Source organism: Lissotriton vulgaris, chromosome 1_1 (genome assembly GCF_964263255.1).
Source record: "Lissotriton vulgaris chromosome 1_1, aLisVul1.2, whole genome shotgun sequence".
Classification (NCBI taxonomy): Eukaryota; Metazoa; Chordata; class Amphibia; order Caudata; family Salamandridae; genus Lissotriton; species Lissotriton vulgaris.
The window spans coordinates 870523751-870595839 of NC_141685.1; the positions used below are offsets into that span (position 1 = coordinate 870523751).

At 46.1% G+C, this 72089-nt stretch overlaps 1 protein-coding gene across 3 annotated transcripts; it reads left to right on the forward strand.

Moving 5' to 3' along the window:
- The first annotated feature begins 2703 nt into the window (after positions 1-2703).
- ARHGDIB (Rho GDP dissociation inhibitor beta) lies at positions 2704-56636 on the forward strand. Of its 3 annotated transcripts, none has more exons than XM_086958085.1 (6): positions 2704-2978; positions 16027-16212; positions 32847-32930; positions 33735-33811; positions 52601-52664; positions 55237-56636. In XM_086958085.1, the coding sequence occupies exons 2-6, from the start codon at positions 16035-16037 to the stop codon at positions 55434-55436; spliced, it is 603 nt and encodes a 200-aa protein (XP_086814211.1). In that variant the 5' UTR covers positions 2704-2978; positions 16027-16034; the 3' UTR covers positions 55437-56636. The 3 variants fall into 3 exon arrangements, with proteins under 3 accessions (XP_086814211.1, XP_086814217.1, XP_086814226.1); XM_086958091.1 differs by having other exon boundaries at positions 2804-2959; XM_086958100.1 differs by lacking the exon at positions 2704-2978 and adding an exon at positions 4152-4301.
- The last annotated feature ends 15453 nt before the right edge of the window (positions 56637-72089 follow it).

Genomic DNA, 72089 nt, shown 5'->3' on the forward strand with positions numbered 1-72089 from the left:
GCCTCTAGGCTCGATCTAAAAAAACAGAGATTTCATCAGCAGTCATCTTTCCTCCCACCCCTCCAGGAACCAATCGTTTCAATTCTTTCACTGTGCATTTGCAACATTACCAGACTTTCCCATCCCAAAAAACGTGGGCAGTTACTCTTAGCTTGAATATTCTCTGTTCCTGATACCCGATGAATAGGAGGCTTCATCTGCTCATTAAGTCTCCAGGGGGCAGATTTATGAGCCCCGTGTGCCACATTTACGCCGCCATTGCGTCACACTTGTGACGCAGCGGCGGCGTAAACCATGCACCACGTTGCCCCCTATTTACAACGTGACGCATCTAGGGAGATGCGTCACGTCGTAAAGACATCCGCCACATGAAACCTGCATCAGGTTTCATGTGGGCGTTCTGGCGCAGGGTGGGTGTTCCGTCACAGGAACGCCTCGGAAAAGAGCCTGAGTGAAATATACAAGATTTCACTCAGTCATTTTTCCGAAGCCGCTGTGTCAAAACCTTGCACCTGCTTGAAGCAGGCCAAAGGCGTGACACACCATGTTGAGGATAGGCCAGGTTGGAACAGTGCTGGAGTTGCATTGCACCCGCGACATAACTCCAGCACTGCGCCAACCTTACGCAGGCAGATGTGACACGTGAGGTTCTGTGAATTCTGAACCCGTTTCATAAAGGTCATGGTTTTGTTACGAATTTGATAGTAGCGAACCGTAACTAGTGAGTGCGGCAAGTACGAGTGTTTTCGCCATGATTTGACCGATGGATTCACTACGTATTTAGGGATTTCGTTCTGAACCCTTGGGTTCCATTTTGTGCATGGCAGCCATTTTGTGGTTGCCCTCACATAGGCTGATGACTACGGCCGAACGAGTCTTTAGTACACGTACACATTAGCTGACTTCTGAATGACCTGAGTGAACTGACCCCGTTGCCTTAAGCTGACCTTTTTAAACCAGTTCCTTGCCCGGTAGCTGATCAAGATTAAGGATCAGAGCACAGGACATTGTAAAGTTTGGTATGCGCACACACACACCCCTTATCCTACTTCTCATCTGTTTCTGTTTCTTCTTTTATGGCCTATATATGATATGGGTTGTGGTCCTTTATTATGGGTTTGTCCGGCCTTTTCGAGAAAGAATGTTGGGCTTTCCCGTGTAATTAATAGTGGGCTGGACAACTGAAAAGTGGGTTTGTCATCATGCGATATCTTTTGCAATGCTACCTATGATTGGACAAATTGTAAATAGTGGGTGTTTGTCCAGAATATGATTTTTGGCATAAAAGACGATGTCTCGCCTTACGAATTTGAGCAGTCTCTAACGAACCTACTTGTGTCGTACTTCGTAGACTTCTGTTCCTGGTTGCAGCAATAAATTTGATCTTTGACGTCACCGAGAAGTATCCTGTGTCTCTGTATTCTAAGACAGGTGAACCTGAAGACTTTGGGCGTGCTCCTGGCGCCGCTGGGTTGTAAAACCCGGTTCTTCACATGCATCTGTTTATCCTTGCGCCACTATACGCCCCATTGTAAATGCGGCGCCTCTGTGGTGGGGCAAGGGTAAACTTGCGTCACTCATCTTTCCTGGCGCATCCCTGCGGATTTGCAGGGATGCGAGAGGAAACGTAAATCTGCCCCCTAGTTTCTTGCCTAGATTCTCTTCTCTGGCCTTGCTATCAAGAAACTAATAATGACAACAATGCTAATTTCTCTGACTAATGAAACCTTGAGAATGCACTGGCAAAGAAAGTGCATGCTAACCAGGCAAAATACATTTCAATAGTCAGGCCTTTAATTAGGCCTACTTTAACTAAGCATTTAATGTGCACTTCTATTTCATGAGTTATACATGCACATGTGTAATTTCTAAAAAACTGCAAAACGTGAGCAAAAGAATACATTTTTAATTAAACAAACATAACTTGAAGTATAAATGTAAAAAGTGAGTAGATACATGTTCGTGTAATTTCGAACGTTAGTGCACACGTTTATAAATCTCCAACTTTTACAGTGAATACATTTCAGTAATGCGTTTAAATATGTCACACAACTTAATATTAATAAGGCACAGAGTGAATATAATGTCAAGTGCACATATTGAATAGCACTTCTGTGATGTGTAAGGGTGGAGCCTAGATAATGCTACTCCTGAATGCAGGGCATAGTGGCTTCTCCAAAAAGCTCTCTTAGCCAATCACTGTCTCAGTCCGTCCCATGTCATCACATTCCATTCTTCGAAGCAAGATTGGAATGTGATGACATAGGGTCTGAACAAAACACATTGCAACATAAATTAGTAAAGTCATGCGGCATGATGTTTTTTTTTTGTTTATGCGTTATGTTGCCTGCGTGTGTCGCTTACCAAATCAGTTACGTGTAAGGTTGGTTATTTACTGTATTCGTTACGTGCTATTTTGTCATTTGTTGTGCTATTTGATGCGATTATTGTGAGAGGTTATTTGCATTGTTAGTTGTATGTATTTCGGTATGTTGTCCCCAAGTTAAGTGGCGTTTTTGTAATCTATTTTAATAGTTACGTGCAGAGTTGGTTATTTGCTTTGCCAGTTATGTTATGGTTTATTTGGAATGATTGAGTACATGGGGTGATTTGTGATGGGGCTTGGGCTGCCTGCACAGGTGCACCCCTGGCATGGCCCCTTTCCTCCACGCCGAGCTTGCTGCTTCTAGTGGCGAGAAGTGCTCGCCTGCGATAACCAAGTGCGCTTCATCTACACGAGTCGCGCTTCCTGCCTGCACCGGCCCCCCCAAGGCGCTGCTTTTTTTCTCAGCCAACTTCCTTCCTCTTTCAACTGCCGATTGCTAGAGGAGAGCACCAGTGACACCGAGGGGAACGGGGTGTTGAGAGGATCCGAACAACTAAGGGAACACGAGAGTGCTGCGAAGACCCGGCCCCCAGGAGAGCGCCTTCGACCCAGAAAGGAGTACCGCCGAAGAGCGTAAGACAGACACCAGTTGGTATGTACAGCGGACACATAACTGGGTCGTTCTTTGTTGCTCTCTCTCGGAGCCTACATACTAAGGCGTTTATTTTTACAGGCGTTTTGTCAAGTGCCGACAAATCCCGCTGAGAGATTACTAGGCGCTCTGAAAAGAGAAAATCCGGAATAAAGTTCAGAAACGGGCGAGGAGGATATGTAGAGTGCGGTCGAATGTGAGGGGCGTGGCGCACCTACTAGGGCCCCGTTCTCTGTCGCAGTAAGAGTTATCACCGTGCCAGCCCAGGGAGTTCTGTCTCTTCTCACTAGGGGTGGTTTCATGAAGGCGCCCACGGGAGGGGAGGGGGGGCCTGGTCACCCAGAGATTTGCCGTCATGCGTCTGTCGTTTCAGGGTCAGTTGGGGGCTGAAGTGCAGACTGCATCCATCTAAACGTCCAGTTTCCAAATATTTAAAGTAGTGTATACGCAGAAGGCGGGAGGTTTATAGCCGGGGGTAGAAGGGTCGAGGGGGTGTGCAGGCTTTGAGGGGAGCGTGCAGTAACCAGACGCAGATTATAAGGTTCTCGTGTAATATAAATCTCTCCGACCCCCAGGAACCAACTTCGCGCAAATATAAATGAACAAACACATAAATTAGCCAGGTGGGTTGCTAAATGCACGGAAGTGTGGGGCAGGTGGGTGTTACAAACAGCGGGCTGCGCAGGGGCCTTCCTGACAGACAGCCAGGAGGTTACTGGTAGGTGTGGCGGGGGAACCGGAGTGGCCAAATACAGTCAGCTGCGTTAGGTTAAACACGAGGGCGTGGCTTGGTGCAGGTACAACCAAGGTGGGTGTCTGATACACAATACAGTCAGCTGCGTTAGGTTAAACACGAGGGCGTGGCTTGGTGCAGGTACAACCAAGGTGGGTGTCTGGTTCCAGGTAGCGAAAATGTGTCTCTGGTCTCGGCTTCGCTCATTTAGTCCGTCACCGTCCTGAAAAGGACAAAAACCTGTGTTATAATTGGAAATGCCCTGCTTTGGATGGGTCCTGGTTGGGGAGGAAATGAAGCCCCCGAGGTCCACTGGTCATGAAGATACAGACTGAAGTTTGTTCCCCGTGGGGCTGGGCAGAGATCCACGTGCCTGACTGCGAGGGGCGGGGGCTAATTTCACCGCACTAATCCTCTCTGTCTCCGTGTACTTTTCCCTAATGAGATTATCTGGAACCAGCTGCAGAGTTTGGGGGAAGGGAGGTCAGAGGGCGTGGGCAGAGCACCAGCAACTCTATGTACTTCCTATTCTGAGCGGGCGTGTCTCACGGGATTTACCTCGAGTTATGGTGAACCCAGCATTTTGAAAGGTAATCTGCTGTCCTATTATGTCTGACCTTTGCCCTTCTCCATAAACTATAGCATATATATCTATAGCTTTTTGTGGCTGCACCAGCACAGAAGGGTGTCTGTGCACTTCTTGTTGGTGGCTGTGACTACTTTAACTGCATGTTTTGCTGAAAGCAGAGCTTGAAACAAACATAAATGCCAACAATTTGGAAGAGGAAAGTGGAAGATTAAAAAAAAAAATACTCGGGAGAATGTATTTCTCCCATTGACTAATATTACGGCCTGCATTGGGCCTATCGGCGTGTATGGGACTTGCAAGCGTGCTGCTGCAGGATCGGAAATCAGAAATACAAATATAAGTTGTTTCCATACCTGACCGTAGCAATTGAGAAAGCGCAATGGCAGGAAGAGAAATCGTGACAAAAATGTTTGCACTTGCTTGCCGGAGCAGATTATTGGTAGTGCATAATCCGAGTCGCACGAGACCAGTCGCTGCCATCTGAAGTCCGGAATCGGGTTTTGGTTGCAGGAATCGGGGGGTGGGAGACTAGCTTTGAAATCGGCGATCTCCCGTCTGAGTCGGGAGACCTGGCATGTATGAACAAAGGGCAATTATTGCCTGCTAGTGGTTCCAGGCTTTGCTGTCAGACGAACATGAATTTCCTGTCTCATGAGTTCTTGCAAACACCATCCCAGGGGCCAAACCGTTTGGTCTGTGGTGTGACCGAGTGCCTCAATGATGCCAGCAGGTTGCAGTCGTTGGGAGAGGGTTCTTACGGGGTTGTAAGGGGAGCTTTGGGGAAGTGAAGCAAGAACATCTAGTGGCTGAATTGCACAGTGTGAAACTAGACAATCTGGGATCAATCCAATTTACCCACCACCCCCCCTTGACTAAATTGTGTGATCCTAGGCACCTGTTTGATTTCACCTTGCCTCCTTTTCCTTCATTATCACATATAAGATGACCTTGAAATACATGACGTTAAGATGTGCGCGATACAAAACCTTGTCTTGGGTTTGTGCATGTATAATAGCAGTCCAACGTACTCAGAGGGTACACATAAGAAATACTTGGCCCTTAGTTCACTATTTGCATTGGTGTCAAGTTAGGGGGAAGCACAAATGTTTCTGAATTCAAGTTTGAAAACTATCACTTTAAAAAAAATATTTTGCAACACGCTCATATAATCTGTTGTATTAAGGTGAAATACTTTTGTATGTAAATGAAATACACTTTTTGAATTTTGAAGAGACTTTATCAGATTTTTACAAATGTAGTGCAAGATATCTTTAAGAATGAAGGCGCTCCTAAAGTTAAATGATGCAGGACACCTTAATTACTTCCTTTCTATAGCTTCATTTAACCTCTAAAAAAATGTTTGCCCATTCGTCTAACATTTTTCTGAGTGTTAGTGTTCAGTCATGGTAATAGCTACACAGTGTTGCTGTTGACCAGGAGGCCGCAAGTATAGGCTAGGAGGCCGACAAGCGAGCCCCGGTCCGTACTTTGAATATCACTATCCTATTTGGTCTCCACTGTGCCTTGCCTCTTTCGGTGTGGTACCTGATTCGAAGTCCCCCTCGCCCCATTCCTTAATGAATGCTGTCAGCAGAGCATGCATGAACTCAAAGGACTGCACAGGTCCATTCTGCGTTGGCGGGATGCCGAAAACAATATATTGTGAGCTGAGCTTCTGTTTTACGCACTAGCTGAGTTTTTAAAGTCATCTCATTAATCTGATATTTATCTGAGTTAGTGCATTATTTTAGACAGCACTGCTTAAAAACTGTGCAAGGCAGAAAGAACTTGCTCACAGTTTCTTAGCCGTACTATTGGAAGATACAGCACCAACTCCAAAAGTAGTTTAAATGAATTCACTTTGCTCACTGGAGTTTTCTCAGTAATAGCTGGGATGATAGCTAAAATGATAATGCAGTAACTGAATTTATTAACCATTTGCATTTGGTTAACAGGAAATTTCCAGCAGGGAAGCCCCTCTATCGCTGCATGCCCTGTACTCCCAGATTGAGCTCTTTCTAAAACTCTCAAAGTGATTACCCCGCCAATGTCACTGGCACGTACTCACTGAGGGGAGGAGAGCCAGGGGGCATAGCTTCCATAGGTGCAGCAGGGGCAGTGGCACTGGGGCAGAGGGGACCACTAAACCCTGGGTATTTCTGTATCTTACCATTCAGACAGCAGCTACAGGACCCATTTCCATCCTAGGGCCCGTGACACACTGGCTACGCCACTGAGCAGAGCCCGCCTGCGCCCGAGAGCAGGCATTCTACCTGAAAATGTCCCATGGATTTTGAGACCTCCAGGAGAGCAGATACCCCCCCCCCCCCACCCATCACTGCCCGTGTAAAATGGTAGTCACAGGCAAGGTTTCCCACCAGAAAGTGCCCCTGCTCCTACAGCACTCTATGGACTAGCATCCCCCCGGGGGGAGGGGGTGGAGGGGTATTTTCAAGCTGCCACACTTAGATATTTAGGTTCCATCACATACATTTAGCTGAGAGTGGCTGTGCATTGTGCGATTGGTCTGTACTGCACTCCTGGTCATCTGCAAGCAGCTTTGCCAAGTACCACACATCATGCGTTAGACTAACGCATTTTAGTGTGGTGGTCTGCATCACCACACTAAAATGCAAAGTCACGCGTTATAACGCCAGGATATTATACTACGTTAACTGTGATGAGAGGTGGCGCAGACTGTCATGGCAGAGAGGCTGCCGCGTGGCTCGCTCAGGTATTGACAGACTGAGCCTGTAGCTCAGCTCCCTGCTGTCAGTCCTCAGACTGGTGCTGTGGCGGGGAGCCGGGCAGCGCTCGGACCACTCAGCTGACTCAAAAATTAATTGATTATTTTGGTTGGGACCTACTTGGGGCAGAGCCTGGACATTTGTGTGTCAAGTATTCATGCATTTGAGATTGATTGTCATGGACTAGTTCCACCCCGGCGGGCTATTGGTAGGATCTGATTGTGGTGTTGGGCGCTAGGCCCGCATTATACTAAATAAGTGAGACACAGACACAGGGATGATTGGTTAGAAATGGGCCCAGAGCACGTGCGCTCTGCCCTCTTTATTGACTGGGTCACGTGACTCGTGACACCAGTGGTGGGTGGGTGTAAAGTGTGGGTTACATCATTTAAAACAACTAGACCGTATCCAGCAGGACACTACATTCCTCCCCAACTTTAATAAAAGTTGAGACAAAACAAAGTGCGAACCTGTGGGAGGAAAAACACAAAATATGCAATCTCATAACTTTAGAAGGAGTCTCTTCAGCTGCTTGCTAGATGACGCCGGTGGAACTTGACGCTGAAATGTTAGTCTTCTTGGGCTCGACGTCCTGGTTCTCGGTGGGCGTGCTCATCTGGACTTGCGCCATGGCAGTGTGTTCTTCAGTCCATCGAGATCTTGCTTTTGGGGTGACGCCGAACAGGATGACCAGATGGTAGATTTGATGGAGGTTGTCTTCTACTAGTCCGTCTGGTTTCTTCACTGTAGGCAGCTTGGCTTCAAATTGCCAAGGAGGGAGTGGATGAAGGACATCCCTCTCACTGAGACGCCCCTCTCACGGGTGTTCTCCTGCCACGAGATGTCCCGGAGGCCCTCTTCTTCAGGTTTCCGCTGGGCTGGGTGTTCTCTGCAGCGTTGCTCCAACTCCACAGTCTGGGTGTGAATGGAGGAGGCGATGAGATAACTACCTCGCAGTCCGTGGCTCCACCTGGAGGGTGGCTGTTGACTTCGCCTTTGCGCACAAGTTCCTCTTCTTCCCAGGACGTGCAGGATATACAGCGGTGGATCCATCTCTCTTGTCAGGACCCTCTGCCACCGGTGTCCCTGAGGCCTTTGCCCCTTGGATATCCACGGGCTGGTGTGGAGTGGTCAGTTCTCCTTCTGCCGGATGTCTGAGCGCTCTCCGCATCCAACCTTCCGCTCAATCCCAAAGGTAGGTGTCTCCAATGGACCAGCCTGTACTCTCCTGTAGTCGACCAGTCGTCAAGAGGAACTTGTAAATAGATGCCTGTTCTGTTCTTAGTGCCATCAATGTTCTCCTGGACATGTGGGTCACTGTACGCAGTGTTGTGGTGTGTGTCGCCTCTTCTTCTGGTGAGTGTGTAGGCTTGTCACACCTCTCCTCACCTTTCTGAATGTTGTTGTTCTTGATGGCGTTGTGCCACATGACTCCTTTCTTCTCCTCCTTCCTTCATGGCATCGTGCCCTTCTCCTTTTTTCCTTTTCGTGAAACTATCTGGTCACCTCGCTGTCCTTGTCTTCCTGACCAGGCTTCTCCAGGCAGCGTGCACTCCACCTGTTTCTCTCTGGTCTTGTCCTGGTGTTCGGACACTGTCTTCTCTTCTGTGACTGGACCGGTCGTTGCAATCTTTCTTGCTTCCTGTTACTTATGGTTCTTGTAGGAGTTGCGTCCTTCCCTTTGGGTCCTCTTGCGGACACTCTCTTGAATATTTGGTTCACGGACGTCTTCTGTCTTCGGAGTAGACCTCCTGCCAGGTCTCTCTGTGCTGGTGACCATCTGACTGGTCGTTCCCCTTTATTTCTAGGCGATTCTCTGGCTTCTTGTTCCTTGTGACCAGGCTGGGTGGTCACCTTTTTTCCTTGCGACTTCATCTTCGTTGGCCACCAGACAGGGGTCGGCTTATCTTCTTCTTTGCGACTTCGTCCTCCTTGCGACCAGACTGGGTGGTCTGTTTTACCTTCCTTGCGACCAGACTGGGTGGTCGGCTTCCTTTCATTTGCGACCAGACTTGGTGGTCGGCTTCCTTTCATTTGCGACCAGACTGGGTGGTCGGATTCTTCTCCCTGGTGACCAGACCGGGTGGCCGGCTTTCTTCTCCTTGCGACCAGGCTGGGTGGCTGGCTTTCTTTTCCTTGCGACCAGGCTGGGTGGCCGGCTTTCTTCTCCTTGCGACCAGGCTGGTTGGCCGGCTTTCCTTCCTCTTCGTGAGACTTCATGCTGTCTGTGACCTTTAGGATCGCCACTTGTTTCCGTAGCAGTGCTTTCGCGTTGGCACGCTTCTGTCAGTGCTCTTCGTAGTCTTGGGGCGTTAACCGTGCCTGGTTGCGTCGCCTTCTCTGGTTGTGTAATGATCTTGCGGCACTCTTTCATTGCACGTCCTTGTGCATGGAGTTCTTTCACTCTGTGGGACTCGTGCCTACAATCTATCTGCTGCCTCCCAATCCCTTTCCTGGACTCACGCCTTACAGCAGGACTTTCCCTGCACCATCAGTGAGGCAGTCTTTCATTGCTTGTGCTTTCCCTTGGGGACAGGATCACAGCGGGTGAGTGCCTATGGTTCAGGTGCTTTGTGAGGGAGGTGAGTGGCCTCGTGGTGAATGCGGGTGCGATACCGCCGCTTGACCAGTAGAAGGCGCTGAGGGGTTTCGGTTCTAGTCACGTTCCATTTCACTGTCTTCTGCAGTTTCTACAGCGCTGCAGGCTTAATGTGCTTTGACTCTTTTGGGCCGACCATACACCGGGCTCGTTCCGGCATGCCTCTGGACTTCAATGGTTCAATATTCACTGCAGGAGAGGGGCACATTGTCAGACGGCCGCCTAGCAGTAGGATTCCGTCTTCCTTCGTGGTGAGTCTTTTGTTATTTTTGTAACCCGTGCCATGCTAGGAGCTATACTGCACGTTCGACGCTCTGGCATGGGGGGTGGGGTTTATGCTGGTGTCGCTCCGGTCAGGTTTCTGCTCTCACCCCCACCGCAGCAGCTTCTTACAGTTCCACTCTGTGCGGGGTGGGGGTGTGTAGGAGGTGTAATTGGGCCGTGCGTGAGGTGGCACTGTCTACCTTTATTGTGGGTAGGCTCAGCTTCCAAGTGCATTCCTTGGCGGCACTAGCTGGCGGCCGCCATGACTTTTCTTCCGGCCACAGCGGGTGGGGTCCGCTTGTAGTGCGACAGTGCCTGGCAGCTCTTCACACGCTGCGGGCACATTCACCCTGCCGCCGCAGCCTCATCTCACACACGCTGCATGGCAGGGAACAGGGGACGCTGAAGGCAGGCTGCGGTTGGGCTCTGCTGGCCCTGCGTTACTTAATGTTTATAGTGGGCCGCCATTGAGTTCGGCAAGGCGCCATAACTATGCGGGTGGGCTCCGGTTTCATGTCACCATAAGGGGGGGGGGTCGCTTCAGGGTTGTGCGCCCCCCAGGCACTTCTCGGCACCTGGGCTCACCTCTGGCCTGCGGGCCTCTCTCCGGTGGGGTCACGCTGTTGCGGCTGACTCTGGTGGGCTCCGGTCGGTCCGCTTCTCTTCCCGGGCACAGTTGCGGCCGGTGCAGGTGGGCTCTGTCCTGTCCTCTTTCTCCTGACATGCGTGAGAGGTGCGGGGTAGGCTCCCGGTCACCTCTTCATGGACATCTGGGCCCGGGGCAAGGCACACACCCCGCGGGCCTCTACGCTGGCTGGCGCTGATCCTGTGGGGTGGGAGGGGCGCGATGTCGCCCTGCAGCTCTCTCCTCTTTCCCCACGATTTTTTCCTGTGGCTGTGGCATGCTGGGCACAGCTCCGACTCGTCGCCAATGTGGTGTCGGGCGCTAGGCCCGCATTATGCTAAATAAGTGAGACACAGACACCAGGATGGTTGGCTAGAAAATGGGCCCAGAGCACGTGCGGTCCGCCCTCTTTATTGACTGGGTCACGTGACTCGTGACACCAGTGGTGGATGGGTGTAAAGTGTGGGTTACATCATTTAAAACAACTAGACCGTGTCCAGCAGGACACTACACTGATCCAATGATTGTCCTGCCTGTGCCCCCAGGAATTACTGCAATGCCGCCCAGCAACAGAACACCTGTCCGACCCAGGCCGTGTGGCCGGAACAGGATGTTTAATTTCCTTCCTGTGCCCGGGCCCACAGGACTTTCTTGCGACAGTGCACTGCTGCCCGGCAACCGAACAATCCTGTGCTGAGTGAGCCAACGACCAGAGAGGTGCAGAGTGACTTTTAAAGGCGCACGGGCCCTGGCTCTCTCAACAGTGGAGCCACCAGTTTAACTTCGCAGCTGAGAGCTTCTCTCATCACTGACTGAGACAGCCAATGTCTCATCTCTACAGCAGCTGAGCCAAGTGTGTGCACCTGGCTGAGCCAGTGAGTGTGACGCGGTGAGTCTGATCCAGGTTAATAAAGGAAGCACTAGGTCAGCGCCCTTCCATTTCTGGTGCTTTGCAGGAGTTTCAAAATCTTACACTTTCTCGTTGCTCCAGGCCATCATTTCTGATTTTTAGATGTTTCCCTGGTCTTCACTGCTTGATTTTGCCAGCTAGAAAGTGCCACTCTGCAGAGCAGCGCAAGCTTCATTGAGGCCCTCACCAGTGAAGCTCTCTGCCTGGCAGACACACTCCCCCAGGCACTTGTGAACCAGCACCCTGGGTGAGTCACCCACTCTCTGACTCTGCACTGAAGTTCACTCTGACAGCTGCTAGCTTACCTTTTAACAATAGTATGCCGTAATTCCGAATAATTTGCATCAAAGTAAGGCAGAATTTTCATAATTTGTATTTCAGATCTATGAAACTCGCATAGTTGTCATGGGGTTAGGTTAACTTGCTCCATCCACAAACAGCGAATGAATCGCATGAAATAATTTGAGATAAATTGTGTGGCTCAATTTCTAACTCCTTGCAGTTGTAAAACCTAAGCTGTCAGTATCCCATGGTCTATGGTGCTGCTTTGATGCCCCACACTAAAGCCAGTCTTCAAATAAGTATCTGGCGCAATTTGTGGAGGTGATAAGGCAATAAATGGGCTTTAGGTCTGACAGCTGGAGCAGCCAATGCAGTCTAGATCTCACAGCAGAACAGAAACAAGGAAAGAACAAGGAAAATGCACTCTTTTACATGATAACATCTCAATTGGTAAATGCAATCACTGCAGATGTATTGTGTGTAACTATAATTCAGTCATGGCACAAGGGGAATAATGACCTCCACTACAGTACTGTGAGCTGCCATCCTGTAACTGAAATCACTGTGAATATACAGGATATTGTTTTAAAATTGTATTGTACACAATATACAAGAGGAGTTGCACTGTACAGGCATCCGTTTCAGGGGGTTTGTAGCAGTACATATATTTTTAAAGCTTCTCATTGCTCAAAAGTGTATAATTTCTTGTATTTATCTCTTTCCATGCACTCTGTGCTTGGTTTAATACATAAGAAAGTATCACTCAAAGGGTCACACATTTGACAGTTAAATGTCACTCGTAATTGTATGGAAACATAGGCAATTTGAAAACGTGGCAGCTATGCCCTGTAAGTAAAGTTACAGCACCTGAGCTGAGCTCTGCATTGCAGTCGCTGTCTGCACAGAGTTGAGTTCAGTGTCAGTGAGGCTGGCTCAGGCTCTGTGCTGGGGCCTCTCTCACATTCTTCTGCCCTTCCATTTTTGGTGCTTTGCAGCAGTTTTAAGATCTAGGGGCCCGATGTAGGTAATCCTCATTTACCGAGTCAAAAATACCGAATTTTACCGATTCGGTATTGTAGATTCGGTAAATGAGATGTAGCTAAAAATTCGGTATTTTTTACTGAATCGGTAGGATTCGGTAATTACCGAATCGGTATTTACCGATTCGGTAATTTACCGATTCCCATTTATTCCTATGGGCCATGAGGCCCATAGGAATCAATGTCAATTATCGAATCGGTAAATACCGATTCGGTAAAAATACAGAATTGTCAAGGGGAACAGGGTGTCACTTTGACACCCTGTTGCCCCCTAAGGGCATGTATGTGTGTCACATGGCACAGGTGTACATGCACAGATGTGCATGTACACAGGTATTCGTTATTTACCACCAAATAGTATTTGGTGGTAAATAACGAATCAGTAATGGCCTGTGGCACTGTTTAAAGTGCCACCTACATCTGGATTTACCGATTTGGTAAATTTACCGTTCGGTGATTTACCGATTCGGTAAATTTACCGAATCTGTAAAATTAAGGCCACCTGCATGTCAAAATCCAAATACCGGTCGGTATCAGGCGAAATCGGCCGTTACCGACCGGTATTTGTTGACCTACATATGGCCCTAGGTTTCTTGTTTCTCAAATAGGTATAATTTCTAATATTTATGTTTCCCTCATCTTCATTAGTTGATTTTGCTCATGAGAAATCTGTGTGACTCACAGTTATTGAATGTCACTCATAATTGCACGAAAAAAATTAAAATGTCACACATAAGCAATCTTAAACCGTGGCAGCTATGTGCAAGCCTTTATTGAGGTGTGGCGAATCCAGGCACGGAGGAACTTAGAAGCACTCACTCGCTGCTGCCCAGTGACACCTAGTCAAATGTGGTATTTTGATCCCGTCCTGATACGTCTCACACTAGCACTGGTGATGTTTTACTTATAATGGAAACAATTAGACAAAATGAGACTACATGTCCTAAGTGCAAAGTGCTGTTGGTAGGTCAGGACCAAGGCTGGACTGGGAACCCAAAGCAGCCCTGGCAATATTGTCAGACCGGCCCCTGAAGAAGAACTGCCAGTGTCCCATAGGCAGGAAATGCTTGTTTCTGAGGGCTGATATTGCAGCACCACTGCAAAACTTGCCTTATATAATAAAACCGAGCCACTCCGCTACAAATCCGGCCCACCCTTCCAGTCTCCCGGGGAAACGCCTGATGCCTGCTATTGCCAGTCAGGCTGTGGTCAGGACTGGTTGGCAATGCCACATATCTCGTGGCTGCATGACAGTCTTGCATCATGCCGACCTAGTCCCAAGGTTCAAAGTGCTGTTGGTAGGCCAGGACTGGATGGCAGTGCCACATATCTCGTGGCTGCATGACAGTCTTGCATCATGCCGACCTAGTCCCAAGGTTCAAAGTGCTGTTGGTAGGCCAGGACTGGATGGCAGTGCCACATATCTCGTGGTTGCATGACAGCCATGCATCATGCCGGCCTAGTCCCAAGGTTCAAAGTGCTGTTGGTAGGCCAGGACTGGATGGCAGTGCCACATATCTCGTGGCTGCATGACAGCCATGCGTCATCCTGAGCCAGCTCTCTTCCCTGTTGACATTAACCACCTTCATACAGAATGTGTGATCACGCCTTGCAGTGGGTGAGACATGCAGCTAAGCTTCTTCCAGTGGAGGAGCAATGGGGCTCTAGAAGGGAAATGAGCGAAATGGCATGGGTGTTTGAGCAAGCGATAAGAGGCCACGGATCACATGGTGTGTCTTTTGGTGGTTAAGATTTTCTGAGTTTCTCCACCACTTCCTGTTTCTAGCTGCTTTCCTCTCTTGGGTCTTGCACCACTGAACTTCTTTTGAAATAAAATGCTCCAAAAATGGGTAGAAGATTTTTAAGAACTTGAGCCTCCAGTCCATGGTCGTATTGCCACTGAAAATTGGCCCAGGCACCGTAATAAATGTGGCCCACATGAGGAAATCAGATAGCAGAAAAGTGCTCCACATTTGCGAATCAGGTCAATTATAAACTTTAAAGGCAAGCTGTAAAAGTGTTTTACAAGGTTGAGTGACTACATGCATTTGTGCTTACTGCAGTCAATGTTTGTAGTAATATCAGGCAAATCAACAATAAAAACCGTCCCCCAAGACCTTAAACAGGCCCACAAACAGCAAAAAGCAAACGCAAAAACAGCCCAGATACTTATCCGGGAGACCAGCCTATAGGGCACTGCATGATTGCCATATAGGTCAGTTTTACCCTGCTACGGGCTCTTTTTCCAAACCGTCTGAGAGTATTCTAATTTTTCTAACATGATCTTGGAAAGTTCTCTCAGAACTATTGTGTTCAAAAGCTTTTAAATTGATGCATTTTAAATTGTCCGAGGACTTATTGCAGGTCCCAAGAAACTTTTTGCAGGTTTCTTAAAAGTTGTTGCAGATCCCCAGATGTTTTATGAGTAGGAACTTTTTGCAGGTTTGCGAAATTATAGCAAGCCTAAGACCTTGCAACTTCCTGATGGTTCCATGATCTTCTGAAAAGTTTTCGTAGGCCCTGAAAAGTTAGATGAAGTCCATGCAGGTCACTGAACGTTTTCCGGGTCTGAACTTAGTGCAACGTTTTGAACTTCTTCATGATCTCTGTTACCTTTTTGCAGGTGAATTCCTTGTGTCTCAGAGAAGTTTGTTTGGGTGTCTCAGAACCTCTCACCAGTCTCTAAAATCACTTGCTGATATTTAAGAAGATTTTACAGCTATTTTAGAAGATCTTGTGGGTCTCTTATTCTGGGCTTCAGATGAGTTCTTGCAGGCCTCTGATGCACTTGTAGGTCCACGAACTTGTGGCGGGCCTTTAAAGTTCTTACAGGTCTCTGAGAACATTCAGATTTCAGAAACGTTTGCAAATCTCTGAATCTCTTGCATGTCTTTGGTCTTTTATCAGGTTTCTAAACCTTCTTAGAGTTTTAGAAGAGGTTTGTGCATGTTCCTGATGTTCTTGAAAGTCTTTGAGATTGTTTTGTGGGCCGCTGAGCATCTTGCAGACCTCTGAAAAGTTCTTGCAGGTCACTTAACTTTTTGGATGTCTCTGAGAAGTTCCTCAAGTTGTTGTGAGACGGTTTTATTGGTTTCTGAGTTTCTTGCAGGCCTCTGAGATACTCAACCTTTTGCGGTCTGGAGAACGCTTGTTCAGTGAGGTGGTGTACTCTAGGTATCTACTCTGCCCAGTTTCATGCCTAATGTGTTACCATAGCTCTGCCCATTCACCATGCTTACGGTCTGTTTGCTCCTACCAGAGGCCGCCATGACGGAACCAGCACCTGAGACTCCAGAATTGGCAGAGGAAGATGAGTTGGACGGGAAGCTGAATTATAAGCCCCCACCACCGAAGAGCCTGCAGGAAATTCAAGAGCTGGACAAGGATGATGAGAGTCTGGCCAAGTACAAGAAGACGCTGCTGGGTGACGGACCTGTGGCAGTTGGTACGTGATAGTGGCCCTAAGGGTGAACCCTTTGGGTATGAAGTAAGGGGGCTGGGGCCCTGGCTGTGAGAATAGTGGGTGTACGGAAATATTGCCCTATAAAAATAGCATAGCCAGAATATTGACGACCACAATATTCTAAAAGTAAGTGTACGTTGGAGCAACTTTGCAGTAGTAGTTACCCTGGCTGTGATATTTGCAGGCTGACCTTTAAATGACAATATTCTGGTAGAATGCTGCCCAGGGCACTAGGTATGCAGTGAGGGCGTTGGAATAAGGTCCAGGGTATGAATGAAAGGGACTAAGCCCTAAATACCAGGGGAAGAGTTTTGGGATGGGCAGGCCAAGTGCAAGAAGACCCCGTAGGCCAGTAAGAAGTTATGACCCAATTTGTAGGCCCCCACATAGGGGTCTCAGTTCCTCCGCAAGAGGGAAGAGCGTCACAGAAGTACGGACTAAGTACAAAAGGCGCTGTTCTGTAATGCACCTGTGGTGTTAAGAAGGTGGCCGTGGAAACTGGTATGGAAGTCCTTGGGTATGAAGCATGGGAGTGAGGGTGGGGTCCCAGGGCCATAAATAAGAGGAACATGCAGGGCGAGGAGTTGGCCAATTGCAAGGACACTTCCCTGGGCAATGTATCTGTTGGAGTGAGTGAACAGCAGTGGAATTGAGTCCTGGGTATGGAGGAAGAGGGAGTTGAAGCCCTAGAAACAAAAGAAGGGGCCTGAATAGAAGAGAAGAACGTTAGGGGAGCGGCCCCAAGTACAAGGTGCAAACCAGTTCAATTTCTGATCCCTCCATTGGCATGTATACAAATTACAATTAGAAGCCAGATAAATTGCATTTTACTCTAAGAAGTCAACATAGCATTTTTAACTACAATGGGTCATTCATTTTGTATAAGGTATTTAGGACACTGTGTTTCTATCAGCAAATATTTTGTTTACAGTATTCTGGTACTGTAGAGTGTAGGCCTGGCAGCATAAAATCTAATGCCGTGTAAGATGGTCTGATTGAGGTATGACACAAGACAAAAGTATACATACTATAACAGAAAAGAGGAAAGTCCCAGCGATATTACCCAGTGGGGTACAACCCTTACCCTTGCCCCCCGTTAGCCATCTGCTTCATCGTGCTCTGCTTCACCGACCCCAACTGTAGCCGTCGGTACCCCTTAAATATATGTCAAGAGTCACGCCATCTTATTTTGTAACAGTTCTGTCGCAGAGTGGAAAGTTTTTGTGCCTCATATCTCTCTTTGACAAAAAGTAATGCAGAGGCATCCATGCTTGTGTACACCTGAATGCTAGTCTTAGCTGCATAACTCTTTTACAACAAGTAGCACCTCCCAGGCTAAAGGACAAACGTTTGACTGTGCCAGCCGTATTTTTATTTCAATTCCAAAATATTTAAACCACTCCTAAATACGTTTTCACTAATTAATTCAACCCCCTCTCTATCGAACTAACAAGGTTCTCTTCAGCTATGTTTACCAAAAGCAATATTCTAAAGGAAACTCGCTTCAACGGACTCCTTCCACGAACCCTTCCCAGGCGCCTCTGGGTTTTGAAACCTTTTTCAGCCTCATGGAGTCACTTGCGGCTCTGTCCTGCACTGTCTCTGTTTTGAGCGCTTCCACAGATTCAGGCTAAACAAGCATTTTCAATGCAATAGGTCCCGCATTTACGCAAGTTTGAGCTATTGACATTTCAAATAAAAATGCCTTTTATTTTTGTATTCCTTTTTAAAACCTAAATAAAAGGAATTGTCATTTACGATGCCAATAGCTTAAACTTTCGTAAATGCGAGACCTATTGCATTGCAAATGCTTGTTTCTTCTTCTCCGTGAAACTCCCTAAGTACAAAGGGCCTTAGTACGCAAAATCGGAAAACACTTTGGGGCTGCTTCTGTTTCCATTGAGAGGTGATATGACTGGACTGTTCCTGTATGAGCAAAACCAAGACTGATTTGCTTAAGGTGCATCCCTTCGCATTTTCGTTTTTTTCAGTAGAGCAAATAATCTTAAAAGACCCTTTTTGGATTAAACTATTTGGAACAATAAAAGTCCTTGATTCAATGATGAGGTAAAAAAAATTCAAATTGGCTTAAGTGAGCAGATAATAAAAACAATGATGGGGAGACTATAATATAATTAGGAGAATATAATATATTGACATAGCTGCCTTGATAGAATTGAAATTAGGGAAGCAAAGGAAAGCTACTTCTTTAATTATACCTCCCAAGCTTTGATCTTGTCGGTAGAGCTGTTCCATATTGTATCAATACTACAATCTATTTCAGCTTCCTGTGCTACCTTATACATCTCCAAACAACTATTTGATAATATTGCTCAATTTGTCTTCAAGAGTAAACTATGTGATAGCATCCAGGTAGAAAAAACTCCTACAAATGATGACCTTTTTATGACAACTCATGAATGAAGTCCAAAGTGTGATTACTTAAAATCCTTAACATACATTTGGTATATTGTGGGGGGAAATCTTACATAGATTAGTACCACAATGAATACTTAAATTAGTCACTGGTATATAAGTGTGATTTTAAAGTACACATTTTATTTGCTTAATTGTGGCATTGTCGTCACTCCTAACACTTAATACCTGGAATATCTGTTAAAATTAAATAAAGGAAAGCAATCGCCATGATTTTAAACACAAAAACATGTAACAACTAAAATGCAAACAATCTTGCTTCAGACTTCCGTTTGTTTTGAACAAAATGATTACACCCCTTATTTACTGTGCGGTCCACATGGGAGGTAGTTATTTGAATGGGTCACATACAGGACACTCCTGTCATTAGGCTATTGGTTATGTGTCCATAAAGTTATTTAGTATATTAAAGATTGGATGACGGCTCTGAAGGAAAATGTTCTTTGCATTTCAGCCCCTCGTTAGTGTGAGCCTCCTCAGGACTTTGGAAGAAGGAAGTTCCTATTGATCATATAACATGTAAAATATAAAGTTACTGTCAGTGCTATACTTAAAGGTATCTTTACCTGGTCCTTCACGCAAGGTGCAAGATTAAGTATAATCCACACAGAGCCAAAATTAAAATGCACGTATCCGAAATACTCTCATGCTGCTTATACTGTCTTAAGGCGAGAATTGATATTGTGATAAGTCTGCAGCTATCGGTGTGTGTCTCTATTAAAAATGCAACCTGCTTTCCGAAGTGTCTTAATGCTGTGAAGTGCTGTGTGCTCACCCATGCTCATATTCCACCTTGCTTAAAAACGAGTGCATGGAGCATTCTTAATTAGAAGTGCACAAGAAAAAGAATGTGCGCCCTATCGCCAGCAGTGTAAATAATAAAGTTACCTTTTCGGCATGTTAGCTGAATGTGGTATGTGTGCTTTGCTGAAACAATGTGCGAGGCGCTGCCTCGCTTTACTGTAATGACAAAGCCTCTCAAAAACTGCGTAGTCTGAAATGTATTGCTCGAGTTAGGGGCAGAGCAAACAAAACAACATGAGCACGACAAGCTGTGTGGACAAAGACTCGTGTAAGTGGAGGGTCTGGGGGTTAATCTGAGTTTGAGCTGCAAAGAAAAAAAAAGATTGCTGAGTCAGCTGTGGAATGGCACGCCTGGGTGCTGTGTATGCCGTTATGACTGCGCCCATAGTCGGGTTGCAACGTGACTTACTAGTACAGCTGGAATCAGCGAAGTTCTACGCCTGCTTGTGCCAGTCCCGGCTGTTCCGGAAGTTAGTAGGAGTTGTAATGAACAAGCAGCAGCTGAGATCGCCAGGGTTTACTGTATGTGAACGTGCAGCAAGGCGGAAGAGACGCCGTGCACGAGCAAAAGAGACGACGTGCGCGAGCAAAATATCCAGTCTAGGTGGGCAAGGGTCCAAACGAGACAGGGCGCGAAGAAACAGGGCTCACTGCAAATCAAAAGCGAGCGTTTAGCATAAAGTGTGATGCGCGCCAATGAAAAGCATGGACGGAGATTCAACCCCACTTCTGAAAGCAACCCGACGACAGTAGAACTCGTAGGGCATGCAGCGCATGCGCTGCAACGCTAGGCGAGAACTAAAAGACGGGCCATGTTCTCAGTTATTTTCCAACATTTCTTGTATATGTAACGTTCTGTATTTGAAGATCAATACCCCCTTCTGTGTCTTCATCGTCCCAGTGAGTATGAATGTGAGTCCTGACTGAGTAAGACAACCTTTTCCATAAGTGGGTGTAAGGCTGCCTGTTTTTTTCCCATTACATTTAGTGGCTTGTCCTTCTTCTCTTTCTGCACACTAGTCCCAACCTCCCTCTACCATTAACACAGCCCCTCACCACCTGCCGGATTTTTTTTTCTTCCTCCATCCAGAGATGAAAACCTGACATTTTAAATCGCAGCTATTATTTCCTGTTTATAATGTTTGTTACGTTTTCCTTGTAGTATGTTTTCCTTGTTTCATCTGCTGTGCATTAGTAGGATGTCTCAGGTTGTGGAGATCTGCAACCCGCCTCCTTTATGCCTTCTAGCTTGGTGTTACAAGCCATTCATTGAATTTGGAAGTTCTTCTTTTGTGCTGGCTCCATCTCAGCATACCGTCTCCATGTGTTCAAGGAAATGCAGGGGGGACGGGGGCTGATTTGTGCTGCATTGCCTGGCCTTGGCATGGCGGCCTACCATATTAGGCCAGGCGGCCCCCATTAAGTGTTTCTGAAGCCTTAGGCTTTACAAACACTTATTGGAGATCGCCTGGGCCCTTCTTCCATTTTTGCCAGGTTCCTGCGGAACCTGTTGTAGGTATTAAAAAAGTAATCCAGGCGAAGAGAAAAAAAAGGTATCTAGCACCATCTAGTGGTATAGTCGCGTAGGCTCTCGTTATCAATGAAGGTAGCATGCTTTCAATAAAAAAATCTTTCAAAATTGCTTTAGTAGTGTGGGGAACCGTGAAAAACACCGCACGGGGGGCCCGATGCCCACTCCTCGTGACAGCTTTGGCTTGGTCTGACGCTTCATCGGCAGGCATGCCTCGACTTTGAGTCTGTCTCCACTCACGGTTCAGAAAGCAAGTCCCCTCAGCTTTTTGGGTGGATTACCACAATAATGTATTGTATTGTAATTGCATTTATATAGCGCTTATCGATTGTGACATGCAATTTACTTTCACCCTTCTGTGCTTGGTAAACGGTACCATTAGATTGAGGGCCTCCGTACCCCTCTGTGCTCGAGTCCCAAGGCGCTACGCCGGATTCAAATGTGTTTGCATGTGCATTTTTAAGTTTTGTTGTCTGCCCTTGGAATTCCTTTGGCTGAGGCCACCCCTTCCCGTGTTGCAGGTACTGTTTCCACCCCGGCATTTATAAGCACCACCCTAGTGCATTCTGGGTATTGTAGTCCTGGTTTGCATCATGGACTGATTAGAATAGTACGCCTAATTATGGTTATTTGTAGGAGGGCTTCTCAGGGCACGGGTGAGTATCTCTTGGCGCGCCCTTGCAGGGTTTCTCGGCCTTCTACTTATGCCCTGGATTGAATGTGTTTTGATATGTCCTGGAAGGGGTTTTTAAGGCTGCTGGTAACGGTCCTTGTTTTAGGTTTCCGTTTGACTGGATTTTTGCAGGATGTCCGCTTTGTTTTTCTTCTCTACTTCTACTTAACCATGCACAGCATATCGTCAGTTGTTTGGGTGCCTACAGTCAGTTTGTTGGGTTTCTTATACCCTGCCATACATAAGGACTGGTACAAGGAAGATGGATGTGGGGTTAATAGACATTTGAGGTCTCCATGCTGCACAGGGTTTCAAGCGTCATGATTTTGGAAGAGGCACGTGCAGATTACTGCCGGGTAATCTTCATGAGCCCTAGACTTTCTTGTTCGAGTCATTGTGTCCACGTGGAGTCGTTGCCCTGTGCCAGATATTCCTATATTCCTTGACTGCAAATACTTTCCATGTAAGCTTTTTATGCTAAAGGAATAGCACTTTACGGGCCCATACTCTGCCTGCCTCTGGTGTCTGGTACCTGTGTTCCTACATACTCCAAAGGCCAAACTGTTGAAGGATTCATTTAAGGGCATACCACGGTCCTGTTCTGTACCCATAACCCATTCCTACTCTTTTCCAGCTGTCTTTAAAACACAAATGTAGGAAGCAAAAGAAAGCACACAGATCTTAACACCAGAAAAGAGACATGAAATGTAAAAAGCACTCGACTTCAGAGCATGTCACAGAGCTACAGCCTGTACAATAGGTAGGATTTCTTTCTGCTTCCTCAGAGGAGACTCGTGCCTTCCAACGGGCGTGTTTGCAAGTTTTGCATCACATCCCTGTGGCGCACCTCCCGAGTCACTAAAGTCTCTGCTCCCTCGATGCCTCAGGGTTCATCAGCATTGAAGTTGAAGCTGTGTCAGAGGCAGGTCTCGACTTTGAAGTCTGTCGATGCGAATGTTATAAGCACAGCCAGATCCAAAACTGAGTCATATATTCATGAAAGAGAGACCTCTCAAGTATCCCTCAACAGAGAGGACATTTTGCAATGTCCTCGTGGTCTCTTTGGTTCTGACTCTGACGTAGATTTTAAAGGGTCAGATATCCAAGTATTCAGGAAGCAGACTATCTAAAGATGGCTGCCGTATTAGTGAGACGCATTTACAAGCTTACAGTAAAGTCTATACCTGATGGATTTGGGGTCCATCCCACTAGCGTCATTGTGCCAGGCCAAATGATATGCCAGGCAGCCATTTGGTTCTTTCTTAACATCTAAGCAGAAGAGTAACACTACATTCCTTAGTGGTATAATTAACAAGAGGGATATCCTACACCCACTTCTTTCATGGATGCTAGTGAAGACGTTCATGTAAGGTATCTGTAAGAATGACTATCCATAACAAGCATTGGCATAGTCAATAGGTCTCGCCTTTGGGACTTAATAAGTGTTTAGCCAGCGCTATTGGCTTCGCCAATGTCTTTAAGCTATATTGTAGAGGGTTGTACGATGGCACATTGCATGCAAGTACTTTGCATGCCTTTTACACACATTTTTTAGCGCTCATGTTTTTACCTCAAATGCATTTAAAACGCATGCCAATACCACACATTGTTTTTATATTTAAAAACCATGAATTTCTGGGGGGGAGCCCCCCAACTTACCTTAAATGCGTTGTATTGGCCTGCGTTTTAAATGCATATTCGCGGTAAAATATCTGCGCAAAAAATGTGTTTTAAAGGCTTAACGAGGTAAATAACTCATAAAGGCTGTCTCCCATTGTAGAGCATTGTGACTACTGTGTAGCATGTAGAAAAGTTTTTATAAAAAAGTGTGATAAGCATTTTCCTTACCTTGCATATAACCAAGAAGACATGATGTACAACTGAACGACCCTATTAAAAATAAAAAAAGAACATAAAAAATGTCTTCTAGTTTTTTTGTCTTTGCAATGCTGGCAGATACTTCATGCCTGTTCTAATGCTTGTCTGTTATAGCCTTGTTTTGGTGGTGGGGGGATATAAACCACAGGAAGGTGGAGGTTGGAAAATAGTACCTGAATTGCAACATGAGCAGCGGACGGACACTAGGGGAAAATCAACAGATGCAAGATTCCGAGTGCAGACTGAGGTGGTGCTGACTGATGCTGAGGAGGTGGTGTGCTGGTGCGGAGGTGATGCTTAAGTGATGCTGAGTGATACTGGGGTTGTGCTGAGTCATGCCGAGGTGGAGTTGAGTCATGCTGTGGTGCTGAGTCATGCTGAGGTGACGGCGCTGCACTGGTGCTGAGTTGGTATTGCGCTGAAAGGCTGCTCGCTGATCCTGAGATGGTGCTGGGTTGATACTGAATTGGTGCACTGATGCTGAAGTGGTGTTGAGGTGGGGCAGCGCTGGTGCTGAGATGGAGCTGCACTAGTGCTGAGGTGGGGCTGTGCTGGTTCTGGTGCACTGATGCAGAGGTGGTGCTTTGCTGATACTGAGATGGTGTTGTGCTGATGTAGAGGTGGTTTGGTGTTGATGCTGAAATGGTACTGCAGTAGCAGTGGTGCAGTGATGAGGAAGTAGTGTTGTGCTGATGCTGTGCTGATGCTGAGGTGGTGCTGTGGTTCTATTTAGGTAGTGCTGCTCTAATGCTGTGCTGAGGTGGTGCGGAGTGATGCTCAGGTGATGCCATGCTGGTGTTCAGGTGGTGCCGAGTTGGTGTTGTGCTGGTGCTTACGTGATGCTGTACTGGTGCTCTGCTAATGCTGAAGTGGTGCTTAGGTGGTGCTGCATTGATGCTGTGGTGGGGTTGCGCTAATTCTGAGTTGGTGCTGCGCTGATGGTGGTGCTGTGCTGATGCGGTGCTGTGGTTGTTTTGAGTGATTCTGAGGACATGCTGCGCTGGTGCTGAATGATGTTGTGATGCTGAAGAGTCATGCTGAGGCGGTGGTGTTGCTCTTGTGCTAAGGTGGTGCTGAGTGATGCTGAGTTGGAGCTGTGCTAAGGTGATGCTGAACTGGTGCTGAGTTGGGCTGCGCTGGTGGTGCACTGATGCGGAGGTGGTGCTGATGCTGAGGTGGTGCTGTGCTGATGCTGAGGTGGTGCTGTGCTGATGCTTAGGTTGTGCTGTGCTGGTGCTGCACTGATGCTGAGTTGGTGCTGGAGCTGTGGCGATGTACTGATTAGGAGGGGGTGCTGTGCTGATGTGGAGATGATACTGAGGTGGTGCTGTGTTGATGCTGAGATGGTTCTGTGCTGAGTGATACTGAGGTGGTGTGCATGTGCAGAAAGGGTTCTGAGTAATGCTTTGATGCTGTGCTGGTGCCCAGGTGGTGTTGAGTGATGCTGCGGTGATGATGTTCTGGTGCTGAGGTGGTGATACTGCACTGATGCTGAGGTAGGTCTGCACTGGCAGTGAGGTGGTGCTGAAGTGATGCGCTGGTGCTGAGATGGGGCTGCAGAGGTGATGCTGTGGTAGTGTTTCAGTGATCCTGAGGAGATGCTGCTCTGGTGCTGAGGTGGTGCTGAGTGATGCTGTGGTGGCGCTGACCTGATGCTGAGATGGTGATACTGCACTGATGCTGAGGTAGGTCTGCACTGGTAGTGAGGTGGTGCTGAAGTGATGCTCTGGTGCTCAGGTGGTGCTGTGACTGGGCTAAGGTAGTGCTGCACTGGGGCTGAGTGATGCAGAGGTAGTACTGTGCTGATGGGTATTGCACCGTTACATCGCAACTTTTACAACGGGAGGCTATTACAACGCAACTTTTACAACGCTGGTTCCATTACATCGTATGCCATTACAACGCAGTACATTACATAGCAGATGCTATTACAACGCATGCCATTACATCGTAAGTATTGGTAAGTATATAATTTTTTTTTAAATTTAATATTATTTAATTAATTTAATTAATATTAATTATAAATAAATATATTTATTTGTTTTTTAATATTATAAATTAAATATATTAATTTAAGTAATTTTTAAATAAGTATGAGTATAGGAGTATATGTTTTGGGGTACTGAGGTATATGTTTTGGGGTGTTTGGGTATTTTTATGTTTTAGGGTTGGGTTTGTGTTTTGGGGTACAGGGGTATTTTTAGGTTTTAGGGCTGGGTTTGTGTTTTGGGGTACAGGGGTATTTTTAGGTTTTAGGGCTGGGTTTGGGTTTTGGGGTACAGGGGTATTTTTAGGTTTTAGGGCTGGGTTTGGGTTTTGGGGTACAGGGGTATTTTTAGGTTTCAGGGCTGGGTTTGGGTTTTGGGGTACAGGGGTATTTTTAGGTTTTAGGGCTGGGTTTGGGTTTTGGGGTACAGGGGTATTTTTAGGTTTTAGGGCTGGGTTTGGGTTTTGGGGTACAGGGGTATTTTTAGGTTTTAGGGCTGGGTTTGGGTTTTGAGATACAGGGGTATTTTTAGGTTTTAGGGCTGGGTTTGGGTTTTGGGGTACAGGGGTATTTTTAGGTTTTAGGGCTGGGTTTGGGTTTTGGGGTACAGGGGTATTTTTAGGTTTTAGGGCTGGGTTTGGGGTACAGGGGTATTTTTAGGTTTTAGGGCTGGGTTTGGGTTTTGAGGTACAGGGGTATTTTTAGGTTTTAGGGCTGGGTTTGGGTTTTGGGGTACAGGGGTATTTTTAGGTTTTAGGGCTGGGTTTGGGTTTTGGGGTACAGGGGTATTAGGTTTCAGGGCTGGGTTTGGGTTTTGGGGTACAGGGGTATTTTTAGGGTTCAGTTTTTTTAAAATACTTTAATTAAATTAAATTAATTAAATGTAATTAAATTTATTAAATTATATTAATTACAATTTTAAAATTAATTCAATTATATTAATTAAATCAAATAATTAAATTAAAATAATTACAATTATAAAATTTATTAAATTAAAAAAATTATATTAAATTAATTAAATTACATTAATTCCATTTTTAAATTTAATTAAATTAAATTAAATAAATTAAATTAATTACAATTTTAAAATTAATGTCATTATATTAGTTAAATTAATTAAATTAACTTAATTACATTTAAAAAAAAAGATATACTTGCCTATACTTACGTTGAAATGGTATGCGTTGTAATAGCATCTGCTATGTAATGTCCTGCGTTGTAATGGCATACGATGTAATGGAACCTGCGTTGTAAAAATTGTGATGTTACAGTCTGCGTTGTAAAATAACACGTTGTAACATCATAGATCCTGCTGATGTCTTGGTGGTGCTCAGGTACTGATGAGTGATGTTCAGGTGGTGCTGCTGAAGTGGTGCTGAGTGATACTGACTGGGGCTGAAGTGGTGCTTCACTCATGCTGAGGTGGTGTTGCCTTGTCTACTTGCAGGATATATTGTTAAGTAACCTCAAATTACATGCTGCGTTTGGAGAGCACAAGGAGGTATCCCATGATATTGTTTTTATTTTTAGCATTGATTGAAACCTAAAAAAAAGCACCAAAAGTTGAGCTGAGCATGTTCGGAAAGCCAAAACAGACCCAGGCAAAAGAAAAAATAGTGCACCAAAACGAACTTATATGGCTGATACTAAACTGATCATGTAACAGGGCCAGTCTCCTGGGTCCGACCAAAACAGCAAAAGGAGGAACAAATGTAAACTATTAACCAACAAAAACTTAAGAATTTTGAAAGGCATGTGAAGGAACAGATCAAAACAGATAAGTGTGCAGAAAGCCCATAGAGTAGATTCAGCATGTCTCGAGAGACCGTGAATGTGCTGCCTAGGTGAGACCTAAAAAAGGACAGGTTACGTTTTGTTAATGTTCTTTCTGATGGAAATAACGGCTCACTCAGAATCCATACCACATTCTGGCATCTCATCTTGATAACTACTTTTCACCTTTCTTGTTTTAAAAAAAATTCTTATAGTTTATTATTAGGAAAAAAAAGACTGAAACAAAATATTAAAACCATGCTGCAACAGCATCAGAGTTGTAATCCTTACACTATCACAGTTAGTAACAAAAAGACATCACACTCTTCATTTGTTGGTGGGCAAAATTCTGTTTAATTTATATGTAAAACTTGGATAGTTTTCCAGATGAAACAAGTTATGTCAGCCAAAGTCAATCTCCTTCTCAGAGCATTCAAAATTTTACATAACTCTCCTTTTTAGCTCAAGCCATTTTAGGTTGCAAATGACCTAATGTGGGCTTGCCAAAAACTCCCAAGAACTTGCAAGGGCTTAGAGCCCGTCCATTGCTTACTAATGGTTGGCTTTCTTGTCTCTCTCATTTGCTTGCTTCTTATTTGATGGATATCCTTGTCCATCCTGTGTTTAGTGCCTGAATGGTTGGTGAAGGAGATGTAGCTGTTCAGATAAGCTGGGCCTGTGTTGAAGAGTGCTTTGAAAGTGCGGGTGAGAAGCTTGAACTGTGCATTTTTGTATCAGGAGCCAGTGGAGGTCTCGTGTGGTGTGATCTGGTGAGATGTTTGGTGATCCTGGCACACACAATTTCCATATTCTAGCCTGCTGGTGATTAGGGTGTAGGGGACGGTTCTTCTGCGTTGATGTGTGGGTCCTTTAGGTGTCAAGGGTCGATGGAGAGCCCCAAGGGTAGCCTATTGTCGCCCTGTTTGAAGGAAACTGTGGGTTGTACTGCAGAATAATGGGAGCACAATGGAGTTACGTCGCTCAATTTTTGTTAGGTCGAGCAGCGTAGTCTACTCGAGACCTTTTGTTGCCCGTATCTGGGAATGTGGACAGCAATGTGCCGCGCGCTTTTCCGTTCCAGTTTTCACCGCGGGAGTGCGCCTCTCAGACGCGCTTGCGCAGACACGCACACACAGCCCCTGCTTTCCATGCAAACACGGCGCACACACACACAGCCAGCCCCCAACCCTGCACACACACAGGCGCACGCGCACATACACACGCTGCCGCCCCCCCTGCACACGCACGCACACACACACACACACACATACAGACACGCACACACAGACACGCACGCATACACCCACCGGCGCCCCCGAGCCCCCAACCCCTCCCCTGCACACACACACACAGACACACACCCCGCCCCCCCCCCCCCTTACAACTAAGCCCTACTCACCGCATCGCCGCCACTCCTGACTTCGGCAGCCACCGCGGGGCTCTCCCTCAGGCATGGGAGCCCCGCCCACATCACCAATGCTGCTCTCTGGCACTCCGTAGATGCGGGCTTCACGCAGAAGGCGGAAGTCCCGCCCCACGACCGGCTTCACGCTGCCGAACTTCCGGTTGCGCTGAGCTTGTTTTTTTGGATCCATTTCACGGCGAGCAACTAAATCAAAACAACCGTGACGTCAGTGTGGGGCCAAGCGGAAACAATTCTATATCTAATGCTGCTTCCATCAGCTGGCCTCCATGAAGGATTGTCGCAGCAGCCGACGGGGTTGGTGATTGTCCCCTTGTTTTTTTTTGTTTCATATAGCGCGAAGTACAGGAGCACCAGTTTTGTTACAGACAGACACATTCATTTAAATAGGAAAATACCAGCACTTATCTGGCGGAAACAGGTATTCTATAGAGTGAGCACCTGCGCTTCTACATTTCCTTTTAAATCACTGCGAGTTGTGCACCATTGGCAAGTTACTGGTGTGTGGGGGGTGGTGAGCGAGACAGACGAGTCTGCCACATTTCTCAGCTTCGTAAAAGTCCCGTAAAGTCTCCCACATTTTCAGCAGCATTTTGCCGTCACACTGTCACCTCGCGATTCATTTCCAATGTTATTGCCATGCGAATTAAAATGTGTCTCACCAGTCCCACTCCTTTCTTCAACCTAAAATTTCTTTGGTTTAAAATGACCTGGCATGCATTTGTCACCAGCTATGCACAAGTGACTTTAATTTCACTAGTGAGCATTTAATTGAACTAGTGTAACATGAAAAGTGAAGCGACTAAGTGTGCTTCGCCTTCATGTGACATTCTTTTCTCATCCACCACATTAGTCCTCAATCACCTCTGTGCCTGGTACTCTTCGAGAGGCACCTGCATAACATATCTCCGCCCCCTGATGACGCTGGTGTTGCCAGAGCTTTAAGTGGGCCGGGTGCCCTTTGGCGCTCTGTAAAGCAGGTGCTGAGACGGGTTCCCTTCCCGCTTTCCATTTTTACCCTCGCACTCAAGAGTGAAAATAAAATCTCTGCCTTTGATGTAGCTTCAAATAGACTCGTTTTCATTATTTCACAGTCAGCACAGAATTGAAGCATGTTGAATGTACTACTATACAACAAAGTACTTGTTGTTACTTATTTATTTTATGCAACTAACAACCAATGTCAAAGCTTGTTTCAGGTGTAATGTCAGTTGTTGTATTGTATCTGGATGCGATAAAACAAAGAGGCAGCAAAATAGAAGTCTGATGACACACTATGCTAAGCACAGATGTTTAGGTTAGGTGTTTAAGCAATGCCCTTAATTAGATAGGCCACTCCCGTTTTGAAGAACACTCCCCCCACACACACACACTTTTTTAATCCTACTTAAAACACTCAGATGTACTATGTTTATTTGTATGTTTGTATGTGAGGTACTGGGGAGGAGAAATTTACCTTTAAATTTGTTATTCTTATTTACTTACGCTGAAAAAGTAAAACTACAATGCCCACAATGCAAGGTCCTGCACTGGCTGAAAAAAATCAAGAGTTTACTGAACGTGTCTCACATGACTTGAAGTCACTTAAAAGCTATGGCCAGTGGCGTAACATTATCCCCTACACCCCCTGCAGTGCAGGTGGGACCCGGGCTCCAGGTGCCCTCTCTTGCACTCTGCACGAGAGGCGGGCCCAAGGCCCTCACAACCCCACACCCTCACCCTCACAACCCCACTCCCTCACACACACCCTCACCCACCCCCTCACCCACCCCCTCACCCACCCTCACACCCTCACACCCCCTCACCCTCACACCCCCTCACCCTCACACCCCCTCACCCTCACACCCCCTCACAACCTCACACCCCCTCACAACCTCACACCCCCTCACAACCTCACACCCCCTCACAACCTTACACCCCTCACCCTCCCTCAATAACACTCGCCCTCACACACCCTCACACACCCTCACTCACCCTCACTCACCCTCACTCACCCTCACCCTCACTCACCCTCACTCACCCTCACTCACCCTCACTCACTCTCACCAGCATAGCATAGCATAACAAAACACAGCATAGGATAGCAAAACATAGCATAGCATAACAAAACAAAGAATAGGATAGCAAAACAACACATAGGATAGCAAAGCAAAACATAGCATAACAAAGCATAGCATAGCATAGCAAAACAAAACACAACAAAACATAGCATAGTATAACAAAACTTAGCATAACAAAACAAAGCATAGCATAACAAAACATAGCATAACAAGACAAAGCATAACAAAACACAGCATAGCAAAACAAAACATAACCTAGCATAACAAAACACAACAAACATTGCATAGCAAAACATAGCATAGCATAACCAAACACAGCAAAACATAGCAAAGCATAACAAAACACAACATAGCAAAGCATAAAAAACAACATAGCATAGCATAACAGAGCATAGCATAACAGAGCATAGCATAACAGAGCATAGCATAACAGAACATAGCATAACAGAACATAGCATAACAGAACATAGCATAACAGAACATAGCATAACAGAACATAGCATAATAAAACACAACAAAAAATAGCTTAGCATAACAAAACATAGTATAGCATAACAAAGCATAGCAAAACACAACAAAACACAGCATAGCACAACAAAACACAGCATAGCACAACAAAACACAGCATGGCATAACAAAACAAAGAATAGGATAGCAAAACTAAACATAGCATAACAAAACAAAGCATAGGATAGCAAAAGAAAGCATAGCATAGCAAAAGAAAGCATAGCATAGCATAACAAAACATAGCCTAGCATAAAAAACATAGCATAGCATAACAAAACATAGCAAAACAAAACACATAATAGCATAGCAAAACATAGCATACCAAACAACATAGCATAGCATAGCATAACAAAACATAGCATAGCGAAACAAAGCATAGCATAATAAAACACAACAAAACATAGCATAGCATAACAACACATAGCATAACAAATCAAAGCATAGGCTAGCAAAACATAGCATAGCATAACAAAACAAAACATAGGATAGCAAAACATAGCATAGCATACAGCTTCATTCAGCACCACAGCATCACTCAGGGGCAACACAACATCACTATGCGCTACCACAGCATCACTGAAAGCCACAGCATCACTCGTTCGCCATCACAACATCACCCAGCGCCACCACAGCATCAATCTGCGCAACCATTCAACAACACCTGGTTCAAATATGTTTTCTCCATGTTTCAAGCTTTATTACAAACGTAACAAAAAGATGTTAATATTTCACTTCTGTTCTTGGATTTTCGTCACAATAAAATACGCTGAACATAATCTTCACAAAAGTTATTTACAAAAGTTTAAGCTATTGCCATTATAAATTACAATAACCTTTATTTAAGTAGTAATGTTTAACAAAAAATTAAAAGCCATTGTTATTTGTAATATCAATACATGTAAGTCACGTAAATACAACACATATTGCATTACAAATGCTATAGGTGTCACATTTGCAAAAGTTATAACTATTGGCATTGTAAATGACAAAGCTATTAATTTCGCTATTTTCAAAAACAAAACATAAATAAATAAAAAAATTTACAGTACCAATAGCTCAAACTTTCCTAATGCGAGATTTATTGCATTGCAAATGCTTGTTTTTATATTTCCAGACCAGAAGTACTTTAGTTCCAAGAAATATATTCTTATAGAAATACTTAAACACATTTCTTATTCATAAAAAAAGGAGCAAAGATAAAAACAGACCATTTTAGTAAAGTAAAACAACAATTCATGTCGCTCACTGGTATAACAAATGGTGGGCGAATAATCTGTGTAACAGGAGAGATTGATTGAATTTTCGTGGCTTATAGGTAAGTTTGGGTGGGTGGTCTTTTGGAAATGGAGGGTCTGGGTGATTGTTACTCGTACTCAATAAGGATCTTTGTGGATAGTGTTTTGTAAAAGGGAGGGTTGGGTGAATATTGTATATCAGGAGAGATTGTGAAAGCTTTATGTATAATGGAGGAAGGCTTGGATGGTGCCTCCACACTGGGTTGGTTATGCACCAGGACATAAATCCATCTCTTCCTGTCTCTCTAGACCCCACAGCCAAGAACGTGACGGTCACGCGGCTCACACTGGTCTGTGCCGAGGCTCCAGGGCCAATCACCATGGACCTGACAGGTAGGAGAAGACTACACTTTCTAAGGTTATTCTATCAGGGCTGGATCCGTGTTAGAAGGTTCTCTTGGGTGCTTCCATGTGCTCAAGATCTACCTCAGGGGTGGGTGGATCTATCTTTTACAGGTCTGTTCTTCTGGTGGGTCCATGTTCTAAGGTTCTCCTCCCTCTCTTTGGAGTGAATCCAAGTTCTACATCTCACTTTTGGGGTGAATGCATGTGCTGAGGGTTCTCTCAGTGTGGTACATCAATGTTCTAGAGGGTTCTCCATATACTTTATTTTGGGTTTCAACATAGGTAAGACCCACACATTGACATTGCTTGCATTTACAGTGCGCAGTATTTAGATACACTTGTACAGGATATTATTATGTTCCCCCCCAAGAGGCATTGTTCAGTGAGGAGGCAGGCCAGATGAAATCGCCATCTCCTGATCTTGTCAGGGTTGTTCAGCTGTGATGGTGGCATTTTAGCATGGGTATGTAGTTTGGGAGAACTGACCTTTGGTGTCAAAGGTGGTCATTTCACATTGCCTGCTGCTCACAAAGTCTAGGACATCATCATATGCATGCCTCCTGTTCGCTGTCTGCATATTGGGTAGGCAGCTAATCGATGCCATGTTCTATCGAATTTAGTGGTCCTATTGTGTAATAGTGCAGTGAGTTTCTCCATTGCGTATATTGACCATATCTTCCCCCACCACATATTGAGTGTCGGTGTCTCTTGTTGTTTTCACGTTGATCAATGCTCTAAGTTTCTCTTGCTCTTGGTAGAACAACGATTACAGCTTATTTTACTCCCCCGCAGGAGACATTGCAGCCCTCAAAAAAGAAACCTTCGTCATGAAGGAGGGAGTCTCTTACAGAGCCAAAATCAATTTCAGAGTGAGTATTATGTGTGGAACCGAGATCAGTCTGTCGCTTCTTGGTGCTGAAGCCTGGCTCTCCCCAATATCAGAGTTTGTCTCTCTCAAGCATCCAAACTTCATGCCTCTCTCCGGTACCCTAGCCTCTCCTTTTCATGCCTGTCGCTGGTATCTCAGTCTGTCGCTCACCAGTGTCCTAGCTCGATATCTCGGTATCTGGTATCTCGGTCTGTCTCACCCTGGCATCTGTTTGCCTTTCTCTAGTATCCTGGTCTGTCGCTACCCTGTATCCTAGTAGATCTCACCTGGCATCTCAGCCCATCTCACCCTACCACCAAGTCTTTGTCTCCTTGTGCTCCCACATTAGCTCTACCGGGTACCACATTGTCTCTCTGCTCGATATTCCAGACTGTTTCTCCCTGGTATTTAGGTCAGCCTGTCTCTTTCTGCAGCATCGAATTAGCAGGGCGGGCAATCGGGAAGTGCCCGAGGGGCCTGAGGAAAAGGCCAGCTGGTGGGCCGTTTTTTTAAAATCATTTTGTCCAGGACCGGCGTGGCCACTGGAGCTTGATCTTAAAGGCTGCTGTAGCCTTAGAGCGAAGATCGGAACTCATTATAACCCAGACCTGCACTGGCTCCCCGTCAACAAAGAATCACCTTCCGTCTCCTCACCCACGCACACAAAGCCCTACACGACCAAGGCCCAAGCTACCTCAACAACCGCCTCAACTTCTACGCTCCCAAACATCACCTCCGATCAACCAACCACGCTCTCGCCGCCGTACCCCGCATCCGAAGAGCGACAACAGGAGGAAGGTCCTTCTCCTACCTGGCCGCCAAGACCTGGAACACCCTCCCTACCGACCTCCGCCTGACCCAAGACCACCTCTCCTTCAGGAAGAAGCTCAAGACCTGGCTGTTCGAGCAGTAGCGGCACCCCATAGCGCCTTGAGACCCTCTGGGTAAGTAGTGCGCTCTATAAATGCCTTGATTGATTGACAGAGAATGGCTGGCTCATTTTCTTGTGCAGTAGGACAATGGGCCAAAGTGAGCGGGCACAGCATGTGGAGCGTCTCCTCCTGTCACGAGTCTCTCACCCTGACAGGGAGGCCACTGGGAGTGGCTGGGCTCTTTTTCAGCACCACAGCCAGTTCTAATGTTACCTGGGGTGGAGTGAAAGGGGGCTGTGCAGGGAGGAAGATTTAAGTGTGATGGCCATCTAAAAGGCTCTACTTTCGTTTCCAGCAGCAGCCCTTCTGCCGCCTTGTTATCTGGGAGGGAGACTTCGATTCACCACTGAAGGAAAATAAAACAATAATGCAAGCAACCAAAATGAACCGAAAAATGTTTCTGACAACATGAAATATTTATATATTGTTTTAAACATAACTGTGAAAAACGTTAATTGAGGGTCAAAATGACAAAGGGAAGGGAGAATAGAAATGGCAGGACAGTAACAAAATGGACTCAGCGAGGATAGCAATGTGCAGCGAGGCAAAGGGAAAAGTAAGACAGCAGAGTGGGGCACAATGAAAAAATATGGGAATGTGGAAAACAAATGAGGATGAAAGGAAAGGTAGAGGCGAGAGGTGAAGAGTGCTAGAGATGCAGACAGATGGTGGGAGTGAGGGGAAGAGATTAGGGATAATAAGCGATGAAAGACAGTAGAGAGATGTGCAGAAATTGTTAAAGAGAGAGAAAGCTGGAAAGCGAAAGTGGAGGAGAGGGAGGCAGGAAAGTGGTAGAAGATGTGACATAATAACCAGAGCTGCCCACTTTGGAACTTAAGAACCAGGTTGGAGTCTCTGTGCCGGCTCAGCATTCTGTGATTTTGTGCATATTACGAAATAACCCAGTGCCTAAACAAAATTAATGTGTACCTGTAAAGTACTTCAATACCTTTTGGGTAGAGTGTGCGATCAATAAAACTACAAATAATAGTGAATGGCGAAGGAAATGATGAGGAAAGCAGACAAGAGTATCAAACGTTTCCTGGTCTACAAGAAAAAAGGAAGGATGGTTACCACTCCTATGCACTATCATAATTCTCTCCCTCAGTCTAGGGCTTAGTTTATAGGTTGTTGGCATTCCAGGAGATAGTGCTAAATGTAGATTACAATCCACCAGTGGAATTTCCTTAATCAAAGGAATGGAATCGTAAACGAAATTCCACCTGTGGATTCTCCATTGGTGTAAACGCTGACTCCAGACCCATGAGGACTTTGTTACTTGCAGCAAAGCAATAAAGGGGACACATATAACATTAAGTATAGTACAAAAAAATTGAAGGGGCAGAGAGACGTGAAAGAGGCTGACGTGAGAGCAAGACCGGAGAAAAGGGAAAGGTATGCAAGACTGAAACATGTGATTTAACTTCAAGGAGGGATACAAAATGACAGGAGGACTAAGGGCCTGAGAGATATACAAATAACTGAAGAAAGAGCCCACAGGGGAGACATGAGTGGGAGCGAGATGGGGATTTGTAGACGGAGAGAAAGATAGGGAAAGAGAGAGGAGAATTGTGAGAGATTGAGTGAAGTACATAGGTAGAATGAGAGACACCAAGGAGAGAAAAAGAGCAGAGTATGAGAGAAAAAGAAAGCACTAGAGAGAGGGCCAAAAAGTGATAGAGGATGCAAGAGAGATGCACACAGCAAGTAAGAAAGGGGTACAGAGACAAAGAGAAAGAAAGGCATTTGGAGTGAAGTCCTGCAGCTTTTCCATATTCAGATCAAGTCTCTACCCACGATACAAAAGGAATCAAGTACGAAATTGTATGCAATCCCCAAGGACATTGCTTACGGAGAGGCTCCTCCGTGACAACCAAAAGAGGAAGACACCTGGTACTTTGAGGGTGAACAGAAGCCCCCCAGGCTCAAACGATGCACATGGTTCTATTACTTATGTCTGGATATAATACAGGATACTCGGGGATCTTTGAGGTGGGACTCACAGACTAAGGCACCAATAGGTGACTAACACATTCAGGCACCCAAAGTAGAGAACTGTATAAGCCTGAAGATCAGGTGAGGAGACCAATGGATGAGTTGCAGTGAAATAATGGTGTGTCAAGTGGTGCATCTATGGCCAATGTTACTGACCCCTTGAGTTTAGAAAGCTTAATTTATCAGAGAGGTCTCCCAACATTACTCCTAATACTAAGTAATGTTTCATGAAAGGTCATTATCCTCAAATGTGGGCCACTTTTTCTTTGGATGCCCAGGCCTAATTTTGTTCCCATGCCGACCCTGTCTTTCTGGTATATGTCTGTCTCTTCCCTGTATTGTGAGCTATCTCTGCTACGATGCTCAGTCTACCTCTGGTGTCCTGGGGTTTCTCACCCTAGCGTTTCAGTCTCTCGAGTATTTAGGCTGCATCTCTCCAGAATCCAAGCCCCCAACCCCCTCTCTCCCCTTATCATAGTCTGTCTGCTCCAGGTGTCTGTCTGTCGCACACTGGCCTCTCCTCTGTATTCCAGTCTCTCAAATATCCCAGTCTGCTCTGTCAGGTATGTCAGTCTGTTGCACCTGGTAATTGTCAGTCTCTCTCTCTCGTATCCTAGTCTATGTCTCTCCTGTATCTCAGTTGGACTATCCCTGGTTTCTCAGCCTATCTCTCTCTGGTATTGCAGTTGTCTCTCCCTGGAGTCTTAGTCTGTCTCTTCCACTGTCTCGTTCTGTTTCTCTCAGGTATCCCAGTCCTTCTCTCCGCAGTATCCCAGGTGTCTGGTTGCTCAGTGGACTAATGCACCCACTCCAGGAATCTGTGTTTCACTCCGTGATCACAGATGCAAATCCTAAATCCAGTCAGCGCTCATCCCCCTCTGAGGTGTGTAGCAATGAATGTTTTTCATCATTTAATCCTAGTCAGTCTCTCCCCTGCATCTGTCTATTTATCCCCTGCATCCCAGTTTATGTATCCCTTGCATCCCCGTTTACTTATACCCTGCATCCTAATCAGTCTCTCCTCTGCATCCCAGTTCATTTATCCCCTGCATCCCAGTCTGTTCCCTGCATCCTAGTCAGTCTCTCCCCTTTATCCCAGTCTATTTATCCCCTGTATCCCGGTCTGTTTATTCCCTGAAACCCAGTCCGTCTCTCCCGCATCCCAGTCTATTTATCCCCTTTCCATCCCAGTTTATTTATCTCCTGCATCCTAGTTTATTTATTTATTCCCTGTATCTAAATCGTTTTTTTCCCTGCATCCCAGTCAATTTATCCCCTGCATCCCAGTCTATTTATCCCCTGCATCCCGGTCTGTCTCGCTCCAGCATCCCAGTTTATATATCCCTTGCATCCCAGTCAGTTGATCCCCTGCATCCCAGTTGATGCATAACGGTCTGTTTATCCCCTGCATCCCAGTCTGTTTATCTTTCCTATCTCAGTCGATTTATCCTTTGCATCCCAGTCAGTCTCTCTCCTGCAGCCTAGTCTGTGTATCCCCTGCATCCCATTCAGTCTTTCACCTGCATCTCAGTTTATTTTTCCCCTGCATTCTAGTCAGTCTGTGTATCCCCTGCATCCCAGTCTGTCTCTCCCCTATATCCTAAACTCTGTCCCTTGTATTGGAGACTGCCTCTCCCCAGTATCCCAGCACGCCTGTCTCCTTATTTTGAGTTTGTCTCTCTCTTGCATCCGAGTTGCTGTGTCCCTTCAATGTATTAGTGTCTGATTCACCGAAGTATTCCCGTCTGTCTATCCCCGTTATCCCAGTCTGTCTGACCTTGTATTGGAGTCTGTCTGCCCTTTAGCCAACCAAGTTTGACAGTCTGTCCCATTGCCCTGAGTCTCCCTCTTCAATGGATGTGATTTACTGCAAGGCACCCTGGGAGCCTCAGTCTCAGATATGCGGGGGGTGGTAGGGCTGTGTAAAATCGTGGGCCCTAGACCACATGCTGTCGAAATGATTGACACAGACATTGTGGGTATGCTTAGTTAACTGGTCATGAGCACGTGCACTCTGGCCCTTTAATTAGAAGACCCACATCACTTGTGATGCCTGTGGCAGACAGGTGTGTGTGTGTGAACAGCCCTCAAGGGAGTGGCTGGTAAACTTGTGTCTGCTGAGACACTAGAACGTCTCCAGCTGAAGGAAGTGGCCTGATTCGGGTCACCCGGGGCACTCACGACCACCTCTCAGCCTTCCATACCAAATGAGTCTGTTAACAATGGATACCCAGTATCCATTGTAAGCGCTGAGGGCAAGGGACACCCCAGACATTCGCTGGGCATCCAAACATGACCTCGTACGGTGACAATCCTATCCTAGAATGTGCTGTTGTTCTCGTTGACAATAGAGCTAACGGTAAAGCATCTGGCCACTGTAACCCTGAGGTCTCTTGAATTTTTGCAATTTTCAGTTTGATAGTACCATTGTACTTCTCAACCAAACCTGCTGACTGTGGATGATTTGGCAGCATGAACAATCTGCTTAATGCACAAACCACCACAAATCAAATGAATCACTTAGGCATTGTAATGACTTTCGTTATCACTCCAAATCAAACTGGGCAAGCCGAAACGAGGAAAGAACTCTGTTCGAACCTAGGTCTCTAGTTGGCTGGGGTATTCACCCTAGTCCAAGTGGGGACCACCGCTTCTGACCTGGTAGCTTGGCACAGAGCAGCAAGGGCGTAACTTCAGAGGCAATGTGTAAAGTAATTGTGCAACACGCAGCAGCAGCGACACAATAAAAAGCACTCACAAATGGGACACCACACCAGTTTATATATAAAAATATAAATATCTTTATCTAAGAATTATGGAAGATTAATCATCAGGTACATGCAGCTGTAGGCAAGATCAATAATCCGATATGAACCCAGCTTCCAGGCAAGATCACTAATAAGGTAAGAATATTCTGTGCCAAATCAATGGTTTCCCCCAGTAGTACTTATAAGGCGATTGTCATCATTACCAGGTTGCGGGTGCCCCTGGGATAGGCTGTTCTGGGGGAACACAGTTCCTCGAGTACAGTACGTAACACACTGGTCTCAGTCCTTACGAGTATGTACCCCTTTTGCAGGGTAGTGCTAAACATCCGGGTTGAAATAGTCCCTTAAGGAGAACCCCTGAGCTGTGTGTGCCTTCTCTCTCTGATCAGATCGGTGGGAGCGCTGCTTTAATGGCTGGGGGCTGTAAGTGAGAATTTAATAGGCCCCAGCGGCCTTCTAATGTGGAGCACCTCAGTTCCTGATATCAGGGGATATGCGGTGTTCAGGGGGGGTGCAACGGCCGGGTCCCAATCAGGGGACGGCCCGAAATGTCAGGAAACTGAGAAGGGACTCACACTGTGGACTCGAAGGCTAGCAGATGCCGGCGGGGGCCGCGAGCTCGGTCCTGCACCTCTCCCTTTCCCACACACGCTTCCCGCTGGGCAGTTACCTGGGGGTGCAGATGCTCCTTCTTGTTCACCAGCAACAGCAGAATTCGGGGACAGAGGGACGCTTCGCGCTTCTCCGCTCCCAGCACGGCTTCCCTAGCGACGCTCCCCGTTGCTAGATGACTCTCCCACTAGAGCCAATCCGAGCGCGGCCCTCTCGATGACGCTCTCCTTGCAGAGGTAGCCCCGGCGCCTCTACCAATCCCAGCGCGGCTCCTTCCCGATGCGGGGGATCACGCGTCCAGGGTTCCCAAAGCACACGGCCCACGGCGGTGATCACGGAGAGTAAGAAAAGTTCTCAGAGCAGTCCTGGTGCACTTTCCGCCCGGGCTGTGGCGGTGACGAATGGGAGGCAATTTTAAAAATCCTCTCAATCCAGGTAGTGGCGGTGAATACCAGAGCGCAGCGTTCCCGCTGCCACAGCGCTCACACTTTGCCCAGGAACCCAGGTGGCGGCAGAGGGGACTGAACCGCAGCGCTTTTACTTCTCAGCGCTACATCACACCTTAAGGGCTCCTGAGGGCACCAGGGGTTAACAGGGCTTCGACGCTTCAGTCCCTACACAGCGCCACAACGTGCAGGCAAATCCTGGGTTTCGGTGGCGATTTGGGGATAAATCAAAGGTCCTTACACCCCCAGCGCTGCCGAGGCAGTTCAGCCAGCAAGGAAGCTTGGTGGTCCGTATGAATCCCCACTATGCAGGGGGTAGACAGTCCTTGTAGTCCTGGGGACTCTTACAATCCCCACAGTGATCAGGGGATTGATTAGCCTCTTGGTGGAGACACTCTGGTGATTGTATTCCTTCAGTCTCCCTGGCAGGGCAGGATCAGCAGGCAGTAGGGCAGCTCAGTAGGTAGGGGCAGCAGTTCCTTGGAGTAGTCAGCCTCCTTTCAGTTGGCAATCATTCCTGGCGCAGCAGTCCTCACTCCCGCAGAGTTTCTTCCAGGTCCAGCAGTGTAACAAAGAAGTGAGGCCAGGACCCCCCTTATATATATCTCCGTCTACGGGCTAGAAAGTGGTAGAAGTCTCTGGAAGGGACTGGGGGCAGGGGCTTCTGGAAGAGTCCAGGGAGTTCTGGTATGTTCCCTGCCTTCCCTGAACTATCTGTCACAGTGACGAGAGACAGGGTGTTAAGGCTACAATGGGCAGCCCATCACAGCTCATCCCAGGGAAGAAGGTGTGAATCACCACTCCCACCTCCCAACCCAGGCAGGCTATCAGTATGCAGAGGGGAGGGGGGAGTCTGCAGAGCCTAATCTAAGTGTAGGCAGGAAAAGGCCCACTTTATAAAAGTGGGATCCCTAGCGTAGTAATGCCCAAACCCTATATATCATTGGACAGGGTTCCCGCCCCAACAAGACCAAACATGACAGACTTATTAGGTCCCTGTCAGAAGTTATCCCGTAAAGGGAGGTTCCCAATATTAGCCTATGGAGGATTAGCCTTACTGCGGTAGCAGTGGCTTGTGGCAGATATGCCAGCCTCACAAGGTTTTAGGAGAGAGCACCCGCACCTCAGCACTGTTTAGCAGTGGTGAGGCGCCCAGAGTCCTAAGTCCAACAAAATGTAAGGTAGAAATGGGAGACAAAAAGGTCAAAAATGTAGGTGAGACCACCCTAAGGCTGACAGGTCTAACACGTGTCCCCCCCCCCCCCCCCCCCAGCTGAAAGTGGGGAGAACTACCCAACCTCCAGGGAGTTCTCATCACTAAGGCGGAAAAACCGGGAGAGACCGTCCGCATTGGCGTGGTCTACTCCGGGTCTGTGTTTCACCCTGAAGTCCATCCCCTGTAGGGAAATGGACCACCTCAACAATTTGGGATTCTCGCCCCTCATTTGCTTGAGCCATCTGAGGGGCTGGTGGTCAGTCTGGATCAGGAAGTGGGAGCCAAACAAATATGGCCTCAGCTTCTTTACAGCCCAGACCACCGCAAAGGCTTCTCTCTCTATCGCACTCCACCGCTGTTCTCAGGGGAGCAGCCTCCTGGAGATGAAGGCTACTGATTGGTCCCTTCCCTCCTCATTGAGTTGCGAAAGTACCGCACCTATGCCATGCTCTGAGGCGTCCGTTTGGACAATTAACTCTTTGGAGAAGTCAGGGGCCCTGAGCACAGGAGCGGTGCACATTGCCTGCTTTAGACAGTCAAAGGCTTTTTGGCAAGCCTCTGTCCAGATCACTTTTCTAGGTTGTTTCTTAGAGGTTAGCTCAGTCAAGGGGGCCACAATAGTGCCATAACCCTTGACAAATCTGCGGTAGTATCCTGTGAGGCCCAGGAATGCCCTGACCTCAGTCTGTGTTTTGGGGGGCTCCCAGGCCAGGATGGTTTCTATCTTGGCCTGTAGGGGCTGCACCTTACCCCCGCACACCAAGTATCCTAGGTAGACTACCGACCCCTGCCCTATCTGGCACTCTATGTAATCCATCTGAAGGACCTCAAAAGGGAAAGTGGGTGGTGCAAACATTTCTAGCCGGTGTAGGTGTACCCTTTCCAGGATTGTGCATCATGCACACCATACAGCACTTCACTAAATGTGCAGCTCTCTTCGAAATTTTTTCATTTTGCCATACAGGGTTGAACAACTTACAAATACCTTGGCACTAATATGGGCTGGGCCATGGGCCATCGTGACTACAGGAAGAACATATGTATCAGGCAACATCCATCTCTGCTTTCCTGAGTTATCAACCCAACATCCCTCATCAGTCAATTGTGCTGCACTTTCTTGCCACATTGCTAACTCTTCTATTGTGGCCTCACTTTGTATCTCTTTCACATTCTCAAGTGTGTCCTCAAACATGGTAACTTCAGGCACCCACCTAGCGGGACCTGCTACAAACATCCTTTTCATTTTAGTCTGTTCTGTTTCCTTCGCTGTCTGATCTGCAAAAGCATTTCCCCTACCTACATCATCAGCGTTGTTTCTGTTTGGCGCTACACTTTACTATAGCCAATTTCTTAAGTGTCAAAGCAGACAAAAGCCTCAATAGAAGGTGCCCATGCTGAATTTTAGTTCCATGCGAAGTAAGAAACCCTCTCTCATCCTAGAGTCGCCCAAAATTTTGCGCAACTCAGAATGCATACTGGCTGTTAGTATAAATATTGACAACCAGTCCCTCACTCAATTCGCAAGCTCGTATTAGGGCAACAAGCTCAGCAGCTTAAGCCGATTGATAGGGGACCTGTGATGTCTCTAATATTGTGTGCAGTGTGGTGATACCATAAGCAGTAGTTGTAGTGCCATCTGGTAATTTAAAACCAGAGCCATCGACATGTAGTTCCACTTTTGGGCCAGATAAGGAAACCTCAGTCAAGTCAAGTCTCCTCGTCCTTTCGTCTCTTCTTCCATCCAGAAGATACAGTCATGTTTGTCGACTTAATCACTTTCGGAAGGGAGGGACATTAAAAAGGCTGGATTCAGAGTGGTGCATCTTTTGATTGTGATGTGTTTTACAAAGTCCATTCATAGCCAGTCAGACGTGCACTGGTGAGGTGCTGTGTCTTAGTCTTATTTAAAAGTGTATCCACAGCATGGTCAGTATCAAGTACAAGTTCAGCCAATTGTCTGATCGAAGTAGCCACGGCCGCGACTGATCTTAGACAACTCGGGAGGGCTTTTGCGACAGTGTCAAGACCAGCAGAGAAATAAGCACACAGTCGTTGCTTATCTCCAAATTTTTGTGTTATAACAGAAAGCAAGCAACCAGCCATCTCTTAGACGTACAACACAAACAATTTATTATAATCCGGGGTGCCAAGTACTGGAGCCCAACAAAGCGTAGTTTTCAATTACTCAAGACTACTGACATTTAGGCATCCAAGGCAAGGGCTCATACACTTCTTTACTCGTTAGTGCAAGCAAGGGTTTTATTAGTAAGGAATAGTTGGGTATCCACCGGAGACAGTAAGAAGTAATACCTATAAAAGAGCACACATCTTTATGAGTTTGTGGAATGGGCATTTTAACAATGGTACTGATGCATTCCGGGGTTAGTCTCCTACCTTCCTTCAACAGTAGGTGATCTAAATAGGTAACCTCCTGTCAACAATACTGAAATTTAGAAAGAGATACCTTATGTCCATGATGAGCCAAATGTAACCATAATTTGACTGTACTATCTTTACAATCTTGCTCCGAATCGAAAGCGATAAGTACGTCATCAAGATACTGCACCAATACATTACCTGTAGGGAGCAAAAGGACATCAAATTGACTCTTTAAAGCCTGACTGTAAATACTTGGACTCTCAGTTTATCCATGAGGAGATCGACAGAACCTAAAGCTCCTGCCAGCTAGTATAAATCCAAACAAATACCTACTATCTGGATGAATAGGAATACTGAAAAATGCTTTCTTCAAACCAATGACAGAAAAGAATTTAGCAGTGGAAGGAATCATCGTCAAAAGTGTAGTAATGTCTAGGACCACTGGAAACTGGTGAACCACTATTTTATTAACTTCGCTCAAATCAATAACAAAACGATGAACATCTTCATGATTCTCAAGGGAACCTGAGGGTGTCTGTTTAAGAATTGGAAGAATGGGGCTATTACAAATATTGACAGACATCTCCCCAACCAGCCCCTTCTTGATCAAATCCTTAATATTTTGCAATAAGGCTTGCTTTCCTGACAGTGGTATTTTATACTGAGGAATACGAGGCAAAAGAGCATTGTTCTTAACTCTCATCGAAACCGGTGGTATGTGTAGCAGCCCCACATCGGTATCACCTGTCTCCCACAAAGTAGGTGGCACATCAACAAATTCAGCAGGGAGAGGCGCATCCTTGGACAAACACTGTTTAGCACCAACTACATCTGCGTCCTTTATCATATAAATACCTGTACAAACCCATCAAATTCTCACCACAATTAGATGTCTACAAAAATGGTGAATCCACAGTAAAGACACCAATAGTCCATGCAAGGGGTCTTGAAATGGAGCTTACAACCAGTACACCAGAAAAACCTACTGAAACATGGCCAGACAGGGCTGCCCCAGGGACCATATTTCGAGAAATTGAACTTTTTGTCACACCTGTATCCACCAAAAATTCCTTTGTCGAACCGTGCAGTTCCACTGTCACATAAGGGCCATGTTGGTGTACAGGTATGGAACTGGTCCCCCACTCTGTCCCCGGCTATCCTAGCTGTAAGACATTCCTAAGGCTTCATCCATATCATAATCATCATGATAGTACTGTCCATCCCAAGGGTCCTCAAAGTTATTATCAGAAAGACCCTATGCCGCTGCAGCGTTCTGAGCCCTGTCAGCCCCACCTGCTCCATGACCCCATCCACAAGAACCTATTCCTCTAGGGACCGCCGCCTTCTGCAAAAGCACAGAGCACTCGCTATGTCAATGACCCTCCTCTTTACAATACGCACACTGATTTGGCCCCAGAGGCGTTGTGTTTGGCTACCTACTAGTAATTGAGGGCCATGTTTAAAATAACAGAATGGGACGAGGTGGACCAGGTACTTTCAGAAGCCTGCAATCGAGTCAGTTTCAGGAAGTAAATTAGAAACCATTCTATTAACAACCAACCAAACACCATAGACCCCCCTCCATAGACAAATCATGCCCACTGTAATCCAAAAATGTATCCTCCAACGAGTATAAAAATCAGACACACTCTCATCTTTCTTTTGTCTACAAGCCGACAATGTATCCCAGTACACTTTTCTCGGTGGAATAAGTGAATACATATTGGTAACATGTGGCCTGGCAACGCTAAAATTTCCACTTGGGGCTTATCATCTGGTTTTCTCTCCTGGTCCCATGTTTTAATTTGATCCCAAGTACCACCCACCTCCGGAACATGATCTAGAGTATGAACCTGCCTCCAAATATCAACCGGAACAAGAAAACCAAAAAACATTTCAATATCAGCTAGTCATTACTGTTGAGGAAGCAGTTTCAGTCAGTTCCTTATAATAAGCAGTAGGATTTTTTCTAGAATCGGGCAAATGAGTCTTAAGGAACAAAACCTCACTTCTTTTCCAAGGAGTATAAACCCATTGTTCCTGAAACCTGGCCGCCACTGCAGCTCGAATAACATTACCAAGTCGGTCCGTCAACTCCGGGATCTCTGGGTGATATATAGGATAAACTTCTCGCATTGGAAACTGACACACTGTAGTTGGACTCTTATCATGCAACCTGCCCCTATAGGCAACTAATGTGGTAATGTTACTAAGAACTTCATCTGGGTCCATACTGTTAGTATACACACGATCTTTAATCTCAAAGAACATTTGCAGCACAGCATTCCCAAAGTGTTGGTTCCAAAGACCAATTAACCTTAGAAGACATATGCTTAACAGCATGCTGCTGTATAAAAGGCTCATCATCTTTCATCACATCCCAGACATCCTCCACACTGTAAATGAGATTCCGACCCCACTGTGCAGGTTCATTAGCTACCACCTTCTCTTCACCCCCACCACAGACTGTACGAGAGGACCCAAATGCTCCTTAAATTTTGCCAAGTCTCTATCCTCAAACCCACAAACTGGTATCTCGGTGCCTACAAATGTCGGGGATGATGAACCATAGATGGAGAAGCAACAGAAGTAACAGGCACAATTGTCTCTTGCAGTTGCATTGCAGGAATAAGGGCTGGAGACAAGGCTGCTGAGACAATAGGTGTGTCAGGACTACTAACAATTCCTGTTGCCACAGACGGCAGGAAAAAATATAAGAAGGAGAAACCGAAGCCACAGCCATTGAAACGACAGCAGTTGACACAGGAACAGAGAGGCCAGCCTTAACAGACAGCTGTGATAGCACAGGGACAGTAGGATATATCCTTTGTGGAGCATATGGGGGTCGGGTGTCCAAAAATTCTTTCACAAAAGTATCAGTTTCCTCCTGAGCCAAATAGGATTTATCAATATGTAATCAAAAGCTTCTATCTTCGCATTCAACTACTTTTCTTGTTTTTCTCTGTCATATGCCACAGCTTTCTGAGTCAATGTCTGCATTTTCCCTTTCCGGGCTTCTTTCTCAGACTTCCGTCGTTTCTGCCTAGCTGCCTTCTGCCATGTTCTGAGGGAATCAAACCTAGACTGTCTACTTTGTCTTTTAAATAACTGTTCCTGTAAATACCCAATCTTTTCTTCATCTAAAGTGACCGTTAACGATTGCAAAAGCTTTTATCCCAAAGACGGTCTTCAGACTGTACCAAATGCAAACCAAAATTGTACCATATCCACAAAGAGCCAAAACAAACTCCCCTGTTATATGCAGGTCAAACAAACTAATTCTCCACTGCCGACTCTTCAGACCAATTGGTCAGATCCAAGTGTTTTGCAGTTTAGGACTCCAGTCGAGATGACCGCTGGGTGAGGCACTGGGCGGAAGGGGCACCTGCAAGCAATCAAGCCATCAATGCTCCTCGTACAGGGATCCCTGAACCGTCAGTCCGACCCGACAATGGCCTCGAATGAAGAGTTGGCCAGACAGTAGAGAATACAAACCAGTATCTATTTATTCAGGTACACTCAGAGTGGAGCCCAGTCGGTTAGGAGTGCTGCAGAGTAACTGACATCTGCAAGCATAAAGATCCATTATGTACATTTCAGGATCAATGAAAGCACACCCACAATGGAATTTTCCAGGCAGATGCAGCTGAACAGAGAAATACAAGGAGTAAGTTTTGATTCTGAAGCTGGGCACATACCATCAGTCAGGTCATTCTGCCCGTGCCCGCCACTAGACAAATGGGAGAAGGCCTCTATCTAAATGGGAAAGGTATGCTCTAATAAGAACAGTGCATTCACAAGTGTAGCAAAACTCAGCTTTAAAGAAACATAACCTAGAAAAGGCTGTTTCTCGTAAGTAGCAAAGGATTAGTTTCAATCATGATTCAAAATAGCACCCAAATACAAAATGGTGCCGCATATGCTAACTTACATAGAGCAATACCAAAATCACTTAAATTCTAACACAGCAGGCCACTACATTCCTCCCAAAATGTATTAAAACAAAAACAAGTCCAACCTATGGAAATAAAACTATGCACACAAGGCACCACTTTGCCTCTCAGTCTTGAGAGGCAGCCCACAGGACAATTGTGGACAGGTGCAGCTGGGAGCACCCGGGCATCTAACCACATGTCCTTAATTTAACCAGCTACCACTGGGCATGAACACTGTGTAGATGGAGCCTGGTTCGTTGGCAGCTTGTTGGTTGGATCAGTGTCCACTTACGCACTGTTGGATGGGCATGCGTGCTCTCACCGTAATACTGTTGGTATCAAACAGTTCAACCATGGTGCATCGGGCGTTGGTGGAGACCCACATCATAGTCTTCTCTTGGGGCATGTGCTCACTGTGATGACAAGTCTTGCCAGGGGTGCCTCAGTCTCTTGGTGCTTTGCAGGTGCAAGGCTCCACCCTGGTGATGAGGTGCTCCTTCTCTGGACTGGGCGATGCACATGGCAATGATGATGTGGTTGCCATTAGACCTGGACAACTGGTGTTGATGACTTGCCTGGAGTGAAAATGACTTGGGGACTTTGCAGCCATGTAGCTCGGTGTTTTTACTGGTGCTGTTCCTCTCCCGTGGCATTTGAGGTCGTGAGCAGGGATGCCATATGACTCAAATTGCCAACGCTCTTGAACTGACGTAGTGGGAGTGACACAGTTTGCGCTTGCTGGTGGCTTACATGTGGTTCTCCCATTGAGCTGTTTCCAGGGACATCACTCCACCTTGGTGGCTGTTTTGTGTCTGCGAATGCACTCTTTTAGTGGTGGGAGTCCTCATACTATCCCCTTGTTGATCCCTCTAACGAATCTGTGGTTGTCCGGTTCTTCGGGGTGACATGAATGTCACACTTTTTTTCTTTGTGATGTGGCGTCGTGCCACATTCTCTTCATCGTGTTGCGGTGGTAGCCGTTTGCCACTTGGGGATGTGCGACTCTCGACATGCCTGTAATGGGCCAATGTGCGACACAGTCTTGGCAGTGTTGGGGGCACTCCCTGCTTAGTCTTTGGCCTACTGCAGGACTGTACTTCTGCAGTTAAGATGTAGACGCTCATCCTGCACTCAGGCAATGCTAGGCCTTTACTCCCCTCTTTTCTCCGGGGAGTGCTGGGCATGTGCAGCATCTCATTTGCAGGCACCTGGCGGGCAACCAGGCTCTTTGTGTAACTTGCTTTGTTTCTGTGAGGGTGCCCTTGCTCTTTTTGTGGTGGTGGCAATTCATCTCAATGAGGCATGCAGTGCTGTCTTCTATACTGTGCATGTGCAGCACACAGTATTCTTTGTGGCTTGCTAGCTATCCAGCAGAGCTTCTTTGCTGTGGTATACATTATGTTATGTTATGTTAACAAAGTTTTGTATAGCGCTTGTACACCCAGAGGTTTCATGGTGCTGGCTGACAGATGCTAAGGTGATAAAAGAGAATTAAGCATGAGCCTGGGTGAACAGCCACGTTTTAAGTTGTTTCCTAAATATCAGAAGGTTGGTGCAAGAGCGGATTTCTGAGGGAAGGAGGTTCCATAGTTTGGGGGCAAGAGTGGCAAACCTGCGGCCTCCCTGGCGTTGAAGTTTATGAGGGGGGAATGGTCAGGAGATTTTGATTGGCAGACCGGAGGTTACGAGAGGGATTGTATCTGGGTAGGAGGTTGTTGATAAATTGAGGGCTGTGGGCATGAAGGGATTTGAAGATGATACAGGCTGTTTTAAATGTGACTCGGTGGGAAATGGGGAGCCAGTGAAGTTGTTTTAATAGGGGCCTTGCTGACTGCCAGCGTGGCAGTCGATGAATCAGTCTGGCTACCTGATTTTGAGCCATCTGGAGGCGCTTACTGAGGGCGATAGGAAGGCCCAGATAGATAGAATTGGCGTAATCCAGGTGTAATAGTACAAGAGCTATCACCACCTGGATCAGGGCTGGCTGGGTGAGCATCCGGCTTATCTTCCTGATCTTACGAAGGTGGAAGAAGCATGTAGACACAACTGTGCTCACTTGGGTTTTTAATGACAAATCTTTGTCAATGAACACCCCAGACTTTTGATGGAGGCAGAGGGAGTGGGAGGGGAGCCAAGCTCTGATGGCCAATAGTGCGGGCCTCAGAATAGTTGGCTTTTACCATTAAGGACCAGTTCAGTCTTACCGGGGTTTAATTTCAGCTGATTGGAATCCATACAGTGACGGATGTGGAGCATAGTGCTCTGAAACTCCTGGATGGATTCGGAGGTGTTATCATTGGTGAAGATGAGTTGAAGATAGTCAGCATAGTTGAAGGGGACCACTTTGAATGTTTTGAGGGACTGAATCGGGGGGAGCATGTAAAGGTTAAACAGGAGAAGGGACAGCGAGGAACCTTGAGGGACCCCTCAGGAGGTATGAAGTTTAGGGGCTGAGAAAGGGGCAAGGCAGACAGCTTGGGTACGGTCGCTGAGGAAGGACCTGATCCAACTATGGGCTGAGTTGCAGATACCGGCCTGTTTGACACGGTCGAGAAGGATGTTATGATCGACCGTGTCAAACGAAGCCGAAAGATCTAGTAGGACCAAGGCATGGGGGATTCCTCTATCTGCGTTGTGGCAGAGAGAGTCCAAGACAGCAGTGATAACTGTCTCAGTAGAGTGGGCGGGTCGAAATCCAGCTTGGAAGGGGCCCAGGAAGTTGGATTGCTCGATGAAGTTTGAAAGGTGTGAGGTAACGTGGGCCTCCAGTACCTTAGCCAGGTAGGGGAGGAGGGAAATTGGCCTGTAATTGGAGGGAGTGGAGGGGTCGGCCCCTGTTTTTTTTAAAAGGGGTACAATGACCGCCTCCTTAAAGGTTTTGGGGACCACGCCTTGGGATAGTGACGCATTAAGAAGTGTCAAGATCGGAGGTTATCGTGCATGGCTTTGTTGGGAGAGCGCTGCTCTTTTCTGCCCCTCACGCTGGGACAAACGGTGGCAGGTTGGGGTAGCTCCTCACCACGCAGGGGTGTTGCGTGGGCCCTGGCATACGTTGCTGTGCACGTTCGTTGATGTTTTGACTGAGGCACTCGTTTCTGCCTGACTGCGCTGCTCGCTTTGCACAGTCCCTCAGCAGGCGAACGGTGGAAGGTGTAGTGAGGTGCTGGGGATCACCATTTTCTCTAGTGCCTTTATCGGCAACTTCCCCCCCACCCACAGTCTGAGCATGCATGAATAAATAAATACACAAGACCACTTTTGCTACGGGAAATATTGCTGCAGGTTTATTCCTTACAAAAGTATGCAATATGGTGGGTTATCTTACGGGCGTTCCAAAGGCAAGCAGCTGTACCAACCTATGCTGCCCCGCCCACCTGATGAGCCAGCACTGTGGGACACCTAATCAGTGCAACACCTTTTTGTGATCCTCCTCCTCCGGATCATGTGACACATTGGTCTCTTATTACTAACGCCCTTTTCAGTGCAAAGCGTAGCAGGGCAAACCCCCGGTTGGTCAGGCCCCCAACTGCCCGAAGGACTAACCGGGTGCAGTCACAGTTTTCCAGGAACCTGCCCTGAGGCTCCTGGTCTTTGGCTCTGGCACCCCTACTGTGCTGCACAGGGGTACTCTTACTGTACCGTCTGCTTCCAGATCGCCCTGTAATTCCGCCTGCAACAAAAAAGAAAACATGTTCTACGTACATTGCCTGCCAACCCCACGCCAAGTAAGCCGTAGGGTGGGAGACGGCGTGTCTGGTGCAAAGAAGATGCCAGAGAGGTGGGGGAGGTATAAGTACCCTTCACGACCTCTGTCCGGCGGAAGTGACGCGCCTAGCGTGCCAAAGCGAAGGACTCCTTCCTGAGTTCAACCCTTTGGCCAGTAAGGTGGCGTTTGTGCTCAAATAGCACTAAAGGCCCGCCCGTTGGAATGGTCCCCTGTGGGGGACACAGACAGCCGCATTTCATACAGTCCGTGTGCTCATCCTCGTCTTGGGGCAACGTGTGGGCAGTTGCCGCAGTGTCTACGGTAGTTTCTCTACCTTCTGCATGGCTGATGAGGAGCGAGCCGGCACATCACGTGGGGTCAAATCTCTTGTCACCATTGTAAGATCGTGTGCCCTAGGTCCGCATGTTATAGAAATAATTGACGCAGACACCATGGGTATGCTTAATTAACTGGCCATGAGTACATGCACTTGGGCCCTTTTGTTAGCAGGCGCACGTCCCTGTGGTGGATGTGTGTGTGTGTGTGTGTGTGTGTGTGTGTGTGTGTGTGTGTGTGTGTGTGTGTGTCTGCGTGTCCTGCGTGTCCTGCATGTCCTGCGTGTCCTGCCCTCAAGGGAGTGGCTGGTAAACTTGTGCCAGCAGGACACTACAGACTCAACGCGAGGAAGAGGGCAAAGTAGGTGACCCGTCAAGCCTAAGTGGTGTGCCTAGAATCTTCCATGTGCTTGGCTCCCTTTTCTACTCACTGATTAACCTTTATAACCTTTACTTCTGGTTTCAGGTCAATAAGGAGATCGTGTCGGGGCTGAAATATGTACAGCACACCTATCGGACTGGGGTCAAAGGTGAGTGCCAATGGGTATCAGCATTAACGGCCGGCCAGGAAAGAATGTAGAGTTCAGTGGCACTGGGGCCCAGAGGCATGAGGGCACAACGGAACCCTGATTATTGCTGTCTTTGCCTACCCAGCATGCGGCCAGGGTCCTGTTTTCCTTGCCTTTACCAAGGTCCTTGGCGCCGTATTTACACCACTGGTAGGATGTGATCAGGGATCATGGATTATAGCGAACTGGGGTTGCAAATAAGAATGGTGTTGGGGCTTTTTCTGGTATAGGAGGGTGAATGCACAGCTCAGTGTGAATGGTGCTAGGTAGTCACAGATCAGTAAAGGGTGGGATACCAGGACACAGTAGCTACCAACTCGAAGTCAAATGGGCCAGGCATTGGTCTGGTAGCCCCGGTACCATCTCCAGGCTGGGGATGGTGGTCACTGTTCCTGACTGCTGGTCAAACAAGTGAAGGGTTGAATGCCTCAGATCCACAATGGAGGCTCAGGGTAAAGCACAGCCAATGAGCAGGCTCGATACATATTTAGGCCACCACCGCAAACCCATAGGAGGTCAGGCTGAACATGAGTCTAGCTACTAACACTGACCCCCACCCATGGGTGGAGTCCTTGGAGCAGTAGGACACTGTCGGGGCAAGGCCCAGGTAGATCAGTATGGTGAAGAGGTCATGAAGAAAAAACACAACTGGGCTGGAAAAGTATCATTTATTCCCCCACCACATGATTATGAAGCTGTACTCACTAGTTCATGAAATGGCAGGAAATTATTTCATGACTTTCTTTTAATAGTCTTTTTTTACTACAAGTGGATTTTAATGATATCCACAACATCATATAGAAAGATACAAAAACTAACACTAATCACATACCCTTGCATGGAGGTAATAGTTTGCTGACATTCACACAGTACACAATTTGTGTTCTGAAAAGTATATGGAAACCAGCATTGCCAATAGGTCTCAACTTTAATTTGTGGGCACACACCCATTGGCTTTGCCAGTGCTCATGTACTTTGTGATACTTCATCTCCAGAAGCATTGGGTTTTGTCATTAAGTCTAACAAAGCATTCCAAGAGTGCCAATGGTGTATCCACAGGAATGTGCACGGACCGACGACCATCTTGGAATGATTCTTGTTAGACTTTGACAAACAAACATTCCAGGATAGCCGCCCATGTGTGACCATGTACGACCTGGTTTGAAAAAAAAAATATTGCCACGTAGACAGTTCAGGGACAGGAAGGGGAGGGGTGGAAGAGCCGGCGAAGTGGAAAGGGGAAAGATCGAGCAGATTCTAGAGAGCAAGGGAGAGCTCAGGAAGGGTGAGTAAGCATTGGACAAGAACGGGATCAGGGGAGAGAGTGAACAGAAGAGTGGAAGACAGCTGGGGCGATTAGGTTTGGGAGAGCGTTAGACACATGGATAAGGATGACATACTAATGGCAGAACTCTCCTACAGATTTGTTCCCATCAAACCATGAAAAATTAACACAGTAAAATGGGACCAAAAAAGTTCCTGATGTGACAAGTGCAGGAATAGATATTTACACCAATGAAAATTGGTAAGAAAGCAATACTCCACAGTGCAGGCGACATCAAAAACTGACAGCAAAGCCACCAACTGAATAACAAGAGCTGAATCAACTATGCAATTAGCAGCATGAAGCACACCCACGCCAGCTTTATATTATATTGTAAACACTAAGGGCCTTACTCACGAAGATAAACTTAGTTTTGTGTAAGTTTATGATTTTTTGTAATTCGCAAAGCAGTTTTATAAGAAGTACCTTTATGACTGCCTATTTTTTTATGTGCAGTCTCCACAATCGTGAAGATGCTACTCATAAAATTACTTTGTGAATTATATAAAAATCGAAAACTCATACAAAAATTTACTTCTACCTTTGTGAATCAGGCCCATAGTCTTTGACAACAGACTACTAAAGCTGTCTGTAGTTGAGACCTAAAACATGCAAATATAATATCTACATACACTACTAGCTTCTAACCTTACATCCTGCGTCCACACGTGCTCACTAAATATCTCAACATGTTTCATCCAATCTTCTCTTGTGTCAGACTTCCTTAGTGGACTCTTTATGTCCTGGAACTATAGTCTTGTGAGGCATTATTTAATAAATTATGCCTTTAGTTAGTGGCTCAGTATGGTGGACAAGCTTTTATTTTGAATGTTGAGTAGGCAGTAATGGGTGGGTGGTAATGGTGCAAGTATGGACTCGGGATGCCAAAGTATCTGGTGAGCAGTCACCTGAGGAAGGTAAGATCGGTTGAGAGGATCCCACTGATTTTAGAAAGGAGTTGTAAAAGCATTAAGTGATCAACTCCAAGACTCAAGTCATGACCACTTTGTGACTGAGTACTTGGTCACCAGAATTTCCCAGTGGTCTTGAGCGTGAGGCATAGGTGTTGGAGAATATCTTCATATTGGTCTGTGGTTCAGGTGGTATCTGCTACATTAAGGCTGGTAGTGAGTTGTAGAAATGCTGATTGGATCATGATGTACTGCAGAACTGTTAATGACAATCCCTCCACTTTCTCTCTTTCCTCAGTGGACAAAGCTACCTTTATGGTGGGCAGTTACGGGCCACGACCAGAGGAATATGAGTTCCTGACACCAGTGGAGGAGGCACCCAAAGGCATGATCTCACGTGGAACTTACCACAACAAGTCCTGTTTCACTGACGATGACAAGCATGACCACCTATCCTGGGAGTGGAACTTGTCCATCCGCAAAGAATGGACTGACTGAGGACAGCCCCTCAGTCTCACCACGCAGACATCCCAGCAAGAACACCACATTCTGTCTGTCCATTAAAGGCCCCATATCTGTCTGTGCACCAGAGATGCTGTTATCTGTCTGTCCATCAAAGATGATGATTCTGCCTGTCAATGAAATATGCTGTGTCCTGTCTGTCCAGCCCCTTGTTTGTCCAACAGAGATACTATATTGCATCCATCCATCAAAGACGCTATGCAATGTCTTGTCGGTAATCCACAAACTCCTTTCATTGTGTCCACCAAATCTTCTGTTTTGATCAGTGATCAGGACAATGTCCTGCCTGCCCACCTAAGGCATCCTATTGTTTTCTATGACCTAGTGGCCATTCCATCCTGACTAGTAGCCAGGGTCATCTATATGTCCTGGCGCTTTTTTCAGGACTCCTTTTTTACATCCTCAGTCACTCCCAGGACTCGGGTTCATTGTAGTACCCTCCAGAGGTACATAGGCTCTTCATACCCTATTCCTCTTCACATCCGGTAATATAAGGCATGTGAAGTTGATACTCGACTTGATCTGCATTAGTGCACTCCACTCCATTGCACTCCAGAGACTGTGCTGTGCCCAAGACATTACTGATCATACCCACACTGCAGCCATAGACGGTGCCGTACACTGCTGAAATGTGCCACAAAGCTCTGTGGGATCCAAGTAACTGCCCGTTGGCCTTCTATGTACCCTTGACCTACCCTATGGATCAGCGAATGTTCAAATAGACTGGGTTTAGATTGCCTCAGTTATGTATTAATGTGCATACATATTTGTAAGGGTTAGATATATATCGAAATGAAGCTGCACCCCTGAATATTACAGTGTGTTAAGCAAAAATGCCTTTGGAATGGAATGGATCTTAACTTATCCTGCCTATTATTATCGCTAAAGATAGTGCACCCCTTGCCTACATTTTGTCATATCTCTACCCCAGTCAATCGCCTCCAAATAGTCCTAGGAGAATGTAACCGCTTGCCACACTTAAACATGCACTTCCTCTAACTCCATGATTTTACTGCAATGGGAGGAACCAGTCAATTACATGATGTCCACCAAACTCACTAAGTGCTTCGGATACTTTAGTCGGCTACTAGTCCGCTCATCCTGTCTTTACTATACCCGTCTCAACATGGCACAGTGTTCGTGAAAATAAAGAGATTGCTGCTTATTTTCCACCAATGTGTTGTGGTATTCTTAGTTTCACAACCGGAGGGCCATGATGTTATATTGTTATGTTATTCAGAATTGATGAGCGCACTATCACCTTGGAGGGTATCCTGGTGTTGCACAGGTGTGAGTCTAGGCTCACCTAGTGCCTTGTGGGACTAGTTCAAAAAGCCAGGTCTTCAACTTCTTGTGATATTTAAGAAGTGAGGAGGAGGCTCTAATTAGTAGTGACAGGGTCGTTTCATGCTTTAGGAGCGATGAAGATTAAGGCTCGACTGCCAGATCTGATTTTTTTTGTATTTGTAAGAGTCTGTAGTAATAACCCTACAGAGCCAGGTTTGTATCATGAAAGTTTTATTGTAAGGTACATAGGTAGAAACCACCCCGAGCTGCTGGCCATGTAGACACCATACGCCTCAGCTCTTCCAACTCCTAATCTGTTCGAACCCACCTCTTTTATCCTACAGGAGTGTTATATAGTGGGCGTCACGAGGCAGTGAGGAGCCCAGACTACTGCATGGGTCTTTTCCTTTCATAAGAAAACATTTTCCGCACAGCTTTTCAATATACTAATTTAAACTATTAAAACATGTCAACATATATGTAAAAGCACCAAACATGGAGACTATAGTTCACCCAAAAAAGTGACTAAGTAGAAATAAATTAAACCATATTGATAATACAGTACCTGACATAGAAGCAAATCAAGTCATCGACATTAGTAAAAAAACTAAGAAGCTTGTTTGCATAACCTATTGGAAACCAAATCTGCAATAAATATCAAAAGGGAATTACTGCGGATCACCTCACCTGAAGTCTACTCTCTTGGACACTCCTCCGCACAGGTTGAGATTCATCCTGTTCACTGCATCTTTGTTCACAGTTTTTTGTTAAATTGTTACCATGTTCAGAATTACCCTGTGGAGACACGTTTTTTCCAACAATGGAAATTTGCAACTTATCCTGTCTGTGTAAAACTTTTAGTACTCAAGCAAGATTCCACCAATGACAACCCTCAACACAAAAGACACTGCAACATATTTTGTCAGCCACCACAGGTTCGGAGAAATTTGCATCCCCTTTCTTTTTTCATATCATAATTTGTACATTATTTCTCATAAGCATGGTAAAACCTTCAATCAGCCACGGTCTGTACAGGTAATAGCGGTGGGGCTAGGTAAGGGGAGATTTCGAGGGACGATGCAGAGGGAAACATAATTATTTAATTCATTTTCCCTCTGATCCGTCCCTCAAAATCCCCCCCTTACGGGGCCCTTTCGCTGTTACCTGCATGGACTGCGGCTGCTTTCAATAGACACTTTCTGTTTCAACAATCTTCACATCCATGCAGGTCTGAATGGAGTTGTAGACTTCCTACCCTTAAGCAGCTTGAAGGGGGAGATGTTGGTTGATGCTGGAGACGTGGTCCTGTAGAACCACAACATGGTTTGCATCGCTGTGTTCACAAGATACCCTATTATACAAAGCCCAGCCTAGACTCACTGCCAACACACAGCTGAAATGCTCAAGTAGACCGTTGGTTTGGAGGTAATAGAGTGAGCTTGTGAAGAAGTGTGGCTCACTGGTTAGAGCAGGCAGACCCTGAAGCAGAGGTCAGACCCAGGACCAGGGTTCAATTCCCGACGCGGCAGGGTCTTGAGCTCAAATGTCCATGGACTCGATAATTCTCGCTTCGGTGCCTGACCTGATCATGGGTTCACACTCTGCGACTCTGGGCAATAGCTTGCTTAATTTCCACAACGGCCCCCCTGCGGCGGGATGCCTGGCTTTCACCTTGGGGATGCACTGTAGGGGCTATCTCACAGGGAAAAAGCCAGGACGGGTTCCCAAGGCAAGCGCGGAGATACCCCTTCGGGGGTCGAATCTGGCGCTATATAAGAATATAAATATAATATATATATATAAATATAAATGCCTACTATTGCTAATTTCCAGAAATTATTCTGTGTCAGCTTAAACAAATTGTACTTCATTGTCAAAAACCAAGATTTCTGGAAAACCTTCTCTCCATACATCTTTAAGAAAATGCAGCACTGATTTGGAATATGGTTCTCCAACAAATCGAATCTCTGGCCACTTGGAGTAGTAATCAATGAGAACTAAAGCGTCACATGAATAACTGGGAAGAAAATTGAATGGTCCCATTAAATCAATTCCAAAGTTTGACCATTGCCCAGCGACTCGTTTAAGGGGAGTTAGAGGGGGATTAGACGTTTTCAGAGCTTTGGTCACTTGTTGAGCATACAACGTTTAACCAGCAGATCAACCTCCCTGTCCATCTGCGGCTATAAGAATGCAGAACGTACGCTAAGAATGGTAAATGTGGCTCCCAAATGACCTTCATGGGCACTTTTTATTATCAACATCCTGAGTCTCTTGGGAGGAACCGATTTGTCAATTCTCATAATTAACCCATTCTCCAGACGCTTTACTAAACGGCTGGATACTGAAAGCAAGAGTTTTTTTCCTTAGGCCAACCCTTCTTGATATATTTGGATACTAAGCATAGCCTCTTGACTAGTGGCAGCCTTCCATTCTGCATCTGGAAAGGACATTACTTCCCCACCTTTACTGCTGAAATAATACAACCTTCATCCTCAACGCCATCTTTGACAGATTCAAGTTCACGTTCCTCCTGCTCATGCATGTGCACCTTACTATGAAAACAAAACAGTCTGCCTTGATGTTCCCCCACCCCCTCCCCCAAAAATGAGTTCAGCAACAAACTGAAACTGTAAAAGTCATGTGGAAAACCTGGATGTGTTGTTTTTAAGTGTTACCTCCAACAATAAACACCAATGGCTTGTGAACAATTTGCAACACAAAACGCCTACCTACAGATAGCTCAGAATTTCTCAATGGGCCACCATCATGCTAACAGCTACTTTTCAGTGACCGAATAGTGTAATCCAACATCTTGAAGCACTCTGGAAGACAACACAATGGTGTGTTCTTCCTTCCTCAATCACTGTGTCAATACAATCCCTAATTCTAGGTTGCTTGCATCAACCACCAAGATACATTTGAGTAAGGGATCATACGGCTTGAGAGGCTTGACGACCGTTGACTGAGCCTTCACCCAGTCAAAGGCTGCCTTGCATTTTTCAACCTAACAAAGCTGAACGCTCTTTTTTAGTAGATTAGAAATGGTCTAACCATAAATGAGTAGTCTGGGATAAAACGTGAATAAAATTCTGTCAGTTCAAGGAAAATCCTTAACCTCAACTTTGTCAGGGGGAAGTGGTGCTACTAGAATAGCACTGACTAACCCAGGTTTAGGTTGTATAACCGAACTAGAAATCACATGGCCAAAATACTGTCCTTTCTTTTAAAAATCTACATTTCTCCCTTTTTCAAAACAAAGCACACTGTTGAAAAATGTTGAGCACTTGGTTCTATACTGCATCATGCGTTTGTCGATCATGGGCATATATCAAAACCTCATCCTGAAAGATGGCTACATTTCTAGTCCCCTTGAGTAAAGTAAACATCACCCATTGGAATACTGAAGCAGCTGACTCCAGGCCAGACTGCATGACAGTTCTGATGTGTTTCCCACAGGGAGATGAAAGCAGTAAAATGATGGGATTCCGGATCTAACTCAATCTGGTGGTATGCAGATGCTAAATCAAGCTTGGTTAAAAACTTTGCACCAGTGATTGAGGTCAGTATTTTGTTTATCTTTGAAGAGGATGAGAGTCCACCCATATCTTTTTGTTGAGATCAAAAAGTTCAACACATACCCTCATCTCCCCTATCTTCTTGCATGTCACCCCCAATGGGGAGAGCCAGAGTGATGACTCCACAGTCTCTCAGATGCCTCTTTTTCACGAAGTTTCCAGTTCTTTCTCGAAGTCATCCCTCACACTGAAAGGTACCCCTCTCAATTTGTTTAACGTGTACCACCCTCTTTGATTTTAATCCTGTTCTTAAAAACTTTATTCTTTCCTAGTTCCCTTGAGGAAACCCATGGGACAAGATTTAGCATTTCTTCGACTATGCTGGTGTTTCTGATTGCTAAAACCTGTTCCTGTGCTCCAGACGTTAAAACCATGCTAAACATACCCAGATGGAAGCAAGCAAGTATGTTTAGACCTCTAACTGCCACCTGGATTTTACCTTGAATGTGCCTTCCATTCAAAACCAAAATGTCTTCTAAATAACCTAGCAACTAAATCCTATGTTCTTCATCAGTCTCTGGTGATCGGTCTGGAGGTAAGAATGGTTTGTCTTGCGTAATCATGGTGATGCTCGCACTTGAGTAACCAGTACACGCAAGTCTTTGTCTCCAACTTGAATATCTACATAGGGATCTACACACTCAGCCATATCACCACTTTTCACTTCACAGTCACACACCGCAAAGATCATATCTTGCATTTCACTAGTAAGATCTTCAGAATCACTCTCCTTGTCTTCAGACACCACAGCTTCCTTGACCTTCCTTGGTGCCTTGGCAAACCTCAGCAAAATGCCCCAACTTATTACAGATTCCGCACATTTTTTTTAGCTGGAAATGGTTTGCCACATTTTGCATGAGATTGAATCCCACACGTGAAGCATATATCAGTCTGTTTAAAAATTGAATTAGACTGACTGAACGAATTTGTTTGCTGATGTTTTTTCCCTCTTCACCTTTTCCTTGACAGTGAACAGGATTCACATGTTCACTGCTTCTATCATTTAATTCATTAACAGATTTAAAAGATGTTTCAATATTTTTAGCTATTCGAATGGTCTCAAACTACAAGAGGTTACCTAAAGGAAGAAGTTTCTGCCATATACTTTTATTAATACAATGGCTGATGAATTGGTCACAAATAAGTTGGCCACAGAATTTTATCAATTGACATTCAACAACTAGTTTGCATAAAGCAGAGATGCATGTATTCACATTCTTAATGGGGGTTCTGGTTCTCTTAAAAAACGTAGGCCTAGGTACCACTGACCTAGGTGGCACATCTCAAAAGCGTCAAACCACTGCCTCCAGGGAGTGGGTGGCTCCCCTGGATTGGCAAAATTGTCAGGGGTTGAGGGGGAGGAGTGGGGTTTCACTGACTGCAATGTGAAGAGTAATCACAGTAAAATTAAAAATGGGAGAGAATACAATCTCTGTAGGTTGCTGTCCGAGGAAACTGTACAGGTTACTTCAAAGCTTGTATCTCACAACACCTATAAAGGTAGGCACATCACCATGTGTATTATCTAGAATGTATGTACTACCGGTTGTTAAGTGTGCACTTCACTGTTGCTTCAAAACATGAATATGAAAATTAAGTGGTTCATTACGGTCTGCAATTTGCCATAATGGCTCATGGTAGAGCTACAATATCTGTACAACAATACCTCCCAGTTCAAAATGCTGACTTTGTTGTGGTATTCACGTCTAATGCTTCATTATTTAATATGTCTGCCACATTGAAGCAAAATACTCAAAGTACTGTCTTATTCAACATGGCTGCCCCTTTTCAATATAAGTTGTAAACCTAAACCGAGTCCAGGAGATTTATTCCAATATATGATAAGTAAAATGGCAGCCCCCTGTGCATTGCCTACGTTGAGTAAATCAGTTGTGTTGTATTTGCCGATGCGGCTGACCATTAAACATAGCTGCTGCTTAATTGTGTAATGTACTTGACTCACCCCCCCCCCCGCCCCCCCAATGACTCTCTGAGGCAGGGTGTAGTTCGAGGGTTTTGCGTTTATTATTCACAGCAGGAGAGTGCCGGGCGTCCGGTGCTCTCCAAGTGTGCTCGAGAAATCCTTACAAAATGTCTGCTGCGTGCTCCGTCATCATGCAGCGGGCAGCAACTAGAGCGTGACGCTACATATCTCATTCCTTTACATTTAAATGGAAAAGTGAACAGTCTTGTGATACTTCAAGCTATCTCCCAGTTCAAAGTCTCGGAATCTGGCAGGCTTCACCACTGCCCGGCCTGTCCGCGTGCGTCTTACCGGGGTGGTCGAGGCTTTCCAGGGGCTCTCTCTGCCGGGTCTGCCATCTTGTCCTCACTTACCCGAGGACTCTCGCCTCTCGGACTCTCACCTCTCGGACTCTCACCAACCTCTTCCTGATGTTGTCCTGCTATGGGTTTGTCCGCATTATTGAGCTCCGTATTGCTCACTCCTGCCCCAGGACTCGTTTCTCTTTCGTCCGGTGCCACCTCACCCTCCGGTGGGATTTGGTCCTGCGATACTCTCATTCTTTCTTCATTGGTCCATTTCAAAATCTTATTGCATTTGGACATGCTGTCTTGGGACCAGACATTTCCATTGCTGAGCAAGGCTGCTCTATCATACACCTCCTTCACCTGCAAGGGTTGGCTGTATTTAAGTTAAGTTAAGTTAATGACATTTGTTAAGCGCCTGGTTGCACAGAGAACAGTGCGTTCCCGCGCTGACACTCCCACCATCATCTCTTAAGCTAAGCTCACAGAGGATGAGCACTAGGGACAGGGGAGACTATGCAGATTATGTCTTGGGGAAGAGATGGGTTTTCAGCCTCTGTCCGAACCTGGTTTCAGACGGCTCCATCCTCAATTCTATGGGTAGGTCATTCCAGTCTTTACTGGCAAGGTGTCTAAAGGACCGTCCTCCCATCCTTGCTCTGTGTATCCGTGGAGCCACTAATAGCATGCTGCCCATCGATCTCAGAGGGCGTGAGGGACGGTAGATTGGAAGCAAGTCCTGGAGATTTACTGTCCCCTTTCTTTTGTAGCATGGCCAATTTGACTCTGACCCACTCCCCTCTTTCAAGGGAGGCCTCCTTCACATTCCTTCTCCTATTGTAGTGTTCCGAGTATATTCTCTGGACTTTCTCCAAATTATGTTGCACCACTGCTAGTGACTATCTTTTCCTTCCACGCCAGGTTGTCTTTGGTGAAGGGGCCTCTTCCTCTCAAGATCTGGAAGGGGCTGTAACCTGTGCTGGTTGGTGTGATGCGATAGGCCCACAGCATGCTCTGTACTTCTTTTTCCCTGTCCTTGCCCACAGAAATGGCAGCTTGTACTGATCCCATTATGACCCTGTTAAATCTCTCCACCAGACTGTTTCCAACAGGGTGGTATATCGAAGTGTATTTCGTCTTGATTATTGCGCTCCATGAACTTGTGCCACTTTTCTGAGGTGAATTGTGGTCCATTGTCGCTCAAGATGGATCTGGGATTGCCTTCCCTGAGGAATGTGGTGGTGAGGAACCGGAGGACTATTTCTGTGTCCATCTCCTCCTGTATGTGCACCTCGGGTCACTTTGAATATCTGTCGATAAGAGAACACACATATTTTGGAGTGCTCTGGGTATCTAGTATAGGTCCTAGGATGTCTATCAACACTTCCTCTCAGGGATTTGTAGGGTTGGCGAATTTCCCCAAGGATGAATTAAGGGGAGTTAAAGTCTTGTCCACTCTTTGGCACTGGTCGCACTCTCTCACATGTCTCTCTATGTGAATGTCCATTCCTGGCCACCAGTACCATTGTTTTGCTCTCATTTTCGTCTTCACGATCACCAGATGCCCCTCGTGTAGTACAGCTAGCAAATGTGGTATCAATGTTGTCGGGGGAACTACTTTGTCCCTTTGGTACAAGAATATCCCTTGATCACCTATGGGCAGCTCCTCGCGCACCTAATAGAAGTTTCTGAGTGCTGCCCTTAAATGCTTTCTTTTCCGGCCATCCATGCAGCAGGTGATCTTTGACATCTCCAAGGTCAGGGTCCTCTCCATAGGCTTTTATCCATTCTTGGCCACTTATCACACTCTCCGGATCCTCGGTGAAGGCCACTAAGGTTTCGCTCTCCTGCGCACCTGTGGGAGCTTCGTCCATCGCTGAGGCCCTGCTGAGATAATCGGCTACCTTATTTCTTTCCCCTGGGATGTATTCCACGTCGTACCTATAGTCTAGTAACTTCGTCATCTTAGCTATGCGGGGGTTGCACTGGCATGGCCACTCGACGTGAGTACCTTGACTAGAGGTTTGTGATCAGTCTTGAGCTTGAACATCGTGCCCCACAAGAATTGGCAGAACTTCCCCATGGCCCACACTACCGCAAGCATCTCTTTCTCTATGACGCTGAATTTCTGTTCCGTAGGGGATAATGACCTGGACTCGAAGCTCAGCGTCGCTATTTCCCCATCTATCCGTCCCTGCATGAGGACAGCTCCCAGTGTCAGGGTTTACTTCGCGGAATCCAGATGCTACGATAATATGGTCCACCTCCTGATCTCACCAACACACCAGTATAATACAAGGGGTGTTCGAGGGATCAGGCGAGGGACATAAGGTGAGGGAAGGGGCAGCAGTGAATAGGACCTGAAACGAGAAAAGACAAAATATATAAACAGTGCATACAGTCAGCTTCACTCCAAGGATCTCGCTAGGAACAGTTGCATATATATGTGTACCACATGCGACCTGTGGAGTCTCTCTGATGAACAGGCTATCTTTCAAGTATGCTGTGCTCCGAATGCAGCATCTAAAACACAGAGCCCACACAGTTCAATGCTCTGTTCTGCAGATACAAATCATCCAACATGGTTATCATACTCTCACACATACCCAATTTGGAAGTAGTCAACCAAGGCAATAGTTATCACTCCAGGGGGGAATTAAGGTGGGTGAGAGTCAATAAGGTTCCTTCCTTCCCTTGCCAGTCAAAAGATGAGTAAACTAAATCTTAACCCTTTGAACTCATTCATTTCATAAACTTAATACTGGTATTTGTACAGAATTGTATATTCAACTTCATATGCAAATTCTTGACCCAGTCGTTTGCCTAACTGTAGATGCCACTGGTTTCATATTTGTGCAAAGTGTTCATAAATGGCAACGTGTGGCGCCCTGATACCGCTTTGTTCCGCTAAGCAACCAACAAAGGGGTAGATATACACGGTAACCTGTGGCGAAAGGCTACCACCAGGCTCCGCTTTATTAATGTGTGCACACAGAACATACACAGTGACGTATGGCCCCTTGTTACCACCACGCTCCGCTATGTGAAGCGAAAACCAAGATGAAAATAAATACACGGCAGCGTGCGGCGCCTTGTTACCACCACGCTCCGCTATGTGAAGCGAAACCAAGATGAAAATAAATCCACGGCAGCGTGTGGCTCCTTGTTACCATCACGCTCCGCTATGTGAAGCGAAAACCAAGATGAAAATAAATACACGGCAGCATGTGGCTCCTTGTTACCACCAAGCTCCGCTATTAGAAGGATCACAAAATAAGATTACGCACAGTGACGCGTGATGATCCCAACCACTGCGCTCCGCGCAACTATATGCCTCAACAATGCTCACAGGATTCCAGAGCAAAGAACTCCTTGTGGCAAAGTATGCCGGTGCAAATAATCATCCCCCATTTCCTGACAAAATGCAAGGTACAAGGCCAGGCCTACGCGACAGCCGTTGCGGTACTCACGGAACCAGGGAAGATCTCTGAGCAAGAAAGGAGTTGATCCCAACTCCAGCCGCCGGAACGTTCTCAAGTCCTTCAGCCAAACCGCAGCAAAACAGCAAACAGAATTACGCACAGCGACGCCCGTTTTGTGGCGTCTGATGTACTTCCTCCGCCCCATTGCATGACGGGAGTTGTAGTTTGTATGCAAGGTAGGTGCCGTTACGGGACGATCCTGACAGTAGGCCATCCCTCCTAGTGCCTCCTAGGACCTGGCTTTGCTGGATTCCTTTGGTGGAAAGCGCGGACCGCCACAGGGGCATGGACATTGCTACGAGGCTCCCATGTATCATCTTCGGCCGTATACCCCTTCCTGGAGACCAAGTACCACAAAGAGTACCTCCTCAGTTTGGAATCCTTAATACACTTCACCTCATACGCCAGGTTACCATCACACCACACAGGAGGAGGAGCACGCCGTCTAGCAGAGAGGGCTGGTTTGAGCAGATTACAATGAAATACTGGGTGAATTTGTAGAGACACGGGCAGCTTCAGTTTGTATGCAACAGGATTGATCTGCTTCATCACCGTATACGGGCCAATATACCTAGGATGAAACACACTGTGCATTTTAAATCGTATCTTTCTTGTAGACAACCAAAGTCTAGCCCACCTTGTAGGCTGGGCCATCAATTCTGTGGTGATCTGCCCACCTTTTGTATGTTTTTTTGGCTCGTATCAGATGTCCTTGCACCTTCTTATGCCCCCTGCGTAGATACTTTATTTGATCCAGTACTGCCGGTTGAGCTGAAACATCTTCCGGAATGGTAACAGGAAGTATTCTCGCATCGTAACCGTAGTTGGCCCGGAATGGGGAAATGCCCACTGAGCTATGCCAAGCATTGTTATAGGCAAGTTCAGCCATCCATGACAACGTCACCCATGACTCTTGAGCTTCTTTCGCATAGCATCTAAGGTATTTCTTTAGGGACTGATTCAATTGTTCGGTCTGTCCGTCTGTCTGTGGATGGAAGCTTGTGGATAGTGTTACTTCTATGTGCAAGGCCTGGCACCACGTCTTCCGAAAGCGAGCGATGAATTTAGGTCCTCTGTCTGATATTATAACATCCGGAATGCCATGCAGACGGATCACACTATTCAGCAGCAGTTGAGCGGTTTGCCCTGCTGTGGGAAGATTTATACAAGGTACAAAATGCCCCATTTTACTAAGGCTGTCTATCACCACCATGATAGCAGAACATCCTTTATCCAATGGTAACCCTGTGACGAAATCCAGGCTGATGCTTTGCCATAGTCTTTGTGGTGTGGGCATGGGTATAAGCCTGCCTTTCTTTCGGGTAGTAACGTGTTTGGCTCTAGCGCATTCCTCACAACTAAACCCATGACCGGACATCTTTTCACAGTGAACTCCACCAGAAATGTCTTTGTATCAATTGGAGTGTTTTGCTGATTCCCGGATGTCCTGCCAAAGGTGATGCATGACACCACACAAAAAGCCTTTGTCTGTAGGACGTTAGTGGTCAGGTATAGTTTGTTGTCACAGAATGGCAATCCATGCTTCACTGAACGCGATGCGTCTTGTTTGGCCCAGTCTTCCCACATCACGCTTGTCTTGTGCAACCTTATTCCTTCCAAGAACTCCTCCACTCGTACTACACATATCACCTTGGAAGGTTCAATGATGGCGTCCATCACTTGGTTATTACCTGTGCGTTCAAAGCATCCTGTCTTGACAATGCATCAGCTTTACGATTGTCAGCTCCTGGACGGAAGGTGATTACAAAGTTATATTCAGAAAACAAAAGCATCCATCTCATTTGGCGTTGAGAGAGATGCCTCGCTGATTTCATATACTGTAGGTTCCGGTGGTCTGAATATACAGTGACTGGATAGTTTGCTCCCCATAAATATTGTCTCCACTCCTGGAATGCCCTTTTTATCACCAGCAATTCTTTTTCTGCAAGTCTATCCACTAGTCCACTGTCAATAAAGTTAGCAGTGGCTCCTGAGTCAATCATAACCGCGACCTGATGAATGTTATCAACCCATTCAAGACTCGTAAAGAGCACGATGTGTGGTTCGGTATCCTGTACAGCGTTAGTGGCCAATGAAGGAAGCCTCCAAACCTTCTCATCCTCCGCCTCACCCCCTACCACTGCTACTTGAACCGATGCGGAAACGGCCACCTTCTTATTCCGTAACCAAGTACCCGAGTTTTTTGGTTTGGCAGGACAGACTCGCACGTAATGCCCTTTTTTCCCGCAGTACATGCATAATTGCAGCATTCTGCGGGTCTCCCTCTCCTCTTTGGTTAAAGGGGCTCTGATCGCCCCTATTTCCATGGGTTCTGGTGGGATCTCACTACTACCTCCCAGTCTACGAGGCATTCTGTCAGACCTGGAGTAACCTCACCATTTTTTCTTCTCACCACTTCTCTCTGCTATTCTACCATCCAATCTTAGCATTAGGTTAATCATGTCAGTGCAGGTGGTGGGTCGTGGATCTATTTGGGCTAGCACATCTTTTAATTCGTCCTGCAACCCCTGATAGAACAACGACATCCTCTTTTCCTCCGGCCACGCTGTTTCTGCCACTAACCGATTGAAAGTGGTCAAGTAAGTCACCAAATCTGATCTACCCTGCTTGTGTTCCAACAATTCCTTGTCTGCACTTAAAGTGGTGGCCCTTCTATCAAATACTCTTTCGAATTCGGACCTAAATGCATTCCAGTCAGACAAGACGGCATCGTTATTCCTGACCAACGGAACCACCCAGTTAGCTGCATCTCCCACCATGTATGAAATGGCAAATGCTACCCGAGAATGGTTATTGGGAAACGAGGCAGGTTTACAGGAAAAGTGCAGCATAACCTGTGTCAAGAAAACCTTAATTTTTAACGGGTCCCCAGCATACCTTTCTGGGTTTGCTAAAGGAATAGGGGGTGGTACCTTAACTTGTATCTGTGGGTTAAGAGGGCTAGCATCAAAAGGATTCTGGGACAATTTGTCTACTTTTTCTCTTAGTGCAGCCGTTTCTGCTTTAGAAGCAGCTAATTCTTGCTGGACCAAAGCCAATGCCTGGAGGACATCCTCCATGGTGGCCATATCTCAGAACACCTGAATCGGGCGAAGCAATAATTCTTGGGTGCGTAATTCTGACAGGGTTTGCTTCGCGGAATCCAGATGCGACGAGAATATGGTCCACCTCCTTATATCACCAACACCCCAGTATAATACATGGGGTGTTCGAGGGACAAAAGGTGAGGGAAGGGGGCAGCAGGGAATAGGACCTGAAACGAGAAAAGACAAAATATATTAACAGTGCATACAGTCAGCTACACTACAAGGATCTCGCTAGGAACAGTTGCATATACATGTGTACCTTATGCAACCTGTGGAGTCTCTCTGATGAACAGGCTATCTTCCACGTATGCTGTGCTCTGAACGCAGCATCTAAAACACAGAACCCACACAGTTCAATGCTCTGTTCTGCAGATACAAATTATCCAACATGGTTATCATACTCTCACACATACCCAATTTGGAAGTAGTCAACAGCTATCATTCCAGGGGGGAATTAAGTAGGGTGAGAGTCAATAAGGTTCCTTCCTTTCCTTGCCAGACAAAAGATGAGTAAACAAAATCATAACCCTTTGAACACATTCATTTCATAAACTCAATACGGGTATTTGTAGAGGATTGTATATTCAACTTCATATACAAAGTCTTGAACTAGTCGTTGGCCTAACCGTAGATGCCACTGATTTCAGATACGTGCAAAGTGTTCATAAACGGCAACGTGTGGCGCCCTGATAATACTCTCACTATATAACATCTATGGTGAAACTGACATTAGTGTGAATCGATGATGGTGATTATTTAACTCTAAATGCATGAAATGTTAAATATGCCACTGTTGTCCCCGTGTGTGAACAATTTCTTCACGTGAGTTCTGAATTCCCCTGCTATATTTATATAGCGTAGAAAATACTGAACCACTCCTGGGCCAATTACATGATGTTATGGTTACACTTCTCTAATAACTTGCTGGGCACTTTATGCAATAATGCACTAAAAAAAAAAAACTTTTTCTGTGGTTAGAGTTATGATACTGGACAACCAGGATAAGATCAGACACGGCGAAATGGGCTGTTCTTTGTTATTCACAACCTGGGGCTAAAGTTCTATACAAATTTTTAAAAACCAGTTTGTTTACAATCTAGCGAGGTAACGCTTTTCAAGTGTTCTCATTGGCTGCCTATACAGCCAATCAAACACTTCGAATCATGAACTCGGGGCTCACGTGACTAACTATCGGCCAATGATGCAATGCGTCATATACAGCAGCCGATGCCAGTTCACGCACCTCCCCGATCGGCTCAGACGCCGATACGAAGTACCGACGGACAGGTAGGGTGCCTGCCGCACAGATGCCGGTATTGTTAGATCGTTGGGAAGCAATGGACACTGAGACAGAGGTCTCGCTCGCTTCTGACTGTAACGATTTGTATATAGTGTCGTGGTAGACATTTTAACTTCAATCTTGGAGTGTGCTGGTTCGTGGTTCATACCTTAACTCTAACTTCAACTAAACCATGCTGGGTTAAACCCCCTTTTGAGTGAAGCAGCACAGAGTAGTGTATGGCGCTGATCTTTGTCTGTCTGAACATATGAGAAACGAGTGGCATTTTCAGCTTGCTGTTTTTCTTGCCTCTTTTTTCTGTAGAGCGGTGCTTCCCCTTAACCCTGAGCCGTGGCCAGGTGGGGTGAGGTCTATACATCTTCCATGTGGGGTAAGATGTCATCTCCTTTGGCAATTTTGACAATTCAATCCACTGTTGAGATATTAGCACTGAATAAGATGTTGCTATAGTTGTATTTGAGCATATGACACTTACTACTAGGATTGTCAAGTTAGAACCTAGTATATTTACACAAGTATACGAACGTGGTGTTTACTAACAAGATATCTATTTTAATATTTCCATGTTTTCACTATTCCCAGAAACCCCTAATAACTTGGAAAGGTGAAGCAACTGATGCGGACACTTAGTGGATTCAGGTGATCTCTGTATCGGTTTCGATAATTATGGTTTTGAGCACTATTTTTTGTTTCATTATCACTTGTTCGTAGTAGCAATCAGTTTATTGTGGTCCTGATGAAAGCAATGACAATCTGTGTCATAAATTGCTGAAACATGTTGACCTTAGAATACATCTAGACGATCCAAGAACATTGTGGTTGTCACTGACAACGTTTTTTACATTGGTAGAGTGGGTATCAACAGGATAAAGCTTACGTTCAGTACCCCCTCATCCAATTTTATTACACACGTTTTCTCTTCTGTTTTTTCACTAATTTTTGCACTGCGACATCAGTCCCCCTTTAACACTCTAACATCCTCTTAATTGAGAAGTAGGACCACGGAAAATATGTCTGATCATGTGAGGGTCTTTTTGCAATCTAAGCCCTCCAAGTGAAAGGCAATAGATAACACCAATGGTGGTCTTAAAGGGAACCCAAATGATGAAGGGCGGTTCCGTGTGGTGACTGAGGGGCATCCTTATTTGACCACTTTGTGGGTTTAATATAGGGGTGACCTGTGTTTCTTTGTTATACACGTGGCATGGTAATAGAGTCCCTTGTAGGTGCATATCCGGCGTTCTTTTCCTTGTTGCTCTACACCCTCTGATATTTTTTGTCTTTCAGTATATGCATGGGACGTATCAGAGTCTGGTCTTTAAAATCCCCTTTGATCCTCATAAATTGATTGTTGTTCTTGGCCCTGATACTACTACAGTCCGCTAAGCCACCAACAAAGGGTCAGATATACACAGTAACCTGTGGCGAAAGGATACCACCAGGCTCCGCTGCATTAATGTGTGCACACAAAACATACATGGTGACATGTGGCTTCTTGTTACCACCACACTCCACAATGTGAAGCGAAAACTAAGATGAAAATAAATACACGGCAGCGTACGGCTCCTTGTTACCACCCCACCCCGCTCCGCTATGTGAAGCGAAAA

Excerpts from the sequence above, each read along its gene's own strand:
- ARHGDIB (XM_086958085.1), top strand. The coding sequence starts at position 16,035 with ATGACGGAACCAGCACCTGAGACTCCAGAATTGGCAGAGGAAGATGAG. Across the intron at positions 32,931-33,734 it reads AATCACCATGGACCTGACAG|GAGACATTGCAGCCCTCAAA; the intron begins GTAGGAGAAGAC and ends ACTCCCCCGCAG. Across the intron at positions 33,812-52,600 it reads GAGCCAAAATCAATTTCAGA|GTCAATAAGGAGATCGTGTC; the intron begins GTGAGTATTATG and ends TTCTGGTTTCAG.